This window comes from Halichoerus grypus, chromosome X (genome assembly GCF_964656455.1).
Source record: "Halichoerus grypus chromosome X, mHalGry1.hap1.1, whole genome shotgun sequence".
In the NCBI taxonomy this organism is placed as follows: domain Eukaryota; kingdom Metazoa; phylum Chordata; class Mammalia; order Carnivora; family Phocidae; genus Halichoerus; species Halichoerus grypus.
Genome location: NC_135727.1, coordinates 87791751 through 87863839, shown reverse-complemented (window position 1 = coordinate 87863839; position 72089 = coordinate 87791751). Strand labels below are relative to the sequence as shown.

The window sequence follows — 72089 nt, the reverse complement described above, 5'->3', positions numbered from 1 at the left end:
ACCTCCATCCTTGTAGTGGCAAACAGCAAGATTTCATACTTTTTATGGCTGAATAATATTCCATTGTATATATATACCACATCTTCTTTATCCATTTATCAGTTGATGGACACTTGGACTGCTTCCATAGTTTGGCTATTGTAGATAATGCTACTATAAAATAGGGGTGCGTATATCCTTTTGAATTAGTGTTCTTGTATTCTTTGGGTAAATACCCAGTAGTGTGATTGCTAGATCATAAGGTAGTTCTATATTTAACTTTTTGAGGAACCCCATATTGCTTTCCACAATGGCTATACAAATTTACATTCCTACCAACAGTGCACAAGGGTTCCCTTATCTCCACTTTCTCACCAGCACTTGTTAGTTTTTGTCTTTTTGATTGTAGCCATTCTGACAGATGTAAGGTGTATTTCATTTGGCTTTATTTGCATTTCCCTGATGATTAGTGATGTTGAGCATCTTTTTCATGTCTCTGTTGGCCATGTATATGTATTCTTTGGGAAAACTATTCAGGTCCTCTGTCCATTTTTTTAATTGCATTGTTTGAAGTTTCTTTGGTGTTGAGTTGTATAATTTCTTTTTATATTTTGGATATTAACCCTTGATTGGATATATCATTTGCTAATATCTTCTCCCATTTAGTAGGTTGCCTTTCTGTTTTGTTGATGGTTTCCTTTGTGGTGAAAAAAAAACTTTTTATTTGGATGTAGACAGACTGTCCAAACTGGGAACACATCCCATGGTTGACTCAGAGGTTTCTGATTTTTTTCACTTAAACTTGGACATTTCAGGTCATCTTCAGTAACTATTCCCACATATCTAGTTTTTTCTTTGCACCCAATGTTATTTATCTCACATTTTACAATTGCCTTGAAAAAGACAACACATATCACTACTGTCCTTTTAGAAATAACTTTCAGCTATCACTAAGTTATATACTTTAAAATTTCTCCTTTCTTAGAGGTAGCCCAGATATCTTACAGAATCACTACCACTTACCAATATATACTGTTTTCCTTGGGCAAAACCCCACACTCACAGGCCTATGTCAATTGTTATTATATGCAGAATCAAAACAGATGTTTTTCTTTGGTGATCATTTTCCAAATATGCTGTCACATGAGCAAGTGAAGTCTATTCTGTAGTCTCTATAATCCATCCTAAAGTGCTAGTTCTACTGCTTTTTTTCCATTACTGGAAAATACATTCTCTGTTCTTTTAGGCTCTGGTGAAGTAGAATTCCTATGTGTCCCAAAATAAATCCACTACTGAGATCACACCCATATCACATGGTGCCATCACTCAAACTGAGCCCTAGTGGAATGATCATAAACTAAATACTCCCTTATACATGCACAGGAAAAGAAAATGGAGGACCTCATGGCAAAACTAAGATAGACGCAGTAAAGTGGTTTCAGGATAGGAAACACTTTTCCATTTGGCTTCATCTGAATTCCAATAATCTTGGCTAAAAGACTCTGCATCAACCTATTTTAAAAATATTCATTTATAGGGACGCCTGGGGGGCTCAGATGGTTAAGCGTCTGCCTTCGGCTCAGGTCATGATCCCAGGGTCCTGGAATCGAGCCCCACATCAGGCTTCTGGCTCAGCGAGGAGCCTGCTTCTCCCTCTCCCTCTGCCTCTCCCCCTGCTCATGCTCTCTCTCTCTGTATCTCTGTGTCACAAATGAATAAATAAAATCTTTAAAACAATATTCATTTATAATGAATTACAACATAACATAACTTGAGAAACATTAACAACATATTTTAGCTTAAAAACTTATATTAGTGCTTAATGGTCATAGTTGATAATATTTATGTGTATGAGGAGAATAATGTTTTCATGACTCATGAATATAAATTCCCTATTTAGTAGGTTTATTTTTATCTAACAAATTAAAAATACCAGTATGAGTATTTTGCCAAGAGAAAAGATTAGATAACATCCCAGTGTTCCAGAAAGGGGCAAGGATACTTCATCCTGAAATATTCAAAATATTTCTAAGAGAAACATTTTAGTAATAACAAATGCTGCACTTTGTGCTATTCTTTACACAAGAGAGAGGGAATCCACCACTCTTGTGTGTTCCCTACAGTACTGTTATTAAGAATTTTAGGGCGCCTGGGTGGCTCAGTTGGTTAAGCGACTGCCTTCGGCTCAGATCATGATCCTGGAGTCCCAGGATCGAGTCCCGCATCGGGCTCCCTGCTCAGCAGGGAGTCTGCTTCTCCCTCTGACCCTCCTCCCTCTCATGCTCTCTGTCTCTCATTCTCTCTCTCAAATAAATAAATAAAATCTTAAAAAAAAAAAAAAGAATTTTATAAAAACACACCTCTGTTAAAATTCTTTCAGCCATCACCACAGGATACAGTTAAAACCTTTAGGCATGTGACATTTAAAGACTTTTTATGTTTCTATCAAACTACCTTAGCAGGCCCATCTTTCACCTTACTCCCCTGCAATTTACCTTGGCCCCTTACCTGACACCCCCAGGATAAAAGAATTCCCTGTCCTTTCCCAAGTCACTAATGCATTCTACTCAAAAGGTACTGGACTGCTGGACTGTGCTTTATTTTTGGTGACAGTACTCTTTCTTCCTTGCAGCCATTACAGTTTGATAATTCCTTGTCCTAACTTGTCAGTGTTCTCTGATTGTTCATCCTGGGACTTGTAAAGAAAAATTGTTCTGTTCTTGAGTCAGAAAGGAAAGAAAGCCCTTTGGCTCAGTGGTGTGGCTATGGGCAGGGTTAGGGGTTGAGCACTGGATGTTTCCTTACCTCTCTGTTTTCAGAAGCATTATATCTCTGGCTTCTAAATAGTCTACCTTGAGAAAATTGGATGCACTTCAATCATGGAAGAATTAATCAGGAACTTTCCAAACAGAATGCTCATGTTCTAATGAGAATTTCCCCTGGTTCTGTGGGGTTGATGCTGTGTTTCAAATCTTTCACGTTTTCTTTGAGGTTACTCAATCCTCTGTCAAAGGTGTTGGGGTATAAAGAGTATGTCAAGGTGTCAGGCAGACAATGGCAATTCCCTGTAGGCAACGTGTGTAATGGAAAGAGAGGAGTCCACTTTCCCATTCCTTTCCTTCTCCATGCCCACTGCCTCCTGAATAATCTAAACTACTTCCTTATCTCTTAGAACAGAATTTTTTTTTACAGCATTCCCCAGTGACACTGCTGCCTTAGTTTTCTTTTTGTACTATTTCCAGAAGAGAGGATTGACTTATATTGTATTTAGTTTCTGAGGTCATCATAAATAATTTGACCCCCCCCAAATAAATCAAAGGAAGCTATAACTATTCTGCAGTGTTCTTGTGGGGGGCAGGTGGACAACCTGATCCAGTTTGGTGATCAGCTCATGGCTGAAACTTCTACACAGGCTCCTTAAACTCCAACCTATCCCATTCTGGAAGAGAAGCCTGTCCTTGCCATTACCAAGGTCAGTGGCCTTTGATGCAACCAGATTCATATTAAAGTTTAGTAGGCCCTTTGAGGTGTTTAATTTTTCATGGTCAGTACTTACTAAGCCATCCATGGTCAGGCAGAGGGTTACATGCTTAGTTCCAGTTCATGGACCACGCAGAGTACACAGGGAAATTCACAACTTGAGCAGGGCAACATTTTGCAATATTGACTGACTTTTCCTTTCATATTTTTTGTACTTCTCTGCATTTGCACTATAAAATCAGTTGGTCAGTCAACCATTCACTTCCTCAAGGGAAGCAGAAAAGATAGGTACTCCTGCCCTCCCTCACATTAAAAGGTTGACTATGAGCTAATGAAGCCTCAATATAGCCTCTTCCTTAGCACAATCATTCTCTATGAACTCAAAGATTGCTTCCCTTACATCAGAAATTAAATGACCTTTTCCTGGGAGAGAATGACACAGAAATTTTAGATATCATATTGTTTCTAAATCTGTCTTCTGCAAAAAGCAACAAAAAAATGTCTGAAGTCCACATGGACATTCAATTCTTGCCTCCCAATAGAATGGTGACTGAGATTTGGGAAACTATTGATACCAGCTCATCTATCACATAGTAACTGGCCCCTGACATACACTTACAGTATAAATAACTATAAATTTTGTACAAAATCCATTAAGGGACTGTTTGGGGGCATTGGGCAGTGGAAGGTGCAGAATTGCGATACTTGAGAGAAGGAAACCTATGGGATGAAACACTGTTTGCCACAGCATGCTGCCTGGGTCCAGATGGTGACACAAGGAGGTGGAACCTAAACAAATACAGATGCTTTGATGAGTTGAGGAGACTGTGGTTCACAGCTGGTGAAACACTTCAAATTTGCAGGGTTTATCTGGAAGCAGAGGGAACACTTGATGGAAAGACTCCATGAAACCTATGATGGAACAAGTGCTGTGGGGCAGAATCCAGAGACCTTGCTTAACATTTGTGGGTATGTAGTTAAGATGAGAGATAGGCCAGGGGCACCTGGGTGGCTCAGTCGTTTAAGCATGCAACTCTCTCTTTTTTTTTTTAATGTGTTATTTATTTATTTATTTATTTATTTATTTTAAATTCAATTAACCAATGTTAGTTTTTGATATAATGTTCAATGATTCATTAGTTGCATATAACACCCAGTGCTCATCACATCACATGCACTCCTTAATGCCCATCACCCAGCTACCCTATCCCCCCATCCACCTCCCCTTCCACAACCCAGTTTGTTTCCCAGAGTCAAGGGAAATGGACCCTCAACTCTATGGTCAACTAATCTTTGACAAAGCAGGAAAGAATATCCAATGGAAAAAAAGACAGGCTCTTCAGTAAATGGTGTTGGAAAAATTGGACAGCCACATGCAGAAGAATGAAACTGGACCACTCTCTTACACCTTACACAAAGATAAACTTAAAATGGATGAAAGACCTCAATGTGAGACAGGAAACCATCAAAATCTTAGAGGAGAACACAGGCAGCAACCTTTTCGACCTTGGACACAGCAACTTCTTGCAAGACACGTCTCTAAAGGCAAGGGAAACAAAAGCAAAAATGAACTATTGGGACTTCATCAAGATAAAAAGCTTTTGCACAGCAAAGGAAATGATCAACAAAACTAAAAGGCAACCTACGGAATGGGAGAAGATATTTGCAAATGACATTACAGATAAAGGGCTGGTATCCAAGATCTATAAAGAACTTCTCAAACTCAACACCCTAAAAACAAATATAAGCACTCAACTCTTGATTTCAGCTCAGGTCATGATCTCAGGGTCCTGGGATTGAGTCCCCCATGTCAGGCTCTGTGCTCAGCAGGGAGTCTGCTCAAGGATTCTCTCTCCCTCTTCCTTTGCCCTTCCCCCCTCTCTATCTCTCTGAAATAAATAAATAAATCTTTTTTAAAAAGATGACAGATAGGCCAGGCATTGAGGTTAAAATATTCTGCCCTAGAACTAAGTTCAAAACTGATACCTACCCAACCACACAGAGAATGAAAGCAAACGTGACAGACCCAAAGGAGCCAATAATAACTTAACTATCTTCCAGAACAAAAGTGAACATCCTTTATGGAATATGACAAAGTCCAAATTTTAAGCAATGTATTATTGACAATGTTCTGGACAGAAAAAAAATTTCTAGTTATACCAAGAAGCAGGAAAGAGTGAACACAAAATCATGAAAAAGAGCAATTAATTGAAACTGAGCTCAAGATGTGTAAACTGTTGGAAGTAGCAGAAAAACTGAAAGAAAAATGTCCAAGTCTCCTCTCTTCTGCTCTAACCACACCTATCCCAACTGATCTGTGTGAATCTATGAGATTTGTTTAATAACTTGCTCAAGATCACACAGCCAGTGGTGGAGCCAGGATTCAAACTGAGAGATTTTTTCCCGCACTATACTGTGGGGTTAGTTTACTGATTATTAGTATTATTATTAGTGGTTATTTAGTATTAGTGATCGTTTTTAATTTTTTAAAATTCCAGTATACTTAACATAAACTGTAGTATTAGTTTCAGGTGCCCAATATAGTAATTCAACACTTCCATACATCACCTGGTGCTCAGCACAAGAAATGCACTCTGTAATCCCATCACCTATTTAACCCGTCCCCTCACCCACCTCCCTCTACAGTTGAGTCTGTTTCTTGGTTTGCCTTTCTCTCTCTTTTTTTTATCTTTTGCTCATTTGTTATGTTTCTTAAATCCCACTTATAAGTGAAATCATATGGTATTTATCTCTCTCTGACTGACTTAGCATTTTACTCTCTAGCTCCATCCATGTCATTGCAAATGGCAAGATGTCATTCTTTCGTATGGCTGAATAATATTCCATTGTCTACATACACCACACCTTCTTTATTTTCATCTATTGATGGACACTTGGGCTGCTTCCATAACTTGGTTGTTGTAAATAATGCAGTAATAAATATAGGGGTACATGTACCCTTTGAATTAGGGTTCTTGCATTATTTGGGTAAATACACAATAGTGCAATTACTGAATCACAGAGTAGTTATATTCTTAACTTTTTGAGGAACCTCCATACTGTTTCCCAGAGTGACAGCACCAGTCTGCATTCCCACCAGCAGCGCAAGAGGGTTTCTTTTACTTCACATCTTTGACAACACTTGTTGTTTTTCGAATTTTTTATTTTAGCCATTCTGATGGTTGTGAGATGATATCTCATTGTAGTTTTGATTGGCATTGGCTTGATGATGAGTGATGTTGAGCATCTTTTCATGTATCTGTTGGCCATCTATTTGTCTTCTTTGGAGAAATGTCTATTCATGACTTCTGCCCATTTTTTAATTGGGTTATTTGTTTTTTGGATGTTGAGTTGTGTAAGTTCTTTATATATGTTGATACTAACCTTTTATAGGACATATCACTTGCAAATATCTTCTCCCATTCCGAAGGTTGTCTTTTAGTTTTCTTTTTTTTGTTGTTGTTTATTTTTTTATTTAAATTCAATTAGCCAATGTATCATTCTTTTTTGATACAATGTTCAATGATTAATTAATTGCGTATAATACCCAGTACTCATCACATCACGTGTCTTTTAGTTTTCTTGACTATTTCCCCTGCTGTGCAGAAGTTTTTTATTTTTTTGTAGTCCCAACAGTTTATTTCTGCTTTTGTTTCCTTTGCCTTAGGAGATCTATCTAGAAAAATGTTGCTAGGGCCAATGTCAGAGAACTACCCGGGCTCTCTCCTAGGACTTTTTTTTTCTCTCTCTTTTTTTTTCTTTTTTTTCTGTTCTCTCCTAGGATTTTTATGGTTTCAGGTCTTACATTTAGGTCTTTAATCTATTTTGAGTTTATTTTTGTATATGGTGTAAGAAAGTGATCCAGTTTCATTCTTTTCTGTGTGGCTGCCCAGTTTTCCCAACACCATTTGTTGAAGAGACTGTCTTTTTCCCATTGCATATTCTTTCCTACTTTGTTGAAGATTAATTGAACATATAATTGTGGGTTTATTCTAGGTTTTCTATTATGTTCCATTTATCTATGTGTATATTTTTGGGTCGCTACAATACTGTTTTGATTACTACAGGTTTGTAGTATAACTTGAAGTCTGGAATGTGATGCCTCCAGCTTTGCTTTTTTTTTTTTCCTCCCAAGATTGTTTTGGCTTCTTGGGGTCTTTGGTGGTTCCATACACAATTTAAGATTTTTTTGTTCTAGTTTTGTGAAAAATGCTGTTGGCATTTTGGTAGGGATTGTATTAGATCTATAGACTGCTTTGGGTAGTGTAGACATTTTAAGAATATTTGGTCTTTTAATCCATAAGACTTTTCCATTTCTTTGTATCTTCTTCAATTTCTTTCATAAATGTTTTATAGGAGGCGCCTGGGTGGCTCAGTCGTTAAGCGTCTGCCTTCGGCTCGGGTCATGATCCCAGGGTCCTGGGATCAAGCCCCACATCGGGCTCTCTGCTCAGTGGGAAGCCTGCTTCTCCCTTTCCCATTCCCCCTGCTTGTGTTCCCTCTCTCGCTCTCTCTCTCTGTCAAATAAATAAATAAAATCTTTAAAAAAAATAAATGTTTTATAGTTTTCAGAGTATAGGTCTTTCACCTCTTTGGTTAAGTTTATTCCTAGGTATTTTATTATTTTTGATGCAATTATAAATGGGATTGTTTTTTTCTTTTTTTAAAGATTTTATTCATTCATTTGAGAGAGAGAGAGACAGAGATAGCGAGAGAGAGCACAAGCAGGGAGGAGAGGGAGAAGCAGGCTCCCCGCTGATGCAGGGCTCAATCCCAGGACCCTGGGATCATAACCTGAGCCGAAGGCAGATGCTTAACCAACTGAGCCACCCAGGTGCCCCTGGGATTGTTTTCTTAATTGTTCTTTCCACCACTTCATTATTAGTATATAGAAGTACAACAGATCTGTACATTGATTTTGTATCCTGTAACTTTACTGAATTCATTTATCATTTGTAGTATGCATGCCTTAAAATTATACAATAATGTATGTCATTTAGTTATTAATAAAACTGGAAAAAATTAAATCATTACATACAAACATCTTTCTCTTTTTTGTAGTTTGAGTTTTTATTTAAATTCCAGTTAGCTAACATACAGTGCAATAATTAGTTTCAGGAGTAGAATTTACTGATTCATCACTTACATTCAACACCCAGTGCTCATCACAAGTGCCCTCCTTAATACCCATCACCTATTTAACTCATCTCCCTGCCCAAGTGCCCTTCAGCATCTCTCAGTTTGTTTTCTATCGTTAAGAGTCCATTTTATGGTTTGTTTCTCTCTTTTTTTCTCTTATGAAATAAATAGATAGACTAGAAAGCTAACAGCAAAAAAGGGAGATAACTTTAAGGAAATGATTCTACAACAATGACATTTATACCATACATATCTATTCATATACAAAAGCATTAGATTTCATTTTCTTAGACTATGATAAAATAAAGGGAAAGGAAACAAGAGGTGATTCTTTGCTTAACAATTTTTGTAACTGAAGAGGTATTATTTCCTAGAAGATTCATTCAAGGTTATGGAAAAAGAATTTCCAGACAATACAGATTTGGATCTACAATTATTTTTTATTTACATTCAATTAATTAGTATATGGTGTATTATTAGTTTCAGAGGTAGAGTTCAGTGATTCATCAGTTGTATATAACACCCAGTGCTCATTAGATCAAGTGCCCTCCTTAATGTCCATCACCCATTTACCCCATACCCCCTCCCCCTCCAGCAACCCTCAGTTTGTTTCCTATGGTTAAGACTCTCTTTTGGTTTGTCTCCCTCTCTGATTTCATCTTGTTTTATTTTTTGCTCCCTTCCTCTATGCTCCTCTGTTTTGTTTCTTAAATTCCACATATGAATTAAATCATATGGTAATTGTCTTTCTCTGATTGACTTACTTCACTTAGCATAATACCCTCTAGTTCCATTCACGTTTTTGCAAATGGCAAGATTTCATTTTCTGGTGGCTGAGTAATATTCCATGGATCTACAATTATTTTTAATGGCATATTTAAATTTTGGCAGAGGCAGAAATTCCCTGCTCTGGAAGATCAAATTTCAGGAGGATGACTCCATTGTTCTTTGCTATACCCTCCTTCATCTCCAATTTTTTTGCATACACTTATTCATTAAAGTGTTATATACACATGGAAAAGGTTAGAAGTCATGTGTACTGTTCCATGAAATTTAACAAATTTAACATACCTATGTAATTCCCATTCTGATCCAAATGGTTGTATATTACATGGCTCCCTATAAGGCCCTCTTGTGCCACTTCCCAGTCATCCTTATTCCTCTTTTGCAAAAGTAAACACAATCCTCACCTCCAGCAGCATGGTCTAGTTTTGTCTGATTTTAAATTTATGTAAATGGAATCATATGGCAGTTTTTTTTGTTTAGCTTCTTTTACTCAACATCAGTTTCCTGTGTTTTATCCATGGTCTTGGGTCTGGTAGTTATTTATCATTGTGCTGCTACACTGTATTCCATCATATGAACAAAGCATATTTACTCATTAATTGTACCTATTATGAACATTTGCATAGTTTTTCATCTGGAATATTACATATCGTGCTGTATAAATAATCTCGTACATAGTTTTGGTGATAATTATACTCATTTATGTGTATTTCCCTAAGTATTTGCTTAGCAGGGAACTGCTAGGTCATAGGACATTGCATACATTCAACTTTATTATATGTTACCAAAGATATTCCCAATGTACACTCTCATCATTTGTGTATTAAAGTTCATGTTTCCTCACATTCTTATCAAAATTTGGCATAATTTTTTCATTTGAGTCATCCAAGTTGACACAGGGGATGTTTCATAGGCATGTCAATATAGGTTTAATTTCCAGATGCCTAATGACATCAAGAACCTTCTCATATAATTTTTAGTCATTTGGAATCTTGTTTTGTGAAGTACTTATTCCAAATTTTTCCCTTTTTTCTATTGATTTGTCAGTCTTGTTTTTGCTGATTTTTAGTATTCTCTATACATCTTAAGTGAAATAACGTTTTTGCAGACATGTATTGCAAACATGCATAACATTCTATGGCTTGCCTGTTCATTCTCTGAGTAGTATCTTTTGATGAACAGAAATTTGTGTTACTGGTAAAAATTAAAATTATTATCAATTTTTATCTTGTATAACCTACATATACACTTATATAAACTTTTGAAAAAGTCCCTGTAGCTCTCTGGACTTTGCTTAAAAATCTTTGTCATTAGGTTCAAATAAAACCTTGTCTCATTCTTTAAAGTGTAAGTGTTACAAATACTAACTGACCACAATATAATAAAACCACAAATTATAGACAAAATAAGAAAGCACACAGGGCCTTCCACCTGGAATGTTTTAAGTCTATTAAAGAAATTACTGACTATGTTTTCTTCTAGGAGTTTTATAGTTTCAGGTCTCACATTTAGGCCTTTAATCTACTTGGAGATTATTTTTGTGTATGATGTAAGAAAGTGATCCTGTTTCATTCTTTTTCATGTAGCTGTCCAGTTTTCCCAACACCATTTGTTGAAGAGACTTTCCCCATTGTATATTTTCACTGTTTTTGTCATACCTTAATTGACAGTATAAACATGGGTTTATTCCTGGGCCCTCTATAAGTTTCCATTGATTTATGTGCCTATTTTGTGCCTGTACCATACTGTTTTGATTACTACAGCTTTGTGGTATATCTTGAAATCTGATATTGTGATAGCTCTAGCTTTGTTCCTCTTTCTCAAGATTTCTTTGATGTTGGCTATAGAAACATTTTTCTAGATATGTCTCCTCAGGCAAGGGAAACAAAAGAAAAATTAAACTATTGGGACAACACCAAAATCAAAAGCTTTTCAGCAGTCAAGGAAACCATCAAAAACAAAAAGACAACCCACCAAGTGAGACAAGATATTTGCAAATGACATATCTGATAAAGAGTTAGGGAAAACTGAATGGGAAAAATCAGAGAGGGAGACAAACCATGAGAGACCCAAGACTCTGGGAAACAAACTGAGGGTTACAGAAACGAGGGCGGTGGTGGGATGGGGTAACTGGGTGATGGGTATTAAGGAGGGCACGTTTTGTGACGAGCACTGGGTGTTATACGCAACTAATGAATCATTGAATACTACATAAAAAACTAATGATGTACTATATGTTGGCAAGCAACATAATAATATAAAAAAGAGTTAGTATCCAAGATCTATAAAGAACTTCTCAAACTCAACACCCAAGAAAACAAATAATCCAGTTAAGAAATGTGCAGAAGACATGAATAGATATTTTTCCAAGGCAGACATCCAGATGGCCAACAGACACATGAAACGATGCTGATCATCAGGGAAATGCAAATCAAAACCACAATGAGATATCACCTCACACCTGTCAGAATGGCTAAAATCAAAAAGACAAGAAATAGCAAGTGTTGGCAAGGATGTGGAGAAAAGGGAAACTTCGTGCATTGTTGGTGGGAATGCAATCTGATGTAGCCGCTGAAGAAAACGGTATGGAGTTTCCTCAAAAAGTTAAAAATAGAGGTATATGATCCAATAATTGCACTACTGAGTATTTACCCAAAGAAAATGAAGACACTAATTCAAAAAGATATATGCACCCCTATGTTTATTGCGGAATTATTGACAGTAGCCAAAATATGGTAGATGAATGGATAAAACAGATGTAATGGAATATTACAGAGCCATAAAAAGGATGAAATGGTGCCCCTTGAGACAACATGGATGGATCTAAAGGGTATTATGCTAAAAGAAATGAGTCAGACTGAGGAAGCCAAATACCATATCATTCGACCCATAAGTGGAATCTAAAAAAAAATTAATAAAGAAACCAAAAGCAGAATCTGACCCTAAATACAGAGAACAAAATGATGGTTGCCAGAGGGGAGGGAGGTGGGGGATTGGGCAAAATGGGTGAAGGAGAAAGGGAGATACAGGCTTCTAGTAATGGAATTAATAAGGCATGGGAATAAAGGCACAGCATAAGGAATATAGTCAATGATATTGTAATAACAATGTATGGGGACAAGCTACACTTGTGGTGACCATAGCATAATGTATCAACTTGTCGAACACTATTATTGTACACCTGAAACTAATGGAACATTGTGTGTCAACTCCACAAATGAATGAATGAATGAATGAACGAAGTAGAAAATATTTAAAAATTTGATACTCTATGTTATGGAGATTTTCTTCTATGTTTTCCTCTAAAATCTTTATTATTTTACTTTTCACATTTAGATCAGAAATACTTCTCAAATTGATTATATTGTATATTATGCAGAAGGAGTAAAGATTTGCCTTTTCCCCTAGCAATATGGAATGGGCAAAGCACAATGAGACAGACCATCTTTTCCCCACTGCAATGTAATGCTAGCTTGTCATAAATGAAGTGATTGTGTATAAGTACATGTGTTTCTGGATTCCCTAACCTGTTTATTTGGTCTAGTTTTTATTCTTGTACCAGTATACAGTCTCTTAATTACTATGGTTTTCTAATAAGTCTTATTATCTGATAATGTGAGTCTTCCAGCTTTGTTATTCTTCTTCAAGATTGTGTTGGCTCTTCTTCCTTTGTGTTTCTATGTCTATTTTAGAATCATCTTGCCAATTTCTATCAAAATAAACACACTATAATGTCTATTGGAATTGTATAAGATTTGTAGAGAGAATTTGGAGAAATGTTTACATATTTACAATATTGATTCTTCCAGGGCACCTGGGTGGCTCAGTTGTTAAACATCTGCCTTCAGCTCAGGTCATGATCCCAGGGTCCTGGGATCAAGCCCCGCATCAGGCTCCCTGCTCTGTGGGAAGGCTGCTTCTCCTTCTCCCACTCCCCCTGCTTGTGTTCTCTCTCTCACTGTGTCTCTCTCTGTCAAAAAATAAATAAAATCTTTAAAAAATATATTGATTCTTCCAATACGGGAACATGGTATTTATTTGGAATTAAAAAAATTATTTAAATTCCAGTTAGTTAACAGAGTGTAATATTAGTTTCAGGTGTACAATACAGTGATTCAACACTTCCATACAACACCTGGTGCTCATTATGACAAGTGTACTGCTTAATCCCCATCACCTCTTTCACCCATCCCCCCACCCATCTCCCCTCTGGTAACCATCAGTTTGTTCTCTGTAGTTAAGAGTCTGTTTCATGGTTTGCCTCTCTCTTTCTCTCTTTTTTTCCCCTTTGCACATTTGTTTTGTTTCTTAAATTCTACATATGAGTGAAACCATATGGCATTTGAATTTTTAAATTTCTTCGAATAGTATTTTGTGGTTTACAGTGCAGAGACCTTGTACTTCCATTTTGATCTCAGAAATGCCCAGAGCTGGCAGAAGCATCATTCCTGCTCAAATATTGTATTTGTCTTTTTTTTATAAAGATTTTATTTATTTGACAGAGAGAGACAGACAGAAAGAGAGAGCACAAGCAGGGGGAGCGGCAGGCAGAGGCATAGAGAGAAACAGTCTCCCCGCAGAACAGGGAGCCCGATGAGGGCTCGATCCTAGGACCCTGAGATCATGACCTGAGCTGAAGGCAGACGCTTACCGACTGAGTCACCCACGCACCCCTGTATTTTGTCTTTTTAATGCTATTGTGTATGGTGTGGTTTTAATTTTTTTGAAAACATTTGTTGATTGCTAATCTATAGAAAATGATTGGTGTTTATATATTGGCCCTATACACTGTGACCTTGCTATTCTCACTTATATATTCTAAGAGCTTGCAGGTTCTTTTGAATTGTATATGCATATAACCATATCATCTGTGAATAAAGACATTTTAATTCCTTCCTTTTCAATATAATTGATTGATTGATTGATTGATTGATTTTGCTCTACTTCAGTAGCCTGGATTACCAAGTATATTTTTGAACAAAAGTGAGGATAATGGCCATTCTTGGATCATTCCCACCATTCCAAGTCTCAGGAAGAACACTTTCATATTAATTCACCATTAATTAAGATTTTGGTATAGATTTTGGGGTATAATCCTTATCAGAACAAATAATTTTCTTCTATCCCTTTGTTTTAAAGGCATTTTTCAAATTAAATCATGAATGGCTGTTGAATTTGTGAAATTGTTTTTCTGCACTTATGGCCATTATCCTATGATTTTTCTCCTCTTGAGAATGTAGGAATCACATTGATAGGTTTTCCAATGTTAAGCCACACTTGCCTTTTGGAAAGTGACCCTTTTAGCCACGATGTGTTATCCGTTTCACAGACTGCTGGATTTTATTTTCTAACATGGATTTTTGCATCCATTTTAATAATAGAGATTGACCTGTACATTTTCTTTCTTGCAATGTTCTCATGACTTAAGCTTTGTTTGGGGAAAATAAATTATGAAGAAGCTGTTTGACATTGGTCATAAAAAGAAGAACCTGCAGTCAAATTTGGCGAACATGTCTCAGGAATGTAACCTGACAGCATAATTTCTAGAAATAAGTCTTAAAGAAAAAGAAGTCAGAGATTAATTAGAATTTTGTGTACAGCACGCCTATTACAGCAGTGTTTGGGGTAATAAAATATTACAAATAGTGTGTACAAGATTTCCTAAATATTTTCATTCAATAAATTCTGAGTAAACTGACCATCTTTGGCAGCAGCAAGAGGCAAGAAGAGCAGTCAAGAGAACAGACTGCTATGATAACTAATAATTCCCATCAAATCAACTGTGCCACCAAAAGAGGCATGCCATCCTCTCCCAGGCTGAGTTATTTTATAATAATAACAGAAGTATACAATTTAGGCATATAAAGTCTTAGTTATTTTGCCTTGATCCCATTCAGTTATTTTACCTCAATCCATTCCAGGTTTACATGAAACTCTCCCCCCTCCCCAGCTCAGATTTAACTGTATTCTCATCTCAGCTAAATTTTGTGGTCCTGGGACTTGAGAATATGTGTTGTGTTTTCTTCCTATCTCATCTGTATCTCCTTATATTTTACTGATCAAGACTTTTCCCCAAATACACTAATTTAGTCCTTTCAAATTCTTCTAATGTAAAATGTTATTTTTAAGCACAGTTAAAAGCATGTCTAAATCTTTAAAAACTAACCAATTATATTTCATGTACTTACTTAAACCTGTAGGTTTTCTACTTATCACCAGGAGAAAATCTAAATGACCATCAGTAGGGGGTTGTTTAAGTGAATTATGGCACATCCATACCATATTATAGTATACAGGCATTAATAAATATATGGTTAAAGATTATTTTAAAAATCCAGATATGTCCACGATATATTAAGAATGTGAAATTTACAAAAGGTTTTTGTGGAATATTATTTCAATTTTATTTTAGAAAAAAATAAACAATTAGGGCTTCTAGTTAGAAATGACTTATGGCAGGTAGCCATCAATTCACTTTCTCAAATATCCCACTTAAATAACTACTAATAGGTGTGCCACTTCTCTTTAAGAGGTAGAATGTCATGACAGGCCATTGTGACCATTATGCCAACTAAGACAAAAACCTGATCAGGTTAAAAAGCACAGAAGCACACATTTTTTAAAGTTACAAAAGAGCTGTATATAAAGAAGTTTAAAGGAACTAAGTTTCATAGCAAAAAATGTCTTTGTTTAATGAGCAGAGATCAGGAGCCAATAGTTATATGCCGATTCTGTCTGGACAAAGGATCAGACAGAAGGACTCTGCTGAAATAAGAAAAAGCTGGGAAAACTTTTAAGAACACAAAGGGTAGGGCGCCTGGGTGGCTCAGTCGTTAAGCGTCTGCCTTCGGCTCAGGTCATGATCCCAGGGTCCTGGGCTCGAGTCCCACATCGGGCTCCCTGCTCGGCGGGAAGCCTGTTTCTCCTTCTCCCACTCCCCCTGCTTGTGTTCCTGCTCTCACTGTGTCTCTCTGTCAAATAAATAAATAAAATCTTTAAAAAAAAAAAAAGAACACAAAGGGTGGCTTGAGAGATTGGTGTCTTTAGGAGGCCCAAACAATGAACAGTGATAACTAAGGATGCATATGAAGTCTAATGGAGGTCAAGTATCAATTACCTTTCAAATGGATATTCAACAGATCCAGAGCCATATGTTAAAAAGACTTTCCTGAGTACTTCCATTTTGACCTCAGAAATGCCCACAGCTGGCAGAGGCACCATCCCTACTAATAAAACAAGAAGACATGGAAAAACTGCAAATTGATGACTTATTTTGGAACCACTCGGAGAACTGAAATCTAATGGATAACATAAAATTTAGTGAAATTTTTGTGTTTGCAGGTAGAAAGAAGACCTGAATATTTTTTAAATAATTTTTTTATTATGTTATGTTAGTCACCATACAGTACATCATTAGTTTTTGATGTAGTGTTCTATGATTCATTCTTTGTGTAAAACACCCAGTGCTCCATGCAATACATGCCCTCCTTAATACCCATCATCAGGCTAACCCATCCCCCCACTCCCCTCCTCTCTAAAACCCTCAGTTTCTTTCTCAGAGTCCATAGTCTCTCATGGTTCGTCTCCCCCTCTGATTTCCCCCCTTTCATTTTTCCCTTCCTTCTCCTAATGTCCTCCATGCTATTCCTATGTTCCACAAATAAGTGAAACCATATGATAATTGACTTTCTCTGCTTGACTTATTTCACTTAGCATAATCTCTTCCAGTCCCATCCATGTTGATGTAAAAGTTGGATATTCATCCTTTCTGATGGCTGAGTAATATTCCATTGTATCTATGGACCCAGTCTTCTTTATCCATTCGTCTGTTGAAGGGCATCTCAGCTCTTTCCACAATTTGGCTATTGTGGACATTGCTGCTATGAACACTGGGGTGCCTGTGGCCCTTCTTTTTACTACATCTGTGTCTTTGGGGTAAATTCCCAGTGGTGCAATTCCTGGGTCATAAGGAAGCTCTATTTTTAAATTTTCAGGAACCTCCACACTGTTTTCCAAAGTGGCTGTACCAACTTGCATTCCCACCAACAGTGTAACAGGGTTCTCCTTTCTCCACAACCTCTCAACATTTATTGTTTCTTGCCTTGTCAATTTTTGCCATTCTAATTGGTGTAAGGTGTATCTCAATGTGGTTTTTATTTGAATTTCCCTGATGGCTAATGATGTTGAACATTTTTTCAAGCTATATTACAAAGCTGTGATCACCAAGACAGCATGGTACTGGCACAAAAACACACACATAGACCAATGGAACAGAATAGAGAGCCCAGATATGGACCTTCAACTCTATGGTCAACTAATCTTCGACAAAGCAGGAAAAAATATCCAATGGAAAAAACACAGTCTCTTCAATAAATAGTGCTGGGAAAATTGGACAGCTATATACAGAAGAATGAAACTGGACCATTCTCTTACACCATACACAAAGATAAACTCTAAATGGATGAAAGTCCTCAATGTGAGACAGGAATCCATCAAAATCCTAGAGGAGAACATAGGCAGTAACCTTTTCGACATCGGCCACAGCAACTTCTTTCAAGACATGTCCCCAAAGACAAGGGAAACAAAAGCGAAAATAAACTTTTGGGACTTCATCAAGATAAAAAGCTTCTGCACAGCAAAGGAAACAGTCAACAAATCAGAGAGGCAACCCACAGAATGGGAGAAGATATTTGCAAATGACACTACAGATAAAGGGCTGATATCCAAGATCTATAAAGAACTTCTCAAACTTAACACCCAAAAAACAAATAATCAAGTCAAAAAATGGGCAGAAGACATGAACAGACACTTCTCCAACGAAGACATACAAATGGCTACTAGACACATGAAAAAATGTTCATCATCATTAGCCATCAGGCAAATTCAAATCAAAACCACACTGAGATACCACCTTACACCAGTTAGAAAGGCTAAAATTGACAAGGCAAGAAACAACAAATGTTGGAGAGGTTGTGGAGAAAGGGGAACACTCTTAACACTGTTGGTGGGAATGCAAGTTGGTACAGCCACTTTGGAAAACACTGTGGATGTTCCTCAAAAAATTAAAAATAGAGCTACCCTATGACCCAGGAATTGCACTCCTGGGGATTTACCCCAAAGACACAGATGTAGTGAAAAGAAGGGCCATATGCACCCCAATGTTCATAGCAGCAATGTCCGCAATAGCCAAACTGTGGGAAGAGCTGAGATGCTCCTCAACAGATGCATGGATAAAGAAGATGTGGTCCATAGATACAATGGAATATTAATCAGCCATCAGAAAGGATGACTACCCAAATTTACATCAACATGGATGAGACTGGAAGAGATTATGCTAAGTCAAGCAGAGAAAGTCAATTACCATGTGGTTTCAGTTATATGTGGAACATAAGGAATAGCAGGGAGGACGTTAGGAAAAGGAAGGGAAAACTGAAGGGGGGGGAAAGCAGAGGGGGAGACAAACCATGAAAGACTATGGACTCTGAGAAAGAAACTGAGGGTTTTAGAGGGGAGGGGAGTGGGGGGATGGGTTAGCCCGGTAATGGGTATTAAGGAGGGCACGTACTGAATGGGAGCACTGGGTGTTATACGTAAACAATGAATCATGGAACACTACATCAAAAACTAATGATGTACTGTATGGTGACTAATGTAACATGGTAAAACAAAATAAAATTTAAAAAAAGAACTTCTCAAACTCAACACCCAAAAAACAAATAATCAAGTCAAAAAATGGGCAGAAGACATGAACAGACACTTCTCCAAAGAAGACATACAAATGGCTAACAGACACAAGAAGACCTGAACATTTATTTACCTGGGACAGACCCTGCCTGAATGCCATGTAAGACTTTAAGAAGATTATGTAGAAAGTTTTGAGAAATTGGTAAGGGCCAAGTGTGGGCTACCAAGAGAGTAGGAAGTCCCTCTAGGAGTTTCTCACCATCTTGTGTGCTTTTCCTCCAGGAACTCCACTTGATGTCGACAAGAAAGATCTGGGAGGATCCTTGGAAAGATGGGTGGTGCTTGCTGGGAGAGAAAAACAGTAGTCCCTGCCAAAATCCCAGCAGACACATCTTCCCTATTTCCTTTATGGTACAAAAGGCTTAATCCAGGGGGGAAAGGGCATCAATGTTCTCAGCATATCTCTGCAAGTTTTCTGTAAATTTAAAATGATTCACCCTGAAAGATTATTTGTATATAAAAAAGGCTTTCCTTGAGAAAGATAAAAAGGGTAGTCCCTGACATCTAGAAGCTGGCCTGGCACTCTCAGGCAGGCCATGTTCTTCTTCTAACAAACATAAACATTTTCACTGAATACAAGTCTCAGACAAGGTTATTCTGAGACTATGATAAAATGAAACAAAACACGGCTGCTCCATAATTATGTCCAAGCACAGGCAAAAGCAAGGTCCCTGTGCCACACATAAAATACCATATACCCACTCTCTTGGACAAAATGAGCGACTGCTGCTTCTTTACCAATTATAAACTTACCCTCCTTATAGGCCCTCCTCCCTATAGATAAGGTGTATTGAGCTAGATAACCAATGAGAAAATTGCCCATGCCTTCGGAAAGCATTCAAACTACATTGGATCTTCCCTTCTGTTAGATCCTCCCTAAATCATTCAACCAAACCTCAAATCCTGTAGTAGGTTCTCTTTAACAGCCTCCTACTGCCACTCCCCGTGATTCTCCATGGTGTGTGTTCCCCCTCATTGCAACTTGTTTAATTAATGTTCTTGGAGGTCTCTGGGCTGGAGGACATTGAAAGCTTAACCTACTGAATTTGCTTGATGCTTTGGATGAAAATCAGTTGACTGTGAGTATGTGGGTCTATTTCTGGAGTCGATTATCATCCATTTATCTGTTTGTCTACTCTTAAAGTCTTGGTTGCTGTATATTGTCTTGATTACTGTACCTTTATAGCAAGTCCTGAGGTAGGGTAACATAACCGGTCTTTTTCAAGAATGTGTTGACGATTCCAGATATTTTGTTTTCCTACATAACTTTTTAGTCAACTTGTAAATTACTTTAAAAAGTCTGCTGCAGTTTTCATAAGGGTCAAAATGAACCTATAGATCGGTTTGGGGAGAAATGACATAAAAGTTGAGTTTTTTAAAAAAGAGACAAACCGAAACACAGTCTCTTAACTATGGAGAACAGAGAGTTACCAGAGGGGAGGTGGGTGGGGGGATGGGTAAAACAAGTGAAGGGGGTTAAGAGCACACTTACCTTGATGAGCACTGTGCAATATATGGAATGGTTGAATCACCATATTGTGCACCTGAAACTAATAGAACACTGGATGTTAACTACACTGGGATTAAAACGTTGTTTTTTAGTCTTTCTGCATTTATTTAGGTCTTTCAGACTTTCTCTTTGTGACGTTTTATAGTTTTGGTGTGGGAATATTGTACAGTTTTGCTAGATTTATTCTTAGATATTTGGAGTTATTTGATACTATATTAACTGCATTATTTTTTGGAGTTAATGATCAATCATGCCTACGTGATAAAGCCTCTATAAAATCCCAGAAGTAGGGTGTTTGGAGAGCTTCCACATTTGTGAACACATCCACATGGGGAGGGTGATGCGCCCCAACTCCACGGGAACAGAAGCTTCTGTGCTCGGGACCCTCCCAGAACTCCTCCTCCTATGCACCTTTTATCTGGCTGTTCATCTCTATCCTTTATCGTGTCCTTTAATAAACTGGTAAACATAAAAAAATAAGCTGCATTATTTTTAATTTTTATTTTTTTATTTAAATTCAATTAGGCAACATATAGTACATCATTAGTTACTGATGTACTGTTCAATGATTCATTAGTTGCGTATACCACCCAGTGTTCATCCCATCACGTGCCCTCCTTAACTTCATTTCCAATTGGTTAATATTAGTATAAGAGACAGCTGCGCATTTTTATTGACCTTCTATCCTGCAACCTTATTTTTTAAATTTAAATTTTGTTAACGTACAGTGTAATACTGGTTTCTGGACTAGAATTCAGTGATTCAACACTTACATACAACACCAGGGCTCATCACAACAACTGCCCTTCTCACTACCCTCCTGCAACCTTATTAAACATGCTTGTTATTTGGAGCAAATTTTTTTTTTTGTAGATTGAACATGCTTTCTATGAACAAAATCATGTATTCTGTAGATAATCACATTTTCACTTCGACCTTGTCAATATTTATCATTTGTATTTCATTTCCTTGACTCATTGCACTGATGAGGACCTCCAGTACAGTAGTAAATAAAAGAGGTGTTCCTGATCCTATGGGGTAAACACTTAGCCTTTTATGATTGAGTATAATGTTACACATAGGTTTTTCACTGCTATCCTTTAAGGGTTGAGGAAGTTCCCTTCTCTTCCCAATTTTCTGAGAGTTTTTATCATGTATGTGTATTACATTATGTCAAAAGCGTCTCTTTTATCTATTGAGAATGCCATATTATTTTTGTTTTTATTCTGTTGAGATACATTACATTACTCGAATTGTAAATGTTTAAGCACCTTAAACTTTTATCCAGTTCACACGGGCCTCATAAAACAACTTGGGACATTTTCACTTCTAATCAATTTTCTGGAAGAATTTGTGTAGAATTGGCACGATTTCCTCCTTAAATGTTTGAGAGGATACCCTGGTGAAACTGACTGGGATGGAGTGTGCTATTTGGAAGGCTTTGTTTATGAGTTCTATCTGGGACCATTTACATATTCTATTTTTCCATATATCAGTTTGGCAAGTTTGTATTGTTTTAAGGAGTTTTGCCCTTTCCACCTAACTGTTCCAAACTGTTGTTATCCAGTTTTTGTGGTACATTTTACTTTCTTTTAAGTTTCTATAAGGCCTAGAGTGATGTCGCTTTTGCATTTCTTATGATTTTGAGGCTTTCTCTCTTTTTCTTGATCTGTATGTCTCAGGTTATATAAACCTGATTAATATTTTTAAAGAATGACTTTTTGAATTTGTTGTCTTTCTGAGGTTCTTTATTTTTGTTTTGATGATCTCCACTGTTATTTTAAGCAGTTCATTCTTCTCTTTACTTTGGGTTTGATTTTCCGTTCTTTTTTTAGTTTCTTAAGGCAGAAGATGATTGATATAAGATGTGCCCAACAAATTTAACTTTGATTCAGTTCAAAATATTTTATAAATTCCCTCGTGATTTCTTCTCAAGATTTATTTTGGATTGAACAAATCTGAGCCTTTTCCTATTGTTATAATCACACACTGATTCATACAGAGGTTGGCAGATGTGTTATTTACAGTCATAAAGGGAAAAGAAATACGTTCTATCTTATTTTTAAGCCACATTAGTGAGGTGTGATTGACATAAAAATAGCTGTATATATTTGAGGCTATGTAAGTTGATTAAAAGCTTCTTAGAAAATGTACAAAAGGAAGAAAAGAGAATACAAAGCACCAACCTAGAGCATGTCAACCTGTAAAGATGTTTAGAGGAAGAGGAGCCCATAACTAAGTCAAAGGATAGGATCCACGCAGGAAGGAAGAAAACCAGAAGAGAGAGTGGTTTCATGAAATTCAAAAGATTATCAAAGAAGAGGAAGTAGGCAGCATGTTTAATGGTGCAAAGAAGGTAAACAGAAGCAGAGGAATGATACTTTGATGTCACATCATGCCGGTTGTTAAAGAACATGAAAAAAACAAGTTTAGAGGGCAGAAGGGGATGCAAGACGTGTTGGAGGGAGAGGGGAGGGAGGGGAGACAGCCCATTGAGACAACTTATCATAAAGGCTTTGCTGTAAAGGGCAGCAGATATGTGGAACCATAACGGGTAGGGAAGTGTAATCAAGGAAAGGTATTTGTTTAAATTGGAGTATAGCGGAGCGTTGGGAATAACCACTAGAGCAAAAGAATAGGAGGATGCAAGAGAAACCGATTACCTGCAGGGGTTAGGTCTTTTCAAGGGTCAGAATAAAGAGTAGATCAACTGGAGATGCTGGCTTTGTTAAAATTATGACCAGGCTTCAGACTCTTACTTAAAGACATGCTGATACTTACATGCTTGTGTGTATGGCCAAATTGAGAATGAAGATATTAGCAAACCAGTATTGGCCAGAGGATCAAGGAATGAGGTTTGAAGTCCACGAGCTCCAGACTGAGTACTGGAGGTTAATCTAGACCGACTCATTTATATGTTGGGAAGTTCAGGATTGGTTCAGGATTATTGTGTGCCGCTGCTAGTTCTGGGGCATGTGTGTGAGTGTCTTTGTGTGTTTGTATGTTCAGAGTCGGGGGGGTGGAGATGTGGAAAGATCCCATTGTTAGGAAAAAAATAAATCCCTGCAATGAAGGAGAGAATGGAGGGGACTTTCTCTTCCTCAAGGGGAGAAAAGGGCAGTCCTTAAGACAGAGGAGAAAAGCTAGGAACAGGGATCCACCCAGAGTGGAATGTTCCCAGAAGGCATAACTTTTTGTTGGGGAAGCAGGAGATGGGTGATTTTCTGTGGGCTCTAAGAACATTGATATTTAGCCATCATTTCCTAGTAGTTTTGTTCCATATTATAATTGTCTCTAGTTCCTCTAGTTACTTTTCACCTGTCATTAAAATCTGTGGCTCCCGTAAAGTCTAGAGTGGTATTTGGGGGGATTTCAGGAGAAGGGCATCAAGCAAAACATTGCTTTCCTTGCCTTGCTGTTCCACTTTGGTCCTACTCCAAGGGAATCTCCTGCTGGACATCCAGACAGAGACCAGCATCCCAGCAGATCTGGGATCCCCTGAGAGGGGTTTGAGACATAGAGAAGTGGCTGGCAGGTGGATACTGGCAGTGGATATGAAGCAAAGTCCCTTTACAAACATGAACTGGGTGTCTCAAAAAGACCCTGAGATCAGGAGAATGGGCAAGACTTTGGGTTCTGTCCAGTGTGTGTTACTCAATGGGAGTGGAGATGAGATTCCTCAGATTTTTTTGGACTGAGGGATTCCGGTACATGAGAAATGGTGGACAGCCGGGACCCAGGAAAAGAGAGTGAGGCTGGACAAATGGACTTCCAGAGATATCTAAAATACTGGGGGAGAAGGGAGGGGCAGATGGGACCTACCTTCAAGTTTCGTGCTGTCTCTCCTCACAAATTGGTGTCCCGGGAAGTCTCATGTCCTGCCTGGCACCATGCTTGCCCAGACTCTGAAACGGGGAGAAAATGCAGAGGAAGAAGCTGGCTACTCCAGAGCAGGGGAAAGGGAAGAGGCGTTTCGGTACTTTTGCTGTATTCCAAAATCGGGAGGCTGGCAGAGACCTCCCTCCTCTGAGTCTGTCCAAGGCCCTGGCAGAACAGGGGCAGTGGGGCAGGAACTAGAAGTCTTATTAACTGGTCTCATGGTCTGGGTAGGTAGAGGTCTCCCAGGCCAAAGAGGAGAGGAGGAAGTTGTTTGTCCTGAGTGACTCCCCTACTGTGGCTCATGGATCTTTTCTGGAAGCAGTACTTTTGAAATCTGGCTGGAATTGAGGTTCCTGTCAGAAAATGGGGCTACTGGAACCCTCCCTCCCCCCATAATGTGGTAGAGGCTACAGTGTAGGACGAGGAGAAGTAGGTTGTGGAGCAGGAATCCTGGACTTCATGGGCATGGTTTGGAGGTAAAACAAATTATTGGTAGGAAGGTGGCTAAGGGGCAAGGAAGCCTAGGTCTCCCAACCACGTGGGTGCATTATGGAGAGGTAGAATTTCTGAATTCATATTGGGCCTCTCTGCAATTTCTGTCCTCCTCCACCAGGCATGGGCTCAGGGCAAGATGGAACTCAATAGACTGTGCTTTTAAATCCCCGACTAGGGGCTTGTGTACCTCAGAGGAAGACACAATTCTCTGCCTTTCTCTTTGTCTCATTCTTAGTCCCTACACATGACAGGAAGCAGATAGCGTGGTTACCATGGGAACTGAAGCTGAATAATGTATTGGATTGTGGGAGAAAAGCAGAGGTGGTCCTGACATAAAGGCCCTCAGGGGAAGAGACTTGAGCAAAACACTCATATTGAAAGAATTCACAATTTCCACAGGTAGGTCATACCCTGCAATTATTATTACACAGAAAACACACAGGTGCGTGCGGACACACACACACACACACACACACACGCACGCACACCATTCTCTGCATCATGCTGCAGGCCCACAGGATTCTTGTGGGTGAGGCTGTGCTATGTCCACTTCAACATACACCATCACCCTCTTATCTTTCCCTTCTCACTCCTCCCTCTCTCCTACCTGCATTGTCTTTCAGGTTCTCCTCCTGTCATCCTCTATCCCTTGCCTCTTCTCTCCCTCCTTAGGTTTTCATCTTGGTCCTCCATTGTTCTGCCCTCTCTTTCCTTCCTCCTTCTCTCTATACTCTTTGTTCTTCCTCGCACCCTCCCTCCCCTGCGCCCACCAAGCTACTTATGGAGTGACTAAGAATTAATTCATCCAATTATGATCGGCCTAATAATGGCCATGCATACTGAGCCTTCAGCCTGGTGGGTCAGTGTGTCATCAAATGAATCACAGACATCATTGTTGCATTTGCAAATTATGATAAGTGATATGGAATTAAATGACAAGGAGCTACAACTATGAACAACAGGGGAACTAATTTCCACGGTGGGTTCAGTGGAGGGAATGTCACTGGCATTTGGTGTTTTGCCATCCAGCATTCTCTTATTGCCTCCTCAGGTAACTGTCTTCCCCTTAATGTTGGGGGCAACTATCCTCTCCCATCATTTGCAGCATGATGGGACTCTCATGACGGGACCTAGGGATCCTGCCCTCCACTACCCAAGGTGTGAAAATGAAGTCCAACGGGATGCCCACTCATTGGGATCTAACACGTGCACCAAAACAGGGTGAGGAGCTGTTTCATCATGTCGCTGGACGCTTGCTCCTGTTTCCAAGTGCCCCAGAGGCACCTTTGTTCATACCCTTCACCCATTCCCTTTCTCATTCTTTGTCCTTCCATCTAGTCCTCCTCCTGCTCTCCTGGCTAGATCCTTTTTGTTAGACACCTAACCTCACAAGGACAAAAAGGATGGGTGAGGAGACAATAATTATAAAGTATGAGAAGGTGGAAAGCAGACAGATGAATGATGCCTGAATTAACGGATTTACGAGCATTCGATCCTAACCCACCAGTGAGGAAACCTCCAGAGCAATGGTCTTTAACCCCCTTCACCAGACCTTCAAGCTGTTTGTGAGATTGGGGGTGGCATGTTCCCCTGCAAGTTAGGGGTCGTGGTGGGGGTTGTAAATTACATGATTGCTCTAAAGTAGAGTTAAGACACATTTAGACACCCAGAACCCCTCTCAGCAACCTCTAGCTGGGCAAATTGCTTTCCCCAAACCCTTGGGAGTTTGAGCAAACACTTACTCTCTGGAGGGGATAAATGGATAATTAATGGACTTTGGGATCTCAGCCTCAGGTGAGATCCAGGCATCCAAACCCAATATAGGGATTTAAGTAAAAAATCTACATAACAGTTTAATTTCTAGCCACATTCCCAATGTGTACACACCGCTGGCATCTTGCCTTTTCCCATAGATGCAGGAGATCCTTCCCTGAGAAATCTAAGCATCACCAGAGGAGAGATTTAATAACTACAGCAGGCAAAAGACTCTTGAGTTTTCATCTTCGTCAGTTCCAAATGGTTTCTAATTTCAACGTGATTTCTTCCTAGAGTCCTGGGTATTCAGGAAGATATTTCTTCACAAACATGTGAGGGATTTTTCAAATGATTTTGGTTATTAATTTATAGTTTAGTGGCATGGTGGTCAGAGAATATACAAATCACCACAGAACCAATTCTTTATGTACACTCTTGGAACTCTACTTATTAAATATCTTTTTGTAACTTTTCAGTGGAATAGAGCACCAAAAGGGAATTGCAGGAAACAGAAAAGTACCACTCAGTAAACTATCATATCTCAAATATCTGAGAAACTACAATCCAGGTCAAGAGATCTGGCATTGCCAGCAAACCAAAATCACCCTTATGTCTTTACCTAGTCACTGCTGTGTGCCACCTCAGCAAGTCTAACCAGTATTTTGACTTTTAACACTTTAATTGTGCCTGCTTGTGAGTTTCATTGCACATGATAAATACATTATAGTACATATTCTTATAATCTAGCTTTCTTTTGGCAACATTATAATTTTCACTTACGCCACTTCTTTTTTTGTTGTTTGTTAGCTGAGTTCATGGATATGCATTACTGAATAATATTTCAATTTGTGTAAATATACCACAATTTTTTTGCACATCCTATTTCTGATGGACATTTCAGTAGTTTCTAGTCCCGGAGGATTAAAAATGTTACTGTGGACAACAGTCATATACATGTCCTTCGATTCACATGTGTATGCATTTAGGGCTATATTGGCTGGATCATCTTTGTTACTTTTTCTTCCCTTATGACACTGTTTGTAGTGACAGTGGATAACCTACTGTTTTTCATGATCTCGGAAGGATGGCTTTCAATATTTCACAATTAAGTGCAATGGTTTTGGTAGGCTTTTATTTTTTTTAAATTTCTTTAAAAATATTTATTTACTTATGAGAGAGAGAGAACACTCACGAGTGGGGAGAGGGGCAGAGGGAGAGAATTTTCAAGCAGACTCCCCTCTGAGCCTGGAGGCCAAGGCGGGGCTTGATCTCACAACCCATGAGATCATGACCTGAGCCAAAACCAAGAGTAGGTTGCTTAACCGACTGAGCCACCCAGGTGCCCCTGTTTATGTAGGCTTTTCAAAGATATTCTGAGTGCCTTAAGAGAGTTCTTTTTTATTCCTAGTTTGCTTGGAGGTTTCATCATAAACGTGTATTTTTATTTTAAATAAATTTCCAACGTTATTGATATATAATTGACATATAACATTGTGTAAATTTAAATAACATGATGAATTGATACACACATATACGTGAAATGAATACTACAATAAAGTTAGTTAACAACTCCTTCGTGGCACATAATTATAATATTTTGGTGAGAAAAATGTAAGATTTTTTTTTTAGCAACTTTCAAATATATGTAACAGTATTGTTAACTATAGTCACCGTGCTGAATATTGGAACTCCAGAACTTTTTCATCTTATAACTGAGAGTCTGCATCCTTTGACCAATATCTCCCCACATCCCGCACCCCCGAGCCCTTGGCAAGCATCATCTACTGTCTGTTTCTGTGTTTGGCTTTGTTTTAGAGTCCACATATAAGTGAGATCATACGGTATTTGTCCTTGCCTGTCTGACTTATTTCACTTAGCATAATGCCCTCAGGGTCCTTCCACGTTGTCACGAATGGCAGGATTTCCCTCGTTTCTATGACTGAATAATATCCCGCTATACGATCTTTTTTATCCATTCATCTGTCCATAGGCACTTAGGTTGTTTCCAAGTTTTGGCTATTGTGCATAATACTGAAATGAACATGGGGATGCAGATATCTCTTGGAGATAGTGATTTTGTTTCCTTCAGATATAAACTCAGAAGCGGAACTGCTGGATCGTATGGTAGTTCTATTTTCAACTTTTTGGGGAACCTCCATATCTTTTTCCGTAACTCCTGTACCAGTTTACATTCCCACCAACAGTGCACAAGGGTTCCCTTTTCCCCACATTTGTTGGATGCTTAGTTTATTTATTTATTTATTTATTTTTGATGTAGTGTTCCATGATTCATTGTTTGCATATAACACCCAGTGCTCCATTCAATACGTGCCCTCTTTAATACTCATCACCAGGCTAACCCATCCCCCCACCCCCCTCCCCTCTAGAACCTTCAGTTTGTTTATCGGAGTCCACAGTCTCTCATGGTTCGTCTCCCCATTCGATTTCCCCTCCTTCATTTTTCCTTCCCTACTATCTTCTTCTTTTTTTAAACATATAATGTATTATTTGTTTCAGAGGTACAGGTCTGTGATTCAACAGTCTTACACAATTCACAGTGCTCACCATAGCACATACCCTCCCCAGTGTCTATCACCCAGCCACCCCATCCCTCCCACCCCCCACCACTCCAGCAACCCTCAGTTTGTTTCCTGAGATTAAGAATTCCTCATAACAGTGAGATCATATGATACATGTCTTTCTCTGACTGACTTATTTCGCTTAGCATAATACCCCCTAGTTCCATCCACATCGTTGCAAATGACAAGATTTCATTTTTTTTTTTGATGGCTGCATAATATTCCATTGTATATATATACACCACATCTTCTTTATCCATTCATCTGTTGATGAACATCTTGGCTCTTTCCATAGTTAGGCTATTGTGGACGTTGCTAGTATAAACATTGGGGTGCATATACCCCTTCGGATCCCTACATTTGTATCTTTGGGGTAAATACCCAGTAGTGCAACTGCTGGGTCGTATGGTAGCTCTATTTTCAACTTTTTGAGGAACCTCCATACTGTTTTCCAGAGTGGCTGCACCAGCTTGCATTCCCACCAACAGTGTAGGAGGGTTCCCCTTTCTCCGCGTCCTTGCCAACATCTGTCATTACCTGACTTGTTAATTTTAGCCATTCTGACTGGTGTGGGGTGGTATCTAATTGAGGTTTTGATTTGGATTTCCCTGATGCCGAGCGATGTTGAACACTTTTTCATGTGTCTGTTGGCCATTTGGATGTCTTCTTTGGAAAAATGTCTGTTCATGTCTTCTGCCCATTTCTTGATTGGATTGTTCTTTGGGTATTGAGTTTGATGAGTTCTTTATAGATTTTGGATACTAGCCCTTTATCTGATATGTCATTTGCAAATATCTTCTCCCATTCTGTCGGTTGTCTTCTGGTTTTGTTGACTGTTTCCTTTGCTGTGCAAAAGCTTTTTATCTAGAGGAAGCTTAGTTTTTAAAAATCAAATTCATGAAATACATTCTTCCGCATCTATAGGGAATATAACAATGTCTTCTTCTTCGTAAATTAATTCTGTGAAATACATTTATTTTTCAAGTGCTAAACCACTCCATTTCTAGAACAGTCCTGACTTTCTTGTGATAGATTATCCTTTTGACACATATAACTGGATTTGTTTTCCTAATGTTTTATTCATGACTTTTCCTTCTATGCTATGTGAAAGATTGGCTTGTACACTTTGTCTCTTAGAATGTTCTTATACTGTTTAGGCTTCATAGAATGAGATGAGAAGTGACTCCTCTTTTTCCTATTTTCTGGCAAGTAGGTAAAATTGCCATTATTTCTTCCTAAAAGTTGTGTAGAATAAATTGGTGGGGTCATCAGAATATGGACCTTGTTTTGTTGTTGTTGTTGTTGTTGTTTTCTTCAGATTACACATATTTAGTATTTTGAGGATCATTTGTTGTTTTTGTGTCATTTGTCTTTTCTTGAAATTTGTACATTATGTCTAAACCTTCAGATTTATTTACATACAGCTGCTCATGATTTTGACTGATGATCTTTTAATATCTTTATTGTTCATAGCTATGGCTCCTCATTCATTCCAGACACTGGTTTTTAGATAACTTCTCTCTTTTTCCTTCAGGCCCACAAGGATGATGATCAATTGTGTTGTCCTTCTGAAGAACCAACCTTGGCTATTTTGTTTTATCTTTAACTTATTAATGCTGTTATCCTTATTTCATTTCTTCTGCTTTCTTTGAGTTTAATCTGCTGTTGTATCAAAGTTGTGAAATAGATACGCAGGTTATTAATTTTTATTGCCTTTCTTTTTCGTAGTGTACACATTAAAGCATTATCTCACAAATTTCCATTAATATTCAGTTAAATATATGTATTTTAAATTTCATTAATGTTTTCTTCTTTGAGCTCTGGGTTAAATGTCCTCTAAGGAAGGATATTTCTTAATGTAAAAGCCCATGGGGGATTTTCTAGTTATCACTGGTTACTAATTAAAAACTTCATGGCATTGTAGTCTTTATTATTTCATTGTCTCAAAATTTGCTGAGACCCGCTTTATGGTCAACATGTGGTCAGTTTTGGGAAATAGCAATAGCACATGAAGAGACTATGTATCCTGCCTTGTTGAGTGCACTGATATAAATGTCTTCATTCAATGAGGCCAGCATTAGCCCGATACCAAGACCAAATAAAGACACCACAACAAAAGAGAACGAATGTCTCCGATGAACACAGATGCAAAAATCCTCCACAAAATACTAGCAAACCGAATCTCACAATACATTAAAAAAATCATTCACCACGATCAAGTGGGATATATTCCCAGGATGCAAAAACGGTCCAATATTTGTAAATCAATCAACAAGATACAATGAGAGGAAGTTTAAAAACCATATGATCCTTTCAACAGATGCAGAAAAAACATTTGACAAAGTACAACATCCATTCATGAGAAAAACCCTCAACGGAGTAGGTCTAGAGGGAACATACCTCAACATAATAAAGGGCTTATATGAAAAACCCACAGTCAACACAGTCATACTCAATGGGAGATACTGAAAGACTTTCCCCTAACGTCAGGAACAAGATGAGGATGTCCACTCTCACCACTTTTATCCAGCACAGTGCTGGAAGTCCTAGCCACAGCAATCAGACAACAAAAAGAAGTACAAGGCTTCCAAATCCCTAAAGAAGAAGTAAAACTTTCACATTTGTAGATGACATGATACAGCATATGGAAAACCCTAAAGACTCCACCAAGAAACTGCTAGAACTAATAAACAGATTCATTAAAGTCCCAGGATACAAAATCAATGTAAGGAAATCTGTTGCCTTTCTATACACTAATAATGAAGCAGCAGAAAGAGAAGTTGAGAAAATTGCACGAAAAAGAATGAAATACCCAGGAATAAGCTTAACCGAAAAGGTGAAAGACCTGTACTCTGAGAACTACAAAACGCTGATGAAAGAAATTGAAGAGGACACCAAGAAATGGAAAGCCATTCCATACTCATGGATTGGAAGAACAAATATTGTTAAATGTCTATACTACCCAAAGCAATCTACAGACCTAAGGCCATCCCAATCAAAACACCAACAGCTTTTTTCACAGAACTAGAACAACAACAAAAAAGTCCTAAAACTTATATGGAACCACAAGGGACCACAGATAGCTAAAGTAATCCTGAAAAAGAAAAACCAAACTGGAGGTATCACGGTTCTAGAATTCAAGTTCTATTACAGCGCGGTAGTAATCGAACAGTATGGCACTGGCACAAAAATAAGAGACATAGATCAGTGGAACACAATAGAGAGTGCAGAAATTAACCCACAGTTATATGGTCAATTAAAGAATGATAAAAATGGTGAGAGTCTACAATGGGGAAAAGACAGTCTGTTCAACAAATGCTCTTGGGAAAACTGGACAGCTACATGCAAAAGAATGAAACTGGACTGCGCTCTTACACCATACACAAAAATAGACTCAAAATGGATTAAAGACCTAAATGAGAGACCTGAAACCATAAAAATGCTATAAGAGAGCACAGGCAGTAATTTCTGTGACATCAGTCAGAGCAACATTTTTCTAGATATGTCTCCTGAAGCAAGGAAAACAAAAGCCAAAATAAACTATCGGGACTACATCAAAATAAAAAGCTTCTGCGCAGCCAAGGAAACAATCAACAAAACTAAAAGGCAACCTACTGAACGGGAGAAAATACTTGCAAATGATCTATCCAATAAAGGGTTAATAGCCAAGCTCTATAAAGAACTTCTACAAATCAACACCTAAAAACCAAATTTAAAATCCAATTTAAAAATGGGCAGAAGACATGAACAGACATTCCTCCAAAGAAGACATCCAGACGGCCAACAGACACATGAAAAGATGCTCAACATCACTGATCATCAGGGAAATGCCAATCAAAACTACAATGAGCTATCACCTCACACCTGTCAGAATGGCTAAAATCAATAACACAAGAAACAACAGGTGTTGGTGAGGATGTGGAGAAAGGGGAACCTTCTTGCACTGTTGGTGGGAATGCAAACTGGTGCAGCTGCTCTGGAAGACAGTATGGGGATTCCTCAAAAAGTTAAAAGTAGAACTACCCTATGATCCAGCAATCAGACGACTGGATATTTACACAAAACATACAAGAACACTAATTCAAAGGGATCCTTAACCCACAGTTATATGGGTTAGAAAGCTGTTTATTGCCACGTTACGCACAATTGCCAAATTATGGAAGCAGCAAAGGAGCAAAGGAAACAAAAGAGCAAAGGAAAAAGAGAGAGAGAGAGAGAGAGAGAGAGAGAGAGAGAGAATGGAACCAAGAAACAGACTCTTAACTATAGAGAACAGAATGATGGTTACCAGAGAGGAGATTGATGAGGGGATGGTAAAAATAGGTGAAGGGGATTAAGAGCAAACTTATCATGATGAGCACTGAGTAATGTATGGAATCGTGGAATCACTATATTGTACTATATTGTACACCTGAAACTAATATAAGGATGTATGTTAACTACACTGGAATTAAAATTTTAAACACACACACACACACACACACACACATACACATATATATATAGACACACACATATATATAGCCAAGTTTCTTCATTGTATTTTTTTTAAGATTTTATTTATTTATTTGAGAGAGAGACAGAGCATGAGAGGGGGAGGGTCAGAGGGAGAAGCAGACTCCCCGCCGAGCAGGGAGTCCAATGCGGCACTCGAACCCGGGACTCCAGGATCATGACCTGAGCCGAAGGCAGTCGCTCAACCAACTGAGCCACCCAGGTGTCCCTTCTTCATTGTATTTTTAAAATCTTTTTTATCTTTGCGATTTTTATCAGTATGTTCTGTCAGTTACTGAGAAAAGTGTTTGAAAACCTCCCACTATGATTACAGATTCACATACATGTCCTAGCGGCTCTGTTAAGGTTTGCATTATAGTTTGAGACCGTGTTATCGAGTGCAAACAGGCTCATAACTTTTATTTCCTTGGTGAGTTGGACCTGTTATGATTATGAAGTGTCCATCTTTACCTATTGTAATGCTTCTTTGCCTAAAAGGCCAAAGTTTCTGATGTAAATAAAGGTACACCAGTTTGTCTTTATTAATATTTTAAGGTATATGTTTTTCTAATTTGTAATGTTGAAATTTTCTCTATAGTTATAGCTGAAGTACATCTTTGTAAGCAGCATATGGTTGATTTCTGTCTTCTTCTCCTCCTTACCCCTCCCTCATCCTCCTGCTTTTCCTCCTCCTCAGCCTTCTGCCTCCAGACTGTTAACCTTTGTCTTTTAATTGGAGTATTTGCCTTTAAAGTGATTATTGGCACATTCAGGTTTATATCTACCATCTTACTATTTTCTATTTCTCCTGCTTGTTTGTGCTCATTTATCTCATAGTTTTTGCCTTCTTTAGGATTAATTTTAAAATGTGTCTGGTCTCCAGCTCTATCACCTTGATAGATACTCACTTTTTCATTGTTCTTTGAGTGGTTATATGGAGACGACTACATGCATTTTTAACTTGTCATAGTCTAATGTAAATTGATCCATTCATGTCATCACAGAAGATGTAACTACCTTAGAACACTTAGTGCACATTTACCCTCTCCTTACTTTAATATTGTTGCTGCCAGTTTAATCACTCGGAGATACACACACACAAACACACGTGGTTTTAACCTCAAAAGACATTATTATTTTGTCTTTATCAGTATCATTTAAATATACCCACACATTTATCCTGTACGTCACTCTTCCTTACTTCCTTATCTTTCTTTACGTTTGACCAGGGGTGGTTCTTTTTCTGCTTAGAGAATACACTAAAGTATTTCCTTTAGAGTGGATGTGCTGGTGAAACATCCCTTTTCTAATTTAAATTAATAGATTTTAATGTTTACCTCAGGTTTGTGCTTAGAATAGAATTGTTTGGAAAGTAGAGTGTTCCTGCATACTCCTTCTCCCCACCACCTGCAGTCTGCTCTTGGTTTCCCCTATCATTTACATCTTCTATTACTGTGGTCCATCCGTTACAAGTGATGAACCAATCAATATTGATCCATGATTATTAAAATCCATAGTTTACATCCCAGTTCCCTCTTTGTTGTTGTACTTTTGACAAATGTGTAATGACGGGTCTATCATCACTGTAACATAGAGAATACTTTCGCTGTCCTAAGACTCCCTTTTGCTCCATTTATCCTTCCTTCCTTCACTCCCCCCAAATCCTGGCAAACATTGATCTTTTCAGGGTTTCCATAGCCTTGCCTTTTCCAGAATATCATATGTGGTAGTTGGCATCATACAGTAGGCAGCCTTTTCAGATTGTCTTCTTCCATGTTGCAACGTGCTTTTAGGTTCCTGAATGTCTCTTTGCAACTCGGTAGCTCTTTTGCTCTTGTCGCTGAATACGGACGTTATATGGGTGTACCACAGTTTATTCACTTACCTTTTGCAGGTCATCTTCTGTTTCAGCTTTACTGAGCTATGGTTGACAAGTAATAATTGCATATATTTAGGTGATACAACATAACGTTTTGATAAACACAGTCGGATGACTACCATGATCAAATGAATTAACGTAGTTACCCTTTTTTTGGGTGGTGAGAACACTTGGTATGTAAGCTCTCAGCAAATTTCAAGTATATAATACTCTGTTATTTACTGTCGTCACCATGCTGGAACGATTGCATCCAAGTTTTAGCAATTATGAATAAAGCTGCTATAAATTTTTGTGTGCAGGCTTCAGAGCGGACAAATGTTTTCGACTCAACTTCGGTAACTACCAAGAAGCATGATGGCTGGATCATATAATAGGAATATGAAACATTCATTGTTTTGTTTGTCTGAAAGTGTCTTTATTTCCCCTTCATCTTGGAGGGTGTTTTTCCTGATTATAGAGCCCTAAGTTGGCAGTTACATTCTTTCAGCACTTTGAATATATCTTTCTACACACTCTGGACTTCCTTGTTTAGGTTTGAAAGTCAATTGTCACTCTCATTGTCCTGTTCTGAAGCCCATGCTTTTATTGACCCCCTGGTTCCTTTCATGATGTTCTCTTTTAATTGCCTTTTTTTTTTTTTTTTTTTTTGGTTTGACAGTGTAAGTTTCAAAGATGTTTACTTTAGAATTATCTTGCTTGGGGTTCTTAGTCTTCCTTGAGTCTTGAGCAAGCTGTTATTCATCAGCTTTGGAAACACCACACCCTTATCTGTTCAAATACTGCCTAGGCACTTTTCTCTGTCGTCTCATCACTTAACTCCAATTGAAACATGTTACACCTGTGTTAGCCTCTGCATCCACTGATTCTCTTCCTACCCATTCTGTATTTTCCATCATCTTTTCTCTCTCTATTTTTTTCTGGATATGTTTATCTGATCCATCATCTAATGCACTAATCTCTCCTCACCACGTGTTACCTGTCGAAAATGTATCCAATACAGTTCTTGCTTTCAATTATTTTTAATACGTAAAACATCTGTGTTCTGTTTATTTTTTTGTTTTGTTGAGATATACGTTACATTCAATAAACTATACCTATTTAAGCGTACAGTCTGATGATTTTTGACAAACTGAAACATGTGTATAAGTACCACCAGTGTCAAGATAGGGAACATTTCCAGTGCCCTGCAAAGTGCCCTCCTGTGCCTTCCAAGTCACTCTCCTTGCTCCACCTCTAGCCGTGGGCAACCACCAAGCTCCCTTGACTCCTTTGAGCTTTAACCTCTCAAGAATTATATGCCAAATGAATCCGACAGCATGCAGTATATGGTTTCCAGTCTTCCATGTAATACTTTTGATATGCCCAAGCGTTGTGTACGTCGGCAGTTTGTTTGTCTTTGATACTTTGTATGGCTATTCCACAGGTTGCTCTCCATTCACCAACCGATGGACGTTTAGGATGTTTTTGGTTTGGAGATATTATGAATAAAGCTGCTACCAACATTCACATACGGGTTTGGTGTGGACATATGCTTTTCTTTTTCTGAATTAAATACCTAGGACTACATGGTACTTGCATTGCCTAACTTCGTAAGAAACTGCCAAACTTTTTTGGGTTTTTTGTTTGTTTGTTTGTTTGTTTTTGAACAACTTATTAGAATTGAATGGTTTCTGGCTAACATTCAGAGACTACCTAGTTTCTGAGAATTTTAATCTTGGCATTAGTGACTTAGCTTATGTGTAACCTGGTGACAGGATTTCTCAACAGTGGTACTATTGACAGTCTGGACTGACGAATTCTTTGCTGTGGGAGGCTGTCCTGTACATCGTAGGATGTTTAGCCGCATCGTCGGCCGTACCACCCTGAACGCGCCCGATCTCATCTGCCAAACTTTTTTGAAAAGCGCCTAGTCTTTACACTAACATGGATGAAAACCATAGTGGCTCCACCTTACCAGGCCTTGTCATCATTGTCAGCCATTTGGACGTAGCCCTTCGGGTAGTTGTAGTATGCTATCTCCTTTCGGTTTTAAGTTTTATTTTCTTGTTGACTAATAATTTTAAACAACTTCACATGTGTTTAATTATCTTACATGTATCGTCTTTAGGGAAATGTCTGTGCAAGTATTTTGTCCATGTTTAAAACAAGTTATGTGTTCCCTTGATTGACTTGAAAGAGACTTTTATATATACAGATATACAAGAAAGTTCTGTATTATGTAAATGTTCTCCGTCTCTGGGACCGGATTTTCTTTTCTTTCTTTCTTTTTTTTAATTTAAATTCAGTTAGCCAAGGTATAGTAAGTACATCATTGGTTTTTGATATAATGTTCAACGATTCATGCATTCAGTATAACACCCAGTGCTCCTCACATCACGTGCCCTCCTTAATGCCCATCACCCAGTTACCCCATCCCCCCACCCACCTCTCCTCCAGCAACCCTCAGTTCCTCTCCTAGAGTTAAGAGTCTCTTATGGTTTGCCTCCCTCTCTGTTTTTTCTTGTTTTATCTTTCCTTCCCTTCCCCTGTGTTCATCTTATTTCTTAAATTCCACATATGAACGTCAGCTTCTGATAGCCTTTTTGCTTCCTTCTTTCTACTTCCTCTCAGTTTATTTTTTACACCTTTTTGTAGCATCTTAGTTTTGTATTTTGTTGATGTTAAACATTTCTTCTTTCCTAATATAGACACACAAAGCTACGGTTTTCTCTGTCAGTAGTGCATTAGCTGAATCACACAAAAGTCGACATGATGTGATTACATTTCTCTTCAGTTCAGATGACTTTCAAATTGCCCTAAGTGCCTCGTCTCTGGGCCTGTGTTATTTTGAAGTCCGTTGGTTAATTTCATGAAGGAACTTTTTTTTTTTTTTAAAGATTTTATTTATTTATTTGACAGAGAGAGACAACACAAGCAAGGGGAGTGGGAGAGGGAGAAGCAGGCTCCCCGCAGAGCAGGGAGCCCGATGTGGGACTCGATCCCAGGACCCTGGGATCATGACCTGAGCCGAAGGCAGTCGCTTAACCGACTGAGCCACCCAGGCGCCCCCGTTGGTTAATTTCAAAGTTTTGTGGATTCTCTAGAAATCTTCTTGTTATAGATTTCTCGTTTAATTCCATTGTGCCCAAAGAACACCCACGACATGGATTTCAGTCCTTCTTCTCTGATGGAGTATTACTTTATAACCCGTGATAGGCTCCTGCTTGGTGCATGTTCCATGTGCTTTTAAAGAAAGTGTGTATTCTACTGCTGTTGGGTGGAATGTACTATAATTAGGTCGAGTTAGCGGATAGTGTTGTTAAAGTCTTTTTTATAATTACTGACCTTCTCTCTATTTGCTATATCAAAATCTGAGAGAATTTTTGAAATTTCCAACTATTAAAAGGATTTGCGTTTATGTCTTTTAAGTTCTATCAGTTTTCACTTTATGAAATTTAAAGTTCTATTTTCCAGGGCACCTGATGATCATTACGCTTTCCTGATTAATTGATGCTTTTATCATTATTGAATATCCCTGTGTATCATTAGTAATACTCCTGGTCCTAAAATTTAACTTAGCCGTTTTTAGAACTGTTTTTCTTACAATTCATGTTCCCATGGCATCTCTTTTTCAACCCTTTTGCATTTAACCTAGCTCTGTCTCCATATTAGAGTGAGTTTCACTCTTGCCTTTTGCAGCCACCACTGAAGTGCCGGCAGCCAACATGAAGTTCAATCCCTTTGTGACTTCTGACTGGAGCAAGAACCAGAAAAGGCATTTCAGTGCACCCTCCCACATTCGCAGGAAGATTAGGCCTTCCTGTCTTTCTAAAGGGCTGAGACAGAAGTACAACCTTCGATCCATGCCCACCTGAAAGGATGATGAGTACAGGTTGTGCCAGGACACGACAAAGGCCAGCAAACTGGCAAACTAGTCCAGGTTTACAGGAAGAAACACGTCATCTACATTGAATGAGTACAGCGTGAGAAGGCGAACGGCACAATTGTCCGTTCGCCCTAGCAAGGTGGCTACCACTAGACTGAAACTAGACAAAAACCACAAAATGATCCTTGAAGGTAAAGCCAAATCTCGACAAGTAGGAAAGGAAAGCTGCAAACAGGAGGAAGAAACATTGACAAGATACAGGGATAAAGTAATCTTATATAAGACTTTAAATAAAAACTGTTAAAATGAAAAAAAAAAAAAGTGAGTTTCTATTCAATGGCATATTGCGGTGTCTTGCAGCTCTCCCACCTAGCAATCTCTGCCTTTTATTAGGAAAGTTTGGAACATATACAATTAGCTTAAGTATAGGTATGATTGGCTTTAACTTCATCCTCTTATTTTGAGTAGCTTTATTTCTCTTTTTCTTTCCTTCTTTCTAGCTTTCTTGCTTCGTTCCTTCCTTCTTTTATTTCCTTCTTTCCTTTATTTGTCTTTTCATTCTTTCTTTAACCCAATTCCCTCACCCCCTTATGCATAACTGAAGTATTTTTCTTTTTCTTTTCCTTTTTTGGAGTATTTTTCAGTATTCCAATTTTAATCTATATCTTGGTTTAATACTTATTCCTTTTGTTTTATATGTAAGTGGTTCCTGTAGGGATTATATTACACATAGTTAAAATTAGGCCTTTCACCTTCGATGATAAAATTTTTCTTCACGTACAAAGGAAAAACTTATATAGTATGCTTTAATTTCTACACTCCCATCTGTTTGCTTTTGTTTCCATAGACTTTATTTATATATACATTGTATCCCCCACAACGCATTGTTTTTGGTTTTCTAAACATTCAGTTAACTTTTTTTTAAGATTTATTTTTTACCTGACAGAGAGAGAGAGAGAGCGCACGTGAGTAGGGGGAGGGGAATGAAGGAGAGGGAGAGGGAGAGAATCTCAAGCGGACTCCCTGCTGAGCAAGGTGCCCAAGGCAGGGCTCAATCTCAGGAGCCTGAGATCATGACCTGAGCCCAAATCCAGAGTCAGACACTTAACCTACTGAGCCACCCAGGTGCCCCAACATTCAGTTAATTTAATTTAATTTTATTTTAAGTTTTTATTTATTTATTTGAGAGTGAGTGAGAGTGAGAGAGCACGAGTGGGGTTGAGGGGCAGGAGGAGAGAGAGAAGCAGACTCCCCGCTGAGCAGGGAGACTGACGCGGGGCTCGATCCCAGGACCACGGGATCATGACCTGAGCTGAAGGCAGACGCTTAACCCATTGAGCCAAGCAGGCACCCCAACATTCAGTTAACTTTTAAAGGAAGTTTTTGAAAAGTAAAATAATTAACCCTCCCTATATTTACCATGTCTATAGCTATTCATTCATTTGTGTTCATCTGGGTTGACATTTGGTATGGTTTTCCTTAATCCTAAAAGAATGTATTCGATATTTTCTGCAGCGCAGTACACTACTGTTCAATGCTAATAATTTTTTGGTTGAAAAAAACTTTTTTGCCATTAGTTCCTTAATTGTATTTTTAAATTCAGTGATGTAGACTTCTTCTGGACCTCCAGCTCCAGAGATTTGAACACATGTATAGATTCTTGTAGCCACCATCACAATATGTATTCAGAACACTTCTATAGCCCCCAAGAAGTCCCTGGTGCTATCCCTTTGTAGTCACACTCTTTCTCTACACCTAACCAGGGCACCACCGACTTGCTCTCTTTTACGATAGTTTTGTCATCTCAAGAAAGTCATATAAATGGAACCGTTTAAAAAGTAACCCTCTGGGGTGCCTGGTTGGCTCAGTCAGTTAAGCGTCTGCCTTCGGCTCAAGTCATGATCCCAGGGTCCTGGGATGGAGTCCTGCACTGGGCTCCCTGCTCAGCCGAGAGTCTGCTTCTCGCTCTCCCTCTGCCCTGCTCGTGCTCTCTCTCTCTCTCAGTCTCTCTCTCTCTCAAATGTATAAATGAGATCTTTAAAAAATAAAATAAAATAAAATGTAACCTTCTGAGCCTGGCTTCTATCACGAAGCACAATGCTTTTGAGTTTCATCCAAATTGTTGACTGTATCAATACTTCATTCCTTTAGACCATTGAATAGTATTTAATTGTCTGGAAAGAATACACTTTGTTGCAGGATATTTGGGTTGTTTCTAGTTTGGGGTGGTTATGAACAGAGCTGCTACAAACATTCACTTACAGGTTTTCGTATGAACTCAAGTTGAAATTTCTCTAGGAGTAATACTGCAGGGTGAGATTGCTAGGTCATATGGGTAAGTATATGTTTAACTTTATAGGGCGCCTGGGTGGCTCAGTTGGTTAAGCGACTGCCTTCGGCTCAGGTCATGATCCTGGAGTCCTGGGATCGAGTCCCGCATCGGGCTACCTGCTCAGCAGGGAGTCTGCTTCTCCCTCTCCCGCTCCCCCCTCTTGTGCTCTTTCTTTCTCTCCCACTCTCTCTCTCAAATAAATAAATTAAAAAAAAAAACAAGAAATATGTTTAACTTTATAAAAAGCAATAACATAGTTTTCCAAAGTGGTTGTACCACCTTACATTCCCTTCAGCAACATGTGGTGAACCCAGTTGTTGCCCATCCTCAACACCATTTGATATTGTCACGTGTTTGAGGGGTTTTTTTTTTTTTTTTGCTTGCTTGCTTTTTCTAATTTCAGCAATTTTAATATAGGAATACTGCTATCTCACCACAGTTTTAATTTGCATTGTCTGAGAGCCAGTGAGTGTGCTCATCTGTTCATGTGCTCAATTGCCACCTATATATCCTTTTTATTGATGTATCTCTTCAAATATTTTTTCCATTATTTTCTTACTGTTGAGTTTTGACAGTTCCTCATCTACTCTGGATACAAGCCCTCTGTTGTTTAGGTAATTGTCAATACATTCTCCCATCCTGAGATTTTTCTCCTCAAACCCTTAACAGCATTTTTCACAGAAAGAAAACGAGGCTGGGTGGGGGGATGGAGGTGGCGCGGTGGTGGCAGGGTGGAGTTGTTCTACCTAGAACATCTTTCTCAAACCCAGGTCAAAGATTTTGTCGTTTCCTTCTAAAAGTTTTACAGTTTCATATTCTTGATTTCCATCTAAGATTTCTTTTTAGTGAGTTCTAGTATAAGATGTGAGATCCTTTTTCTTTTAGGTGGAGATCCAGTTTTTTCCACACATTTGTTGAAAAGTCCTAAATGTAGGTAATGTGATTCCTCCACACTTATTTTTTTCTTTCATACTTTTTTGGCTATTCTTTTTGTTTGTGTGTTTGTTTTTAGGTTCCACATAAGCTTTAGGATCGGCTTGTCTATGTCTACAACAAATCCTGCTGCCGGGATTTTCATTGGAATTACAGTAAGTCCAGAGATCAACTTCAGAAGAGTTGACATCTTTGCTATGTTAAATATTCTAATCTATGACCATGGTATGTTCCTCCATTTATTTAGGTCTTCTTTTGTTTGGTTTTCCAGCGTTTCGCTGTCTTTAGTATATAAATACCCGGCATCACTTGTTAGATTCACATCCAAGAATTGACTTTCTTTTTTGAGTGGTAAATTTCTTTGTCCAACACTTCTTTGCTAGTGTATAGAAATGTGGTTGACTTTTTTGTGTTTTAGTCTTGTATCCTGCACTCTAGATGAATGGCTTTATTAGTTCTAGGACGTTTTTGTATATCTGTACGATTTTAACAGAGACAATCAGGTTGTGAATAGGGGCCATTTTGATTTATTTTATTTATTTATTTTTTTAAAGATCTTATTTACTGACTTGAGATAGCGAGAGCTAGGGAGAGGAGGAGCGGGGTGGGGGTGGGGTGGGCGGAGAGGGGCAGAGGGAGAGGGAAAAAGAGACTCCCTGCTGAGCACAGAGCCCTGACCTGGGGTCTATCCCAGGACCCTGAGATCATGGGCTGAGCCGAAGGCACGTGCTTAGCCAACTGAGCCTCCCAGGTGCCCGCCGTTTTGATTTAATCTCCTGATGCGTGCCACCCCGTGGATGAATATCCAAAGCATTGAAGCAGAGAAATAGAAGGCAGGCCGACACGGAAGATTACATACTGCATGTTTATGTGTGTAACGGACTCTAGGGGAGAGAATTCTAATCCACGGTGGTAATAGAGAGAAGGTCAGTGGTGGCCTAAGGCTGGATGTGGATGGTAGGAATTCACTGGGAAGGGGTGCAAGGGAACACCACTAGATGGTGAACCTGTTCTTTGTCTTGATTAGGGTGGGAGTGACATGGATGGTAGCATTTGTCAAAGTCCATGGAACTGTCCACCTAAACGGGCATTATTTTGCTTGTAAATTAAACCTCAGTAAAGCGGATAAAGAGAACCCTGTTGTTAGGTTGGTTTGGAGGAGCTCAGGTGGCTAAACGGCCAAACAGACACCTGTGATAATGGAAGCGTTCAGGGCCTTTCACCCCTGTTCAGAGGTTGTACTTGTGGGCACCAAGCAGAAGGCTCTAGCCAGGCTCTCCTCCCCACCCACCCCCGCCACCGCACAGATGAACAAGGCGCGCTTCAGAACCAGAATTTGAAACTACACTGGTTGGACTCCATCTCCTGGGAAACGTCCTTCTGCATTGATTTTTGCCCTTACCTTTGACCCCACTGCATTCCAACCTTGTGCCTTGTGCCCCTTTTTCAGGTGGAGGGGGAAAAAAGCAAGAGGAGGAGATTTGAGAGGGTGGCCTGATCGTAGGGGTCCTCCACGGTGTCCCCGTTCCAGTGGCTAGGACCCCAAAGTTTCCTAGACAGCTTCAGAGACAGGCTAAAGCCTAGTGGGCAACTGCAGCTCTTCCGCAAGGCACATGTTTATCCAGCTCTCAGGCATCTCAGATTCCTGGCTAAAGGCAATGGGCTAGTGGTAGTAGAGCTCCACCTTTCCGTTTCCTCCCTCTCTGCTTTCAGAAGGCTCACTTTCACCTAGAACCTGTCTCTGACAGCCCCTCCCTCGAGGCAGCGTGAGGTAGCAACATGCTTGTAATTCTCTAATGTTTCTCCAAGGCCATGTACAAATTCAGACTTCCACGGACACTGTAGGGGAGTTGCTTTGTTCCGTATCCTCCTCAACTCTAGCCCCACTGTCTTTGTAATTTTCTTCTTTCCTGTGGTCATTGGGTATGCACGCTGCTTTTCCTTTCTGCAGTTCTGCAACCCGTAGACATGTCAACTACCACAAAATAAAATTGCATGTATTGGCTGAACCACAGACCAAGGCAGGAAGCCTGGCAAGGGACTGTTGTGTCACCTTCAGGTGTGACAGCCCATTTCTGACGTGGGTGCTGAAGTGCTGGCATCTTGGGAAACTGTGAGGCTGTGAGGGGAGCGTTCAAAGTCATATTTGAAGCGTACGATGTCCTGCAGGTTTGTATCATTTCTACGACGTTGGTTTCCAAATAAAGGGCACTTGTAATATGGAGTCATCCCAAGTTGAAACGCGGGGAACTTGAGAACTCGACATTGGTCAAGTCATTTCCTCTGCCTGGTCCTCAGTCTCCTCACTGGAAAAGGGGATGGGGTTTGGGGTGCTACTAGATTTCCGATAACTTCCAATCTCTACTGCTCGGTACTGTCTTTGGGACCGTGAGGCAAGCAGTGTAAGTAACCCTAACTGCACAGATGAGGGGATGGAGGCTCTGAGAGGTGAAGTGACCTGCCCGAGGTCACGGGGCTCAGAGGGTCAGGGAGGGGTGTCAACCTCAGGTGCTTTCCAGAGGACCCCCACCTCAGACACGCATAGAGTGGGGGAGGGGCACATGCACCTGTCATTCTCCCACTGCTTTACCCACTTCCTACCTTCTTTCATGCGCAGGCCACGCCAGCTGCGCCCAGCCGCCCTGGGGGCTGGGCCAGGCAGTGCTGGGTACATGCTCTTACCCCTGTTACTCAGCGAGGAACCTTGAGGCCCAGAGAGATGCTGTGACTGGGAAAGCAGACTCACAGGGACCTCAGAGCTGGGGCACCTTCAGAGTATATCTATCTAGCCCAATCCTGTGCTGTGACAGGTGGGCACTCTGAGGGCCAGAGGGAGAAAAGGCTGGGCCAAGGTCACTTGCCCAGGTGGTGGCAGAGCTAGGACAGAGACCTCAGGCAAGTCACTTCCCTTCTCCGGGTCTATTTTGTCACGTGTGCCATGGGGAACAGTAGCCCCCGCAGAGTATCAGCGAGGATGGAATGAGGTCTTGCACCCAGAGAACCGGGCCCCAGGGCCTGACAAAGAGGAGGAGGAGGAGGAGCGGGATGGATGCCCAGGACACCGCCAAACCTGATGTCTCAGGAGGCTGGGAGGGTGGTGGGAGTCTTGAAAGCCCAGGATGAGCCTTGGGGGCAGGGAAGCCATGAGGGGTTTGGATCTGGCCCAGTGAAGGGAGATGGGAAGTGGTAAGGGCAGCCTGGCTGGGGGAGGGTGGCTATTGTTGGAGAGTGGTGAGAGATGGGGGTGTCGCTCTCACGACACTGTGAGCCCCTCCGAGGCAGTGGGAGCCGGCTGCAGTGGGCAGAGCATGCATTTAGCCTTGAAGGGTCTTGGGTTGGGGTCCCAGGAAGGACACCTGCCTTGGTGTCACGTTTGCCCTGTGAGGGAGCAGGCGGGCAGCCTCCCAGGTGACCTGCCTGCCAGTCAGTCTGTCAGCATTCCCCTGGGCGCTCCTTCCTCCCTGTCCCAGAGGCCACCCCACTGCTTTCTTCCTCCCCGCCCACCCTGCTCTCAACTACCCGTTGAGTAGTGCAGAGTGCGGTTCCGACTCTGGGGAAGCCCGCCACCCCCACCCCCCCATCCCCCATCCCCCCATCCCCCCACCCCCCACCTGGATAGGCCAGCCAGGGGAAAGGAGGATGGAAGAGGGGAGTGTTGCAAGCCCACAGGCCTGGGGAGGTAGCACCCTCACCAGCACCCTGTCTGTCTCGGAGAGCTGCTTTCTCCTCCTTTCCAGATGAGAGGCCGTGTCTCAGGTGTCCTCTGCACCCAGTGCTCAAACTCCTGCCCGTGGCCTTGGGTGAGTGGCTGCACCCTCATCCATGGAAAGGCCTGTGCCTGCTGTGTGCACCAGCAGGGGCCTGGGAGGTTCCCAGGCTGAGAGGACCAGAAAAGTCTCGAATCATTCGTCACCCCAGGACTGGGCTCCCAGGCATCCTTCATCCCTCTCACATCCCAGACCATGCGTCAGTAAAGCCAAAGTGAAGGGGACTCAAATTCTGTCGGAATCACAGTGTCCTCGTGGCCAAGCAGGGACCCAGCCGCCGGGCAGGCAGAAACCACAGCAGTGGCCAGCAAGGCAGAAACCCACCTGAAGCCCGACTTTAGGCGGAGGAAACCTTACACGGTTAGCTTCCTGGGGGTGTGACCTATGCAGCCCCACAGGACCCTGTGCGCGGAGGGGCTGCACACCTAGTTCAAGCCCAAGCCGTGGCTCTCTCGGAATTCTTCATCATTTTTGAGTAAGGGGGCCCACGTTTTTCATTCTTCACTGGGCCTGTGAAATCATGGGCCTGGATCTGGGTCAGGAGCCCAGTCTGGGGGAGAGAAGGGAACCTCTTCTCGGGGAAAAGAGGCAATGGGGTGCAGGGGCCCTTACCCGATTCACTCCTACTTCTTTTTTATTTTATTTTATTTTATTTTATTTATTTATTTATTTATTTAAAGATTTTATTTATTTATTTGACAGAGAGAGAGATAGCTAGAGCAGGAACACAAGCAGGGGGAGTGGGAGAGGGAGAGGCAGGCTTCCCGCCGAGCAGGGAGCCCGATGTGGGACTCGATCCCAGGACCCCGGGATCATGACCTGAGCCGAAGGCAGACGCTTAACGACTGAGCCACCCAGGCGCCCCTTCACTCCTACTTCTTAACCTGGGGCCTCGTCCTCCCAAGCGTGGACATCACTGAGGGAGCCGACAGAGCTCCGGACACTGTCCCAGCCTGCCACTGAGCCCTTCCCAGGCGTCTCTGCTCTCACTGCCGTCCGCTGGAGGAATTGCAGTCCCAGCCCCACTCCTGCAGGGACCACCCAGCCCTTGAAGACACCAGGACATAGGCCCGGGCCTTGGCTTCACGGGGAGGGCCCTGTTCCCAGTGAAGAAGAGCTCCGGAGCCCACCAACAGGCCTCGGGTCAGGGTCACAGGCTGTCGAGGTCTGTTTTCATTGAACCTACTCTGTGGGCAATAATGGCTCCTCCTTCAACCTGCTGGAGGGGTGAGAATGTCGCCGAGGCCTATCTCATTGTCCTTGAGGCTCCATCTGAGGGAGGGATGAGGTGCTGAAGTTGTGTGGAGGAGGAGGGAAGGGTTCCAAGATGGCACCTCCAAAGATGGGTGGAGGAGGTGGGTCTTGGTGGATGTCTGTGGACCCTGTTCCTTGGTGGGAGGGACAGTGGCACCAACCCACAGCCTTCCACGCCATCCCTTTTCCTGCCACCGCCCCCACCACTGGCGTCTTAACTGGGGTCGTACCGTGGAGGAAATCATGTCACTATGTGGACAGGAGCCTCTCGCAACTCATGGCCTGGACACTCAGCTGACACCTCTCCACATCTGCTCGGCACCCTCCCCCCACCTGCTGCCTTCCAGGCAGAGGCGGGCAGTGTCTATGTCGGAGCCCCCAGCCACGTGCCGCTCAGAGCACCACGTGCACAGGTACGTGCGCAAATAAAGGAGGAAACGTCCCAAGTAATTTTGCAACTTTACTGTAACACTGATACCAAAACCATGAAAACACGACAAAAGCGCACAACAAAAGCACACAACAAAAGCAGGAAGGGCAAAGAGAGCTTCATCTTGCATGCCATCTTGGATGGGCAGGTAGAAGCTGCCTAGAGTGCTGTGTGAAGGAGGGATCCGAGGAGGCACTCTGGCTTGGTGAGGGACGGCCGCGGTTCATCAGCGTTGTCTGTAACACAAGACACAAAAGCAGAACTATCAGTAGACATGAGACGGGGGGGGGGGGGGGGGGGGAGGGGACACGAAGAAACAAACAAGTGTCTCTCACAACTCCTTGTTCCCCCACTGCACCACCCAGGCCTGCCCCCGACTTGACTTCTCACAGCCCCTTCCCACCCCCTCCCTCGGAGTTTCAGGTGTCCACTGCAAATCTCACTGGATCCAGGAGAAGAAGTTGGCACTCGTTCTGGCGGCATTTCGGGTCCGGATGGTGGAGCTGGTGCTGGGCCCATCTAGAATGCTGGTGCTGGCCCCACCGTTGGTGCCACTGCTGACGCCAGCTCTCCACGTGGCCCTCCGGTTGGCACGGTTGCTATTCAGAATGTACTGATGGTATCTGGCCCAGAAAGCGAAGGGGATCCTGGCCCAGGCGTCGCCAAAATCTCCATCCTCATCCCAGGTCAGGAGCTCCACCTGTATGTCATCCCAGCTCCAGCGTCCAATCAGAGCTTCATCCCCGATGTTCATCTGGGCTCTCATCTGGGCCCTGGCATGTTCCTCAGCCATATCCACATCCATCGTCTTGAAAGCATCATCCACAGCCTCCAAGAAATGAGCCTTCCACTCCCGGGGGTCTCGGTTCTGATTCTGCAGTGGGGTAACAGACACCATGCGCACAGCTACCCCACGTTCGCTGAGCACCTGCTTCCTGCCGTACACCCTCCCGCGGGCTGGGCGTGGTCACGAGGCAAGTCGAGGCCACTGGAATCCGACTCTCCTATGACTCCGTGCCAGCCCCGGGGCCTCACCCCATCCCTCACACTTACTGCACCTGTGAACTGGGGTAAGTGACCTACTTAGGAACCTGTCCGGATCCTCACTGGACCAACAGCCTGAGGGGGAGGCCGTAGCCAAGAAACAGAGAGGGTATGGCAAGCACCAAACTCACACCCCACCGCCTGGCCCCAAACAGAGGCTCCCCTGTTACCTGGGCGATGAATCTCAGCACCCTCATCTTGCTGGTCTCGTGGCGGGCTCGCAGGCCCCAGAGGAATTCATACTCGGGTGGGCTGCTATTGGGGATCTTCTTGTATTCCAGGTACCTCAGTGCAAGAGGAAGAGAAACGTTTGCTTCCAGCCAGGCAGACCCGTCGTCGCACCAAGGGCTCCCGGGTAGGCCCTTCCCAGCCCCGATACTGCAGCCCAGCTCCTGCGGGAGGACTGTCCCGGCCCTCCGGCCCTCCGGCCCATGCCTCACTCCCACGCTCACTCCCAGGGTTTCTGCCTCCAGGACTGAGGCCTACAAAGCCTCAGGCCGCTGGTCCTGCCCAGAAGAAGCCACGTGGAGGTGCGGGGTGGGACACGTGTCGGGTATCTGTTCGTAGGAAGGCCACAAGTTTCACGCCCCTTGTCACAATGAACCCAGATCCCCCTTGGATTGTGGTGTAAACCCAGGAGCCATTGCTTCAGGCCCCCTGCTATGAGCACACTCCATCGCAGGCTCCCGTCCACCGCCTGGCGGAACCCTGGGACAGTCCGCCAAGAAGCGGATCGGAAAGGGGAGAACAGCGGCACACTCCGTGCGTACTCCCCACTTTGCGTGTGCGCGCATGCGCGTGTCTGGGCCAGTCTGTTGTGCCTGTGTGAGCGCACGCGTGTGTTCTCCGAGGACCGAGGACAGGCTGGGCCTGACCGGAAAGTTAGGAGGGCTGAGCTCCGGGACCAAATGGGCCCCTTACCAGCCGGGGCCGTACTCAAGACTTCTACTCTCTGAGCCCCAGGTTCCCGGGATGTAAAGCGGGAGACATTCTCCAGCCGCCTACAGGGCAGGTACCAAATGGCACGGTGGTTCCAATACACCCTGCGCCGTGTCCTCTGCCGACTTCGACTCCCTTTCCCCAAGGCTGCGCTGGAATTCTACTCCCCGCCAACACTCACGTACCCCGCCCACCCCCACACCAGAGACACCTATCCCTCTGGCTCTAAGATCTGGCATCGGGAATGGCTTGCTCAGCCACATCAGCCCACGAGGAGTGCACGAGTGTGAGACGAAGTTAACTTGGCCACTACTTACTTCTGCTTCACGAAGTCCTCCGTAATGAGCTTCCTCAGATCTCCAAGGAATGGGTGCCTCACCCTGAGGGCCAGGAAAGGAATCCATGACTACACACAGGGGCGGTGCCCGGAGGTGGGCAGGAGCACTCCCTAGCAGGATGGACAGCTTCCCAGACTGTGTGTGTGTGTGTGTGGGAGGGGGCATCCCCATGGAGGCCTGGGGTGGCAGCAGGGGCCACAGGGCCACATGTCAGGGATGCCCTAGGCAAGGGTGTGATCGGAACCCCTAATTCTGATGGGTTCTCTTGGGTCCCATCTGGGGACAGAGAGGGGACATGGAGCAGAGAGGGGCTGAGAGTTCAGGATCATTTCCCCATGCACCCCGGTGGGACCCTCTGCGCTCTACCCAGGCCAGGAGCTCCACTCCCCTGCACTAGGCCCCCAGGCTAATCCCACCCCGGGGCCACCGGTGCCCAAGGACAACACCGAGGGGCGGGAGCCGAGAGCCCAATCATACCCAGGGCGCAGTCCCATCTTGCGTAGTGCCTCCCAGAGGACAGCTGTGAGGGGAGAAGAGCCACAAGAATTTAGCACACGAAGCTGGGACTGTGGGCAACCCCCCAGCTGCGGGTCCAGCCACTCACCCTCGCTGGCACGGTTGCCATTCATGAAAATGACTCCCAGAATCACCAAGAGGAGGCTCAGCCTGGGAGTGTCCTTGGTCCTGAAGGTGTAGGAAGAGGGATCCTGTCCAGCAGCCATTTGCCCGAGGGACTAGGGCTGGCTCACCCAACTAGCTCTTCCCGGATGGCTGGGCTACCGGGCGGTTCTTCCCACTCTACATCTGGCTTGCTCTCTCATCCAGACCATTCATTCCTCTGTCTGAGACTGAATCGCTTCACGCCTCAAATGTGGATGCGAACACTCCCTCCCAGAGTTCCAGCCAGGATGGGGTCAGACGGGGAGCCACCACTTGGCAACAGTGTGTCCGGAGGCACATCCAGACCTTCCCTGCCCTTTGAGCGTCGGGAGTTACACTGGATGGGAAGCTTCCTTCCCCCAGGATCACTCTGCCAAGCCCAGGCCAGGCGCGTAGCAGGAGGAGGCAGGCAACAAGGAGCCTGCTTTCCTAGGAAGATGGGGCGGGGAGGTGGCAGTGGGGGAAGGGGGGGTGGACGTGGGGGTCCTGAGAGCAGCAAGGCTTCACCCCAGGCCACTTCCCCTTTCATCCCCTAATCACTGGGCACCACTACCTGTGGGTGGGAGCCGTTGCCAGGCACCAAAGCCCTGTTTTCCCGTATCTCTGAGGGGACGGGGAGGGGGAGGCACCAGTGAGGAAGGCCACAACCCTCCTGCCCTTTCTTACTTTCCCAGGAGGCGAGCTGAGGAATCCCGTGTGCACACGAGAATGTACAGGTGTTCTTCCTTGTCAATTTCCTTCAGATGGATCCCAAACTTCTACGTGGGGGAGGAGACAACATGAGAGCAGGAACCCACACTGCCTGTCCTGCAGGCAGTCCCTCAGTTCCCCGTTAGAACTTTCCCTCAGCAGGGACGCCGAAGTTATGGGGAAGGCTCGAGAAGAGAGGCTGCAGAGGGACTGCCCTGTGGGAGCTCTGGCACTGGCCAAAGCAGTAGGACCCACTTCAGGAGACCAGGGACACTGAAGGAATCTGAGGGAGAGGAACCCTCCGGGGAAGCAAGTACGCAGTGGACGCTCCCAGGAGGAGAAGCTAGGGAAGCCTTCCCAGAGCAGGTAGTACCGAAAGGGGGCCTCAAGGGGCTGCAGGGCTCAAGGCTTCCCTGCAGCTCTTGTACCACAGTGAGCTGCCCGGGCACTTGCCCACCTTCTCCAGAGTGTATGTTGCTCGTTCAATGATCTCAGGGAAATGTTCGTCGTATTCCCGGATGACGTCCTTCATCATGTCTGCAAGAGGCGAGAGGTGGAGAGAGCACCTGGGCTGAGCAGGGGCCAAAGAGCTGCAGCAGCCCCTCGGTCAGCCCTGCTGAGGGGAGCACCGTCGGGACCCCCCCCACCCCCCCACCCATACTGTGCAAATGGAGCGATCAGCTGGGCGTGCTCGGTGGAGACATCTGATGCCGGACGGGACAGTGGAAGGGCAGAGCTCGGGGAGGGGGCCCAGGTTGCCCACCTGAGCGCTTGATGGGGATCTTCTTGTAGTCCTTAATCATCAGATATTTCACCAACTTATTCGCCTGGAGAAGGAGGAGCACACAGGGAGATCAAGGCATGGGTGACCTCCAAGAACTGGCCCACAGGAGAGGAGAGGAGGGAGATGGGGGGAAAGGCAGGTTTCTTACCCTCTCTTGCAGAAGGGTCACGTTGCGCGGTGGCAAGCACAGTACGTGTCTTGAGGGCACCTGGGACCTCAGGGCCATTGGGGGCCGGGGAGCCACCTGAGCCCGCACCATCAATGGGGGCTGCGATGCTCTCCAGGTCGGTGGGACCGCAGGAGGCTCTCTCTCCTCCTCGCTGCTCTCATATTCGTCATCCAGGTGCTTGGACTATAGCGTGAGAGAGAGGAGAGACCCAGGGCTACCAGGCTGGCCGAGCAAAAGTGCCCTGCACACATCTTAACCAGAGCAGGTACTTGGAAATCAAGTAGTACAAACAGCAGATGACGTGTGCTGAGTGCTTACTACGTGCCCGGCACTGAGCCAACCTCTTCTCCCTCCAGGCTTGAGGACAGAGGCTTCGTGCAGTCAGAGCACGCTACCGCACTGTGTTGGACAAACACGCACAAGCTGAGACAAGGGGGGAGAGGGGAAGGGAGGGGAGGGGGCAGAGGAGAGGACTGAGCAGAGAACGGAGGGGAGCAAGGGGGGCTGGAGATAGCAGGGAGGTCTCACCTTCTTGGTCCTCTTGCCTCCCATCCTGACCCAGGGCTCAGCACTGTGCTGAGCGGTGGCAGCTGCACCCTCGGGCTCAGGGATGCTCGGGGCCATCTTGGCCTTGGTGGCAGGGGCTGCCACAACATTCTGAGGCTCCACCCACCGAGTCTTGGCCAGAGCCTTTCCGGACTTGGTGGTCTTGGGCCGGGTGGCTGCCCCCTCCCTGGCAGGTGCTGCCGGGGGCACCCCCGAGGAGGCGGCACTGGGGCCCTCTGGGGCAGCCTCCTGGGCTGGGGCGGGTCTCTTGGGGCGTGGGAAGGCCATGCCACTGACACCTGCCGGCTGGGTGAAATCAAAGACATCGTTCTGACCCAGGAAGGCTGTCTTGGGCCGGGTGGCATCCATCTCACTAGCACAGGGAGCCTGAGCGAAAGCACAGGCGGTACTGGGGCCCTCGGTAGCGGCCTCCTGCGCCTGGGAGGCCGTCTGGGGCTGTGTGGACGTTGCCGGAGCCCCCGGGGCGGCCACCTCACTGTTGACTAGCATCTGGGAGACGTGCGGAGCAGCTCGGGTTGTCTCGGGGGCGGCTGCCTGAGCCTGGGCCGCACAGGTCACGGGCTGGGTATCTTCTCCTGCAGCCGGGTCTGTGGCCACCGGGCGCTGAGCGACCACCTGATTATAGGTGGCACGGGCGGCGGCGGCGGCGGCCCTAGCAGCACGGTTGGAGGCGGCCGCGCGGGCTACGTTGGCGGCACGGGCGGCAGCCTCATTGGCAAGTGTTTCTGGATCCAGCTGAAATGCCTCCATCAGGGTCCTAGCCAGCATAGGGTTTTCCAGTTCCCAAGGCTCATTCTGTAAGGCCAGAGAGAAGGGTAGGGGAAGGCAGACAGCTCTCCGTGCTCCCAGCATGCTTCCCTGTGCTGGCCAGCCTCCTCCCTGCAGCCAGCTCCCACCACCCCCCAGACCTTCCCAAGCCCCCTTTCTCGGAGCAGGAGAGGGAAGGCTGGGGAAGCTGGGCAGTCCTTCCCCACTCAACCCTCCCTTTCATCCACCGCCCCACCCCCCTCCCCAGCAGCTTGGGCGGGGGGAGGGGGAGAAGGCCCAGGGCCAGCAGGTGGCCCACCAGGGTCCTCACCGATAAGATGCGAAGGCCTGGACCCAAGCTCCCAAAGGCTCTGAGGATACGGATGTCAAAGCTGGTGAGGGTGCCGTAGCCTCCAAAAGCACCGAATTCTTCATAGTCGTTTCCTTCAACCATCTCCTCCTCCCCGACTTCATCACTACCCTCGTCCATGTCTTCAACGTTGTAGGTTTCCGATTCCATGCGGTAGCTTCCCTCAGCCATGCTGGGGGTCCCAAGGAGAAGAGAGCTCAGCCTGGGAGGGAGGGTGAGGCCTCTTCAGGGGGAGGGGGCGGGAGCCAGTGGGATCTCTCTGGAGGTGGGGGGGGGCGGCAATCATCAGGTTACTAGGCAGTACGAGGCGGTGGAGGGGGCGGGGGGAACACGGCGGGGAGGGGGTATCAGTTGGGTTAGATTCTGTCAGAGAATCTAACAGAGCTCTAGGAGAGGGAGACAGGTGGTCGGAGGAGACCCCGCACTTAAGGGGGAGTTTAGGATGGGCAGGCTCCCCATCTCAGCGGCTAGATTTGAATAGGGGGTGGACTGGCGGGCTTGGGTCTGAGGAGTCCCACAGGGGATGTGCACTGAGACAGGGAGAAACAAAGGGCTTTGATTTAACGATGAAAGGGGAGCAGATGACATGAGAGGGCTTAGACAACAGGAGCCCCGGAAAGCTTATGCGAAACTGAATCCAGAGACCCTCTGGCTAGGTCCGGGCGGGGGAGTTCAGCTGATTCAGGTCTGGGTTGGGCTCATACAGGAGGAGCTCCAGGGGTGGGGCGGTGGGGGCTCGGACTAGGTGAGGCATGGATTGGAGCGCTAGAGGTCTCAACCCCCAGGATGGCAACTCCAAGAAGGGGGCAACGGGGTCAGCTGGTTGGGACTGATCTAGGAGTGGTTGGGGTGGGGGTAGGGCCTCCGCTCTAAGGAAGCTCAGCAGGGAGCACACGGGTCTGCTACAGGGGTTCGGATCGCGGGCTCCGGTATCAGTAGGGCTCGGATCAGAGAGCCCTGCGTCTCCTGGCGGGAGAGGGCGGCGGGGGGGTGGGGGTGGGGGAGGGTCCTACCTAGACCGTGGGTCTAATAGGGCTCGGGTTCTGAGTGCCTGGGCTTTGTTCAGATCCGGGTGTGGGGGTGGGGAGGGCGCAGCGTGCCGGGTTCCACTCGCCCTCTCCCGGTCCGGTCTGAGGCTGGGTCCTTACCTTCCCTGGGGCTCCAATGGCGTCCGTCCTCAGCACCAGGAACCCCGCAGCCGCGCCCTCGCCTACTGCTGCCAGCACAGCAGCTCCGACCACCCCGCCCCTTTTCTCCGCGCACCCCCCGCGGCTGGGCAGCCTGCGCATGCGCGGACCCCTCCAGCCCGCCCGCTTTCCCAACAAAAGCCCTCTCCACCAGGTCCCCAGTGCGCATGCGATTCCGCGAGTGGGTGGGCGGGGTGGGGGGCTTTTTCTCCTTCCCGCCAGATACCCCTCACCCCTCCTCTAACCCGAGGCGCGCGCACTCACAGCCTGTGGTGCACTTGGACCACCCAATCATCTACCCTCGATCCCCGCACTTTTGCACAAATGCTTCTCTTCCCTGCCCTCCCCGTTCCCGCTAAGCTCCTCCAGTGTGGTCTGGAATACACTATGCCTGGCTTCCCCAGCATGACCCCTAGGTCACAAACACAGAGGTCTCTAGCTGGGTGTCTAACTGTATGTAACAAGGGGAATGGAAATGGCCAGAGGATGCCACTTGCCTTTGTGTTCCCCAGCACCATCCATCTCTAAGGCCCCCAGACACAATGGGAACATCTGCTTCCCCAGCTACTCTTTATGCAGCTTGGGCATCACAGCACTATCTGCGCTGGGGCTGGTCTTCCTCTCACGGCAGCCCTGGGAGGTGGATGTCAGCATGCCCATTTTACAGATCAGAAAACTGAAGCACAGACACACCGCATGAATAGACAAGGCCACAGAACCAGTCAACAGAAAATGCAATATGTGGTCCTGAATCTTCCTGACTCCAAACCCCATGTCCCAGTAGTGCTGGCCTGGGGACTGAGGCAGGCTCCCCTCTCCAGTTTGAGCGACAGATCCACTCCCCCCCCGCACCGCCCCCCCCCCACACACACCTCTCCTGCCCTGCCAACACCTGTCCCAAACAAGCAAAGTTTGTGCTGTCTGAGACCTAAGCTCAAGCTCTGCATCCAGGACACAGGTAGAGACACCCCCCCCCCCCCCGTCTCCACCCCTTGCCTACTCTAGGTGGGTCCATCCAGCTGGGGGAATTGCTCCTTAGGGTCCACTCCCTGCCCCAACTGTCAGGCCTCTTCGCTGTGAGTGGCACGAACACGCTGCCCCTGAGGCCTTCCTGGTGCCCGCTGGAGCAGCCAGGACAATCAGGCACTTGTGTGTCTGAGCCATGGCAAGCCCCGATTCAGAGTAAATGTTTGCCCGGGTTCCTTCCAGGGCAGGGGCCTGGGGCAGCTGTGGTCTTGTGGAAAGAAGCTGGGCTGGTCTTCAGAATTCCAGGGATGGAGTTATGGGCCAGTCTGTTGCTAGCTGTGTGAGCCTGCTCAGGTCACTGGACATCTCTGAGCCTGGTTTCTCAATATGCAAAATGGGAAGCGCAGGAAGCACTTACCCAACCCAACACATGCTGCTATGCTTCCAGAATGACTGGAGGAACTGCTTTGGAGGGAGAAGATGCTATGTTTCCAACTCAAATCGAACCTGTGCTTTTTACAAAATCCATGGTGGACTTTTATATTTGTTTTTAATGTCAGCCTCTCCGGGACGCCTGTGCATGAATGGAAGCTATTGCTAGGACCACAGCTTTTACTCTCCAGTGACCAATGTCAATTCTGGCTGGTTGGATGGCTTTCCTCAGCTGTTGCATAGCAACCTCCGCTGTCAGCAGCCTGTGTCTCTTCAGCCCTTTCTGTGTAACACGTTTCTGTGGGAGGTGACCAGACCCTAGAAATGAAAGCCTTGACAAACTGCTCAGTGCTAATAGAAAATACTAGGTTCCCATCTCAAACTGAACCTGTGCTTTTTACAAAAACCATAGTGGACTCTTATATTCGTTTCGTTTGTTTGCTTTATTATTTAAAATTTTTTTTCCTTTCTTCCGCCTTTTTAAAATTGAGATATAATTGACATATAACCTTATGTTAGTTTCAGGTGTACAACATAATGATTCAAATTTTTTATATATTGCGAGGTGACCACCACAGTAAGTCTAGTTAACATCCATCACCATACATAGCTATGTCTTTTTTCTTATGATGTGGGCTTTAGTTACGTTTGTTTTTATATCAGCCTCTCTCTCTCTCAATGCTATATAACTATTTATGCTAATAACTCCAAAATCTACAGCCCCAGTTTGAACTTCAACTTTGAGATCCAAATCCATATATTCATTCTCCTACATGACATCTCCGCTTGGATGTCTCGAGGGCTCTTCATAGTGAGTCTGTCTAGAACCAGTCCCTTGGTAAACCTACTCCTCCCACACACTCACACTCCCTGTCTCTCTTGTCTTTAAAATTCCCATCTTCACCATCTCAATAAGTGGCACCATTATCCTCACAACTACTCACTGCAGAAAATGGAAGTCCGCTACCACCACTCCCCCTTGCTCATACACTGCACCCTGATGGGAAACCTGCGCAGCTCTCCGGAACTACCTCTCCGTGTGACTCTCCTCTCCCTTACTTCCAGCAAATTCTAGTCACGTTGGCCTCTCGGAATTCTCAACTCTGTCTCCTTCGCTCAGGTTCTCCACTGGGCTCTGTTTGTGTTCAATCTCTCCCGTGCTGTAGCCTGCAAACTCTATCCAGGCAAGAAGTTGGGGGAGTTGGGCAATCTGAGGGCTCACCATGTTAGTTTCCCTTCTCTCAGGGATCACTGTCCTGTGTTGTTGCCTGTGGTGCCATGAGGTAAAGCTTTATAATTGTTTTGGTTTACCAGATATTTCGGTGGGAGAGTAAATCGGGTTCCTGTAAATCCATCATGGCTAGAGGCATGATGGTATAAAATTTTTTTTAAATCTGAGTTTTTTTCACTGAGCCATATGGTTTTAAGATGTGTTTGCTTTGCTATGCATGCACTGAAGATCTACCAAAGTGACTATGCACAGACATTGCATGGTGTGTATTCATGACATTCTTCCAATCTGCTCCCCCTCACTCCTAAGAAAGTGGGAAACCAGAAAAAATACAGAACCATTCAGGACCAGAGGTAAGAATTACAGAGAACTTCTCATCAGAAACAATGCAAGTTATAAGAAAGTGGCATACCATCTTTATAATAGTGAAATAATTAATAACTATCAACTCAGAATTTTGTACTCAATGCATATCTTTCTAAAGTGAAGTTGGGGGGCGCCTGGGTGGCTCAGTCGGTTGAGCTTCTGCCTTCAGCTCAGGTCGCCATCCCAAGGGTCCTGGGATCGAGCCCTGCCCCGCGTTGGGCTCCCTGCTCAGCGGGGAGTCTGCTTCTCCCTCTGCCCCTCCCCCTGCTCATGCTCTTGTGCTCTCGCTCTCTCTCTCTCTCAAATAAATAAATAAAATCTTTTAAAGAAAAGTGAAGTTGAATTAAAAGTTTTTTCATACTTACCAGAGTTGAAATAATTCATCATCACTGGGTACGCACTACAAGAAATATTAAAGGATGCCTTTCAGGTACAAGAAAAATGGCAGTACATGTAAATATGTTCTTTAGAAATGAATAATCAATACTAGAGATGCTAAATATGATGATATTAATAGAATATTTACTTTTTATTTTTAAAAAAATTCCTTATGAATTAATTAAGAGTGTAGCCAGAAATTCATAACAATGCATTGTGGAGTATAAATTATGTGGAATTATTAATTTCTTGAACAATAATAGCACAGGGACTGGGGGGAATAGAAGTATATTGTTGTAAGATTCTAATTCTACATGTGAAGTAGTACAATATTACTTGACGGTAGACTGTGGCAAGTTAAAGAAGCGTCAAATATAAACCCAAATATACCTATCCAAAAAATTATGGCTAATAAGCCTACGCGGGAGATAAATGGTATCATGAAATGCTCACTTTATTATTCATTCATTCACTCATTCATTCATTCATTCATTCATCCTGAGAGAGAGAGCATATGTGGGAAGGGGGAGGGGCAGAGAGAGAGGGAGAGAGAGAATCTTAAGCAGGCTCCACACTCAGCATGGAGCCTCACACAGGGCTGGATCTCATGACCCTGAGATCATGACCCGAGCCGAAATCAAGAGTTGGATGCTTAACGGACTGAACCACCCAAGCATCCCCTCACTTAATTTAAAATAAGTCCTAAAATGGGGAAAAAATAAGACAATAGATGAGCAAGTAGAAAACAGGTAGCACGATAGCTTTAAATCCAACCATATCGATAACAGTATTAAATACAAATGGTCTAATTCACCAATTAAAATGTAGAGATTGACAATTTGGAGTCCTTTTTCTTAAATAGACTTTATTTTTTAGAGCACTTTTAAGTTCATAGCAAAATTGAGCAGAAAGTACAGAGCCATCCCATAAACCTCTTGCCCAAAACGGACACAGCCTCCCCCACTACCAACCTCCTGCACCAGACTGGCATACTTCTTACAATCAATGAATCTATATCGACACATCATTATCACCCAAAGTCCACAATTTGCATCAGTGTTTACTGTTGGTTTTGTGCATTCTATAGGTTTGGACAAATATATAATGACACGTATCCACCATTAAAGTATCACACAGAATTGTTTCACTGCCCACCCCCCCCCAATCCTCTGTGCCCAACATACAAACTCCTCTCTCTCTCTCCTGACCACAGGTGACTGCTGATTTTTTTTCTTGGTACTGTTTCCATAGTTTTGCCTTTTCCGGAACGTCATATAGTTGGAATCATGCAGTATGTAGCCGTTTCAGACAGGCTTCTTTCGGCGAGTCGTATGCATTTAAGTAAGGTTCCTACATGTCTTTTCACGGCTTGATAGCTCATTTCTTTTTCATGCTGAATACTATTCCATTGCCTGGATGTGTCACAGTTTATTTATTCATTCACCTACTGAAGGACATCTTGGTTGTTTCCAAGTTTTAGCAATTATGAATGAAGCTGCTATAAACATACATGTGAGATTTTTGTGTGGACGTACATTTTCAGCTCATTTGGGTAAATACCAAAGAACGATCCACATAGCTGGATTGTATGGTCAGGGTAGTTTTAGTTTTGTAAGAAACTGTCAAACTGTCTTCCAAAGTGGTTGTACAATTTTGCATTCCCACCAGCAGTGAAGGAGAATTCCTGTTGCTCCACATCCCCGCCAGCATTTGGTATTGCCACCGTTCTGGATTGGGGCCATTTTCATAGGCGTGCAGGGGCATCTCACTGTCTTAGTTTTCATTTTCCCAATGACATATGGCATGGATTTTATTTTATTTTTTTAAAGATTTTATTTATTTGAGAGAGAGAGCGGGAGGGTGCGCACAAGCAGGCAGAGGGGCAGAGGGAGAGGAAGAAACGGACTCACTGCTGAACAGGGAGCCTGATGCGGGACCTGATCCCAGGACCCTGGGATCACCACCCGAGCCGAAGGCAGACGCTTAACCGACTGAGCCACCCAGGAGCCCCTATGACATGGATTTTAAAAATAAGATCCAGCTATATGCTGTGTACACGAATCCCACTTTAAATATAAAGGTACATAGAGGTTAAAAGTAAAAGGATGGGAAAAGATAGATCATGCTAGCAGTAAAAAAACAAGTTGTGATGGATATATTAATATCAGACAAAGCAGATTCCAGAACAAAATATATTACCAGGGATAGAGAGGATCTTATGTAAGAGGATCTTTTATATTGATAATCGGCTAAAACGGCCAATTCATCAAGTGGGCGTAAAAATTCTAAATGTTTATACACCTATAAACAGAGTTTGGAAATACATGAAAGAGAGAAAAATTCACAATTAGGGTCAGAGATTTTAAGTCTTTCCTCCCAACAATTGAACAATTGACAAAAAAAAAAAAATCAGTAAGTGTATAGACTGAAAAACACTATCACCCAAATTAATCTAATTAACATCTTAGAACTCTCCCCCCAACAACAAAAAACACACACTATTTTCATATGTACCTGAAAATTGACCAAGATAGACAATATATTCCGGGCCACAAATAAGTCTTACCAAATTTGACAGGATTAGCATCACCCAAAGGATTTTCCTAGAGGACACTGGGATTAAATTAGAAGTAGATAACACAAATGTATCTGTAATATTTCAAAAATACTTGGAAAGTATGTAATACATTCTTCAGTAACAGATGGGTGAAAGAGGAAATCAAAAAGAAATTTAGAAAGTAATTTGAACTGAATGAAAATTAAAGTACAACTTGCTAAAATTAGTAGGCTGCATCTGAAGCAGTCATTAGAAACAAATTTATAGAACAAAAATGCCTATATATAAAAACAGGAATTCAAACCAATGGCCTTAACTTCAGTACTTAGAAACAAAAATGCAGAAACAATGAAGACCAAAATAGCAGAAGAAAGGAAATAAGGGAAAGTGAAGAAGTCACTGAACTAGACAATAGAGAAAATAAAAGACTTTAAATCTGATCTTTAAGAATATCAATACACTTGGGGTGCCTGGGTAGCTCAGTCAGTTAAGCATCTGCCTTTGGCCCAGGTCATGATCCTGGGAGTCCCGGGATAGAGCCCCAGCCCGGTGGGGGGGCTCCCTGCTCAGCAGGGAATCTGTTTCTCCCTCTCCCTCTGCTCCTTCTGCTCCTGTTTCTCCCTCTCCCTCTGCTCCCCCTGCTCCTTCTCTCTCTCTCTCTCAAATAAATAAATAAAATCTTAAAAAAAGGTATCAATACAATTGATAAGCCATTATCTAGAATGATCAGGGGAATAAAAGAGAGAAGACACGAGTTACCAATGTCAGGGATGAGAGAATTGTCATCAAGGATCTTTCATTAAAAGTTTATAAGTGCATATTATCCATAACTTTATTGTAATCAATGGAATTTTATATAACAAAAATAAGTAATCAAGACAACGAAATTTAAAATACCATTTGCAATAGCAAAAATACCATTTACAATAGCCTAAAATTATGAATTGTTTAGGTATAGATCTGACAAAACACGTGCAACATTTTACCTGAAAACATTAAAATATTGCTGAAAACAATTAAAGAAGACCTAAATAAATGCAGAGATATACTATGTTCATGACATCACGAACCAGATATTGTTAAAGAGTTAATTCTCTGTAAATTCATCAATAGACTCAGCACAATCTCCGTTAAGAATCCCATCAGGGTTTTGGTAGGAATTGACAAACGGATTCTAAAATTTATAAGGAAATGAGGAACACCTAGAATAGCTAAAACAATTTTGGAAAAGAAAAATCAATTTGAAAGATTTATACTGTCAGATTTCAACATTTTTTTTTTTTTAAGGTGATCTGGATTAAGGAGTGCACTTGTTGTGATGAGCACCGGGAGTTGTATGGAAGTGTTGAAACCCTATATTGTACACCTGCAACAAATACTGCCCTGTATTTTACCTAACTGGAATTTAAATAAAAACTTAAAAAAGAAAAATACCAACACTTACTATGAAGTTTGCTGTTGACATGAAGATCGACAATAGAACAATGGAGCATGATAGTGATTCCAGATACAAATACACACAAGTATATAGTCATTGCTTTTTCAAAAAGGTGCCAAGGATATTCAATGGGGAAAAAATAATCTTTTCAAATCATGGTGGTGGAAAAAATGAAATAGCCATATGGGAAAAAAAAGAAAAAAGAAAAAAGAAAAGAAAAGAAAGAAAGAGAGAGAGAGAGAGAAAGAAAGAAGAAAAGAAAAAGAAAGAAAGAAAGAAAGAAAGAAAGAAAGAAAGAAAGAAAAAGAAAGAAACCTCTACTGCAACTTGACACCATAAGCAAAAACAAACTTGAAATGGAGGGAAAAGCTAAATGTGAGTTAAAATTCTAAAATTTCTCCAAGGAAAAATAGGAAATTATGACCTTCATAGTGTGCTTGATTTGGGTAAAGTTTTTCAAATTAGGATGTCTAAAGCACAAACTATACAAGAAAAAATTTAGTAAATTTGACCTCACCAAATTAAAAAAAAAATTTGCTCTTCAAGTGTCACTATTTTGAAAATGAAAGGGAAAGTCAGGCAAACAATGAATCATGGAACACTACATCAAAAACTAATGATGTACTGTATGGTGACTAATAACATAATAAAATTTAAAGAAAGAAAAGAAAGAAGAAAGAAAGAAAGAGAAAGAAAGAAAGAAAGAAAGAAAGAAAGAAAGAAAGAAAGAAAGAAAGAAAGAAAGAGAAAGAAAGAAAGAAAGGAAGAAAGAAAGAAAGAAAGAAAGAAAGAAAGAAAGAAAGAAAGAAAGAAAGAAAAGAAAGAAAGAAAGAAAGAAAGAAAGAAAGAAAGAAAGAAAGAAAGAAAGAAAGAAAGAAAGAAAGAAAGAAAAAGAAAGTCACAGGCTGGAATGAAGTACTTAGAAAAAATATATATCCAACTCAGGACACTTTTCAACTATATAAAGAACTCTTACAATTCAATCATAAGAAAATAAATACCCAACTAAAAAACTAAAAACATGGACAAAATATTTCAACAGACTACTTCAATAAAGAAGTAATACAAATGGCAAGTAGACACATGAAAACATGCTCACCATCATTTATTATTAGGGAAATGCAGATTAAAATCACAATTAAAAACTGTGTGGACACCTTAGCATGACTAAAATAAAATAGCTGACCATAACAAATGGTATGGAGCAACTAGAATACTCATACACTGGTGGTGGAAATGTAAAATAATGCAAACACTTTGGAAAATAGTTTGGTAGTTATCTAGTTAAATATACATGGCCCATACAACCCAGTCATTCCACACCAAGGTATACACAGAGAAAAGGAAAACCTATTTCTACAAAAAGTGTATTTATGAATGTTCCTTGCAATTTTATTTGTAATAGACAAAACCCCGGAGACAAACCAAATGTCCATCAACAGGGGCATGATCTAATTGTGGTATATCCATACAATGTCATAAACCATTAAAAAGGAATGAATTATTGATACATACAGCAACATGAATAAATCTGAAAATATAATACTTGAAAGAAGCCAGAACATCCCCCGGCCCAAAAAAAGAACACAGGTGGTATAATTACACTTATTAAGGCTAGACAATGAACATTAATCTATAGTGACAGAAATCAGTTCAATGGTTGCCTGGTGATGAGGGCATGAGGAGGGCCGGATGGATTTCAAAAGCACACAAGGGTATTTTTGGTTGTTATATATATATTATATATATATATATATATATTCATTATCTTGACTATGATGATTGGTTCACAAGTACATATATCAAAATTCATCAGACTGTACACTTTACCTTTTTTATTTTTTTAATTTAATTTAATTTTATTATGTTATGTTAGTCACCATACAATACATCATCAGTTTTTGATGTGGTGATCCACGATCCATTGTTTTCGTATAACACCCAGTGCTCCATGCAGTACGTGCCCTCCTTAATACCCATCACCAGGCTAACTCATCCCTCCAACCCCCTCCCCTCTAAAACCCTGTTTGTTTCTCAGAGTCCATAGTCTCTCATGGTTCGTCTCCCCCTCCGATTTCCCCCCCTTCATTTTTCCCTTCCTTCTCCTAATGTCCTCAATGCTATTCCTTATGTTCCACAAATAAGTGAAACCATATGATAATTGACTTTCTCTGCTTGACTTATTTCACTTAGCATAATCTCCTCCAGTCCCATCCATGTTGATGTAAAAGTTGGGTATTCATCCTTTCTGATGGCTGAGTAATATTCCATCCATTGTACACTTTACTTTTTGAAAGATTTATATTTATTTATTTTAGAGAGAGGGGGAGGGAGGGGGTGTGTGCCCCAGAGTAGGGGGAGGGGCAGAGAGAGAGAATCTTCAAGCAGACTCCCTGCTGAGTGTGGAGCCCAACGCGGGGCTCAATCCCCTAATCCATGAGATCACCACCTGAGCCAAAACCAAGAGTCGGGTGCTCAACTGACTGAGCCACCCAGGTGTTCCCAGACTGTGCACTTTAATTAAGTCTGTTGGGTCTCCCGTGTGTCAGTTTTAACTCAACACAGCCACACACACACAAAAGACAGAGGATGAGGATATATATTACAAATTTTACAAATTTATAAAATGTAAATACCAAGTACTATGTACACCAAGAACACATGTCTCACTGTATGCATTTTTCAGTTGCATAAAGAAAATGATATATATTAAACACACTAGAATTTCTTGTCTCTGTGAGAGGCATAGAGTGGGAGTGGAAAAAGCAAACAAAGAGTATCAAATAAATGAATGACAAGTGAGGGGCCTGGCCTGAAAGAATCACGAGAATAGTGATATGAGCTGGAAATAAGATTTTGTCAACCTCTGACCCTAAAGTATCCCCACTGTCCCTTTGCTTGAACTATTCTGACCTTCTCTTAGGCCTGTGAGAATCATACTTGTGACTGCCTTAGGGACTTTAGAGTGCTGCCCCTGGGGACCCTGAAGTGGTAACCCATTTTCCTCTCCTGTTCATCTGCCTACCTCATGCTTATTTTTGAGGTCTCAACTTAAATAACACTTTCTCATGAAGGCCTTTTCTGGCCACCCAATTATTTATCCCCAATTTAAATTACTCATCCTCTTTTCCTTTCTCTTAGTACCCTGAAAACTTCCTCCATTTCGGTATTTGTCATAAAAGTATATATTCGTTAGAGAGATCCTTTCTGAAACATCTGTCTCCCCATTCCAGCCCAAGCCCCATGGTGAAAGTTGCCATTGTCTGGTTTGTTCTCCACTGCATGTCCCGAGGGCCTCTTCCAATGCCTGCTACATAATAGACTCTCAAATATGTCTGTGGAAGGAATAAATGAATAAATGAATGAATTGGAAAACAGAATGGAAAGGATGGAAGAATCAGTAGAGGGATTGGTATATGAGTGTATATATTCAGTCTCCCTGCAGATGTGGCTCCATGTGGCCCTGACAGTGGGGAAACAGACAGGGATATGGGAGGGAGAGCAAAGGGATGAAAGGTACCCAGATATGGAATATAGGGGGAAAGGATGGAATGGAGAAGGAGAGACTAAGCAGAAAAAACAGTTGGAGGACTGAAAAGACTTAGGAAGGAGGGAGAGAGAAGTAGCAGCAAAGAGAGAGGGAGAGGGAGAGGTGGGGGGGGGGGAGAGGGACAGGAAGTAGGACTGCAGGGTGACAAGCAGAAAGCCAGGGGCAGGAGGAAAGTGAAGGAGCACCTCTCCCCAGTGACACACCTTACTGGGTGGTGATCAAAATAATGAATTCCAGGGCGCCTGGGTGGCTCAGTTGGTTAAGCGACTGCCTTCGGCTCAGGTCATGATCCTGGAGTCCCGGGATCGAGTCCCACATCAGGCTCCCTGCTCAGCAGGGAGTCTGCTTCTCCCTCTGACCCTCCTCCCTCTCATGCTCTCTGTCTCTCATTCTCTCTCTCGCAAATAAATAAAATCTTAAAAAAAAAAAATGATTTCCAGAAGTTCCCCCTTTTCTTTCTATCACTATTATCTCTCAACATTGGCCACGAAAAAATTAGAGCTGTCTGTAAACACCAAGACAGCAAAGGTCCCGCCTCACTCACTGCTTTTGGTGAAAAGCTGGTAGCTGAGATCTCACCAGGGATAAGGCTACAAGGAAAAAACACGAACAAGAACACACTCCTCATTCTCAAGCCAGCTGCATTCAGGTGGTTACGTGGGAAGCTCATACTGTGGAGGTAATAGACTGATGTATGCACTGTATTTGTAGAAAGAAAAAAAAGGAAATATTTTATCAAGTCTTTCATGTAATATGCCATGGAGAATTTCCCCATCGTGGGGCACTGGGAAGGAACTGAATCTTCTCAGGGACAACACAAGGAATTCCAGATAGAAGTTGCCCTGCTGCTGGTATTGGGAATTCATTATGTCAAACCTCTAAACTGGAATAGAGAATTTAATATCCCAAAGCCATGAAAAGGTTTGTAAACATGATCATTTGATCCCAAGCACATTTTTGCAGGTGGTGTTAGACTAAGGACACTCAATGAGAAGAAACGGCCACATTTTAGCATTTAGCATTTACATGCCCATATGAAACCCTAACATCCTGATCTTAGTTTTGCCATTAGATCTTCCCCTCCCATCTCCTGAGACATGAGGGAGGTAAAAATTTACAATGATCCTATTTTGGGTACCTTTGAGTAATGGTGTGTGCAGTGTGTGTGTGTGTGTGTGTGTGTGTGTGTGTGTGTGTGTGTGCCTGCCCTCACAGTGGATTTTATTTGGGGAGGACAAGGAAAGCAAACATGACGAGGGCTTATGAGAGTGAAACATTGGCTTTCCGATGGTAAACGATGGTAAACGGCAGCCCTGGCGTGGTTAACACAGGCCTAACCGAGAGGCTGATTAACTAACATACTTGTGAGGCTTATTCAGAGAGTGGTCATCAAGGAAAAGTTATTCTCAGATCCCTTTTATCATCAGATCCTTCTTTTGGGGGGGAGGGGGTGGTGAGGAGGGCCATTATTGGCTAGGTACAGTAAGAAATGTGCTAAGTATTATCAATATACAACTTAATGGTAGCCAAAAGGTATTTCTCAAAAAGGCAGTAAGGATATGTGTTGTCCATTTGCAGATAACTGTAAAATGTGAGGTACATAAAATAACATCGTGTGTAGAGTAAATGGATAATTATTTACATATGTGGGAGTAGTTACTAAATATGACCTGAAGTGGCCAATTCTATCTGAAAAACATCAGAAGCCAGTAACTCAACCATGGGACGTGTTGCCAGTTTGGACAGTCTAAATGTCAAGGACGAAGTGCTGAGAGATAAAATGAGACCTAAATGAGGACAACCTGCTTACGTGGGACCAGTTTAAGATTAAGAACACTGATTTCATGGTACCAGATGCTAGTGCATGAGTCCCTGATGGAAAAGCAGGTGTGAGGGAATGACTGAAAATTCAGGGGGCCTTAACCAGACATTTACCTTATCTTCTCATGGGTTGAGTCCGCCAACCATGCCTGCAAACACCAAGTGCTGGTCTCTGGATGAGATTATGGCAACACCTGAGGCCATGTCTATTCGAATGGGTACATGTGACATTTCTTTTTTTTTTTATTTGAAAGGTTTTTTAATTTTATTTTTATTATGTTATGTTAGTCACCATACAGTACATCATTAGTTTTTGATGTAGTGTTCCATGATTCATTGTTTGCATATAACACCCAGTTCTCCATGCGATATGTGCCCTCCTTAATACCCATCACTGGGCTAACCCATCCCCCCCCCCACCGCCCTCCCCTCTAAAACCCTCAGTTTGTTTCTCAGAGTCCATAGTCTCTCATGGTTCGTCTCCCCCTGACATTTCAAAGTGGGTCATGGCATTTGGGTATGTGTGTTTCCCCATCTGCAGTAGGGTGAGAGGCAGGTGAAAGTGTGGAGTTATAGGTAAGAATCGGACAGTATGGGACTAGTATTTGTCCAGAGGACAAGACAACATCTTCCTCCTTTCCGACACTGCCACTCTTCCCTCTCGCGAGGCTTCTCTAAATGAGGCACAGGCACAAGGGCTTGGAATATTGTTCACTGGGATAGTTCCCCATCCCTCTCCATTTAGAGCCTTCTGGTCAAGTTGGGTTGAAGCACAGGCGTGGGCTCAAGAATGAAGCAGAATTCCTTTGACTCATTCTGCATCTTACCACCACTGACCCCTAAAGTGCCAGGATGAGGACTCAGCCCCAAATCTCCAGTGAGAAGAAAGGAAGAGAGAGTGATGTGGCAGCACCCAGCCTTCACAGGTGGGCACTGGCTCAGCTTACCGCTTAGTATTGTAAGAGAGAACATGGGTGTGTCCTACATGCATACGTGTCACCTCTCAGTGTGCAGTGGTACTGCGCTCAGTACTCCAGAATCTGGCCCATCACACGAGTCTTCCCTCTGAGGGAGGGGTGAGGAAGGGGCTTGGGATCAGGGCCTTTCCCTGGACTGAGAGTGGAAAGAGAAGCCTGACCCTATTCCCTGTGAGCTAGAGCCACGGATAGAAACTGATCTGGTCATAGAACAAGGAGGTCATGTGTAAAAACTGGTTTTGCTGTTACAACCTCAAATGTACCAGTTCTGGAAACTGTTAAAATGTGGGCCTGTTGATAAAAACAAATGGGAATTCACAAAAGTGAATTTTCACTAGAAAATGAAGAAGCAATAAAATCTAGCATGTAATTGCTGATGATTTTAAAACTTTTAATCATGGTGGAAATCAGTCACATGCTTTAGTTGACAACATACAACTCTATAAATGGAGCACTGGGTGTTATACGCAAACAATGAATCATGGGACACTACATCAAAAACTAATGATGTAATGTATGGTGATTAACATAATAAAATAAATAAAATAAAATATAACAGGGTGAGGATTATATAAATTATAAAGCAAAGGATATTTATTATAACATGTTAATTATCTTTAAAAAATCAAGCACTATAAGAAAATATGAAGGTGGATACAATAAAATATATGAAATTGCAAAGTTCAGAATTACTGGTTCAAAATCATTGCATACAAACATCTATGTTTTCACTTGTGACAGAAACTGATAGGCTAGCAGGTGGAGAGCAAGAAAGGTAGATAAATTTACAGAAATGATTATTACACCTATCAGCTTCTTTTTAAAAAATTTTATTATGTTATGTTAGTCACCATACAATACATCATTAGTTTTTAATGTAGTGATCCACAATTTATTTTTTTTTTGTAAAAGACCCAGGGCTCCATGCAGTATGTGCCCTCCTTAACACCCATCACCAGGCTAACCCATCCCCACACCCCCTCCCCTCTAAAACCCTCAGTTTGTTTTTCAGAGTCCATAGTCTCTCATGCTTCATCTCCTCCTCCTTCATTTTTCTCTTCCTTCTCCTAATGTCCTCCCTGCTATTCCTCATGTTCCACAAATAAGTGAAACCATATGATAATTGACTTTCTCTGCTTGACTTATTTCACTTGGCATAATTTCCTCCGGTCTCATCCATGTTGATGTAAAAGTTGGGTATTCATCCTTTCTGATGGCTGAGTAATATTCCATTGTATATATGGACCACATCTTCTTTATCCATTCATCTGTTGAAGGGCATCTCGGCTCTTGCCACAGTTTGGCTTTTGCGGACATTGCTGCTATGAACATTGGGGAGCATATGGCCCTCCTTTTCACTACATCTGTGTCTTTAGGATAAATACCCAGTAGTGCAGTTGCTGGGCAGGGTAGCTCTATTTTTAATTTTTTGAGGCACCTCCACACTGTTTTCCAAAGTGGCCGTACCAACTTGCATTCCCACCAACAGTGTAAGAGGGTTCCCCTTTCTCCACAACCTCTCCAACATTTGTTGTTTCTTGCCTTGTCAATTTTTGCCATTCTAACTGGTGTAAGGTGGTATCTCAGTGTGGTTTTGATTTGAATTTCCCTGATGGCTAATGATGATGAACATTTTTTCATGTGTCTGGTAGCCATTTGTATGTCTTCTTTGGAGAAGTGTCTGTTCATGTTTTCTGCCCATTTTTTGACTTGATTATTTGTTTTTTGGGTGTTGAGTTTGAGAAGTTCTTTATAGATCTTGGAAATCAGTGCTTTGTTTGTAGTGTCATTTGCAAATTCTTCTCCCATTCTGTGGGTTGCCTCTTTGTTTTGTGGACTGTTTCCTTTGCTGTGCAGAAGCTTTTTATCTTGATGAAGTCCCAAGAGTTCATTTTTGCTTTTGTTTCACTAACCTTTGGAGATGTATCTTGAGAGAAGTTGCTGTGGCCGATGTCAAAGAGGTTACTGCCTATGTTCTCCTCTAGGGTTTTGATGGATTCCTGTCTCACACTGAGGTCTTTAATCCGTTTTGAGTTTATCTTTGTGTATGGTGCTAGAGAATGGTTGAGTTTCATTCTTCTGCATGTGGCTGTCCAATTTTCCCAGCACCATCAATTGAAGAGACTGTCTTTTCTCCACTGCATATTTTTTCCTGCTTTGTCGAAGATTATTTGACCATAGAATTGAGGGTCCATATCTGGGCTCTCTATTCTGTTCCATTGGTCTGTATGTCTGTTTTTGTGCCAGTACCCTGCTGTCTTGGTGATCACTGCTTTGTAATATAGCTTGAAATCCGGCAACGTGATGCCCCCAGCTTTGTTTTGTTTTTCAACATTTCCTTGGCGATTCAGGGTCTTTTCTGATTCCATACAAATTTTAGGATTGTTTGTTCCAGCACTTTGAAAAATGTCATTGGAATTTTGATCGGAATGGCGTTGAAGGTATAGATTGCTCTGGGTAGCACAGACATTTTAACAATATTTATTCTTCTGATCCATGAGCATGGAATGTTTTTCCATCTTTCTGTGTCTTCTTCAATCTCTTTCATGAGTGTTCTGTAGTTCCTAGAGTATAGATC

The 72089-nt window shown here is 42.6% G+C and overlaps 1 protein-coding gene, 1 non-coding gene and 1 pseudogene across 3 annotated transcripts; 1 reads left to right on the top strand and 2 right to left on the bottom strand.

Annotated features, from left to right (window-relative positions):
- Window positions 1-39423: 39423 nt before the first annotated feature.
- On the top strand, window positions 39424-39909 carry LOC144380440 (large ribosomal subunit protein uL24 pseudogene; annotated as a pseudogene).
- An 8408-nt stretch (window positions 39910-48317) lies between these two features.
- On the bottom strand, window positions 48318-55899 carry LOC118521717 (melanoma-associated antigen D4). Of its 2 annotated transcripts, none has more exons than XM_036070435.2 (13): window positions 55757-55899; window positions 54570-54810; window positions 53453-54286; window positions 52904-53107; window positions 52735-52798; window positions 52429-52508; window positions 51948-52039; window positions 51226-51305; window positions 51099-51141; window positions 50601-50663; window positions 49515-49629; window positions 48744-49174; window positions 48318-48536 (listed from the first exon to the last, which is right to left on the bottom strand). In XM_036070435.2, exons 2-13 carry the CDS (start codon window positions 54777-54779, stop codon window positions 48527-48529), a joined length of 2226 nt encoding a protein of 741 aa, XP_035926328.1. In that variant the 5' UTR covers window positions 54780-54810; window positions 55757-55899; the 3' UTR covers window positions 48318-48526. The 2 variants fall into 2 exon arrangements, with proteins under 2 accessions (XP_035926328.1, XP_035926327.1); XM_036070434.2 differs by having other exon boundaries at window positions 54570-54780.
- On the bottom strand, window positions 49889-50019 carry LOC144380657 (small nucleolar RNA SNORA11). Its single transcript, XR_013444879.1, has one exon. It is a non-coding gene; the product is annotated as a small nucleolar RNA SNORA11 (small nucleolar RNA).
- Window positions 55900-72089: the final 16190 nt, after the last annotated feature.

What these genes read in the sequence shown, in the direction of transcription:
- LOC118521717 (XM_036070435.2), bottom strand. Translation starts at nt 54,779, where the DNA reads ATGGCTGAGGGAAGCTACCGCATGGAATCGGAAACCTACAACGTTGAA. An exon ending in CAGGCCTTCGCATCTTATCG is followed by an intron (nt 54,287 to 54,569) that starts GTGAGGACCCTG and finishes CTGGCCTTACAG; the next exon opens with AATGAGCCTTGGGAACTGGA. An exon ending in GATCCCCATCAAGCGCTCAG is followed by an intron (nt 52,509 to 52,734) that starts GTGGGCAACCTG and finishes CGCCTCTTGCAG; the next exon opens with ACATGATGAAGGACGTCATC.